This window comes from Dermochelys coriacea, chromosome 7 (genome assembly GCF_009764565.3).
Source record: "Dermochelys coriacea isolate rDerCor1 chromosome 7, rDerCor1.pri.v4, whole genome shotgun sequence".
Classification (NCBI taxonomy): domain Eukaryota; kingdom Metazoa; phylum Chordata; order Testudines; family Dermochelyidae; genus Dermochelys; species Dermochelys coriacea.
The window spans coordinates 82,500,558-82,561,505 of record NC_050074.1 but is presented as its reverse complement, the minus strand read 5'-3'; the positions used below and the strand labels follow the sequence as shown (position 1 = coordinate 82,561,505).

At 41.3% G+C, this 60,948-nt stretch overlaps 2 protein-coding genes across 3 annotated transcripts; both read right to left on the bottom strand.

Moving 5' to 3' along the window:
* Positions 1–911: 911 nt before the first annotated feature.
* VPS26A (VPS26, retromer complex component A) lies at positions 912–30,214 on the bottom strand. 2 transcript variants are annotated; one of them, XM_038410346.2, is made up of 9 exons: positions 29,948–30,214; positions 21,440–21,589; positions 13,823–13,898; positions 11,322–11,478; positions 8,590–8,754; positions 7,986–8,092; positions 6,414–6,482; positions 3,759–3,901; positions 912–2,771 (listed from the first exon to the last, which is right to left on the bottom strand). In XM_038410346.2, exons 1-9 carry the CDS (start codon positions 29,948–29,950, stop codon positions 2,658–2,660), a joined length of 984 nt encoding a protein of 327 aa, XP_038266274.1. In that variant the 5' UTR covers positions 29,951–30,214; the 3' UTR covers positions 912–2,657. The 2 variants fall into 2 exon arrangements, with proteins under 2 accessions (XP_038266274.1, XP_043375276.1); XM_043519341.1 differs by lacking the exons at positions 13,823–13,898; positions 29,948–30,214 and having other exon boundaries at positions 21,440–21,579.
* An 8,733-nt stretch (positions 30,215–38,947) lies between these two features.
* On the bottom strand, positions 38,948–45,131 carry SRGN (serglycin). The gene is made up of 3 exons (XM_038408113.2): positions 44,975–45,131; positions 42,596–42,743; positions 38,948–39,916 (listed from the first exon to the last, which is right to left on the bottom strand). The coding sequence occupies exons 1-3, from the start codon at positions 45,063–45,065 to the stop codon at positions 39,712–39,714; spliced, it is 444 nt and encodes a 147-aa protein (XP_038264041.1). The 5' UTR covers positions 45,066–45,131; the 3' UTR covers positions 38,948–39,711.
* Between the last annotated feature and the right edge of the window lie 15,817 nt (positions 45,132–60,948).

The window sequence follows — 60,948 nt, the reverse complement described above, 5'->3', positions numbered from 1 at the left end:
GCGATCATTAAAAGTAACTAAATGGTTCTGTTATGCTAGTTTATATAGCATTCATTTGTCAAATGCCATGCAAATCTAAAGACGGCCCTTGCACCAAAAACGTTTTATGATCCAAGACAAGACTTGGGATAGTAAACATTGGGAATATAGTCTGATAAAGCCCTGTGTTAGAATCAAAGCTAGAGGAACCCTGGAACATGAGATAACTTTATGCTTATAGACCAGTCATGAGCTAATTTAATAAACTAAGCCTTCTACTTTACATGTTTATCAATTTTCTTAATTTTTAAACTAGGTTTAAGGAATAAACAAAAGAGCTAAAAAACAAAATCAAGTTTGACATCTTCATTCAGCTATTTGACTTATGCATGCACAGAATTTCTGATTGTAATATATGGGAAGAGTATATTTCATATATGCTTAACTCAACAATGTAAACAATTGTTTGGATATTTAAAAAAAAACCCACAACCCTGAAAAACTGAAGTCTCAATAAAAATTGGAACCAGTACATCAGTTGTGTGAGCTTTCACATATTGCCCCCAAGTATGTCCAAAACCAGGCTGAGAAACTATTCTCACCCCAAAGAGACCAATCATGCAGACTGAACTGTCACAATCCTTGGCTTCTCTGATAAGACTGCCAAAAGTAAAAACACCATGAAATGAACTAAGCCTACTGGCTCATTTCAAAAGTGACACTGAATAAGTCTCAGGTAAGGGTGGATTTTCTCACGGACATGGGATGAATTGAAACTCGTAACTATAAATTATTTAAGATTCTATATACTATAGAAATTTCCTAAGCTATCTATTAACCCAGGTTTTCCATCCTCAAAATGCATTTATATCCATTGCAAATGGTATTTTCAGTACAATGTACAGTCCAATTAAAGACAATCCACGTTTTAATGAGAATACAGCTATTTTAATAACTCAAATAGAGGTTCAGTGTGTTCCTTGTTTATTATACATGGGTTGCACAATCTGAGGCTAGTTAAATACAATCGGTTTTCAAATGTCTCTTGGAATAGTTTCCAGATTACAACATGCAAGTGATCATGAAAATATTTGGCTTTTAAAAAAAAAAATTCTGAACAGGCACTTACATGAGGAAGTTAAATTTGCACTTAGATATCCACATTTAAGAGAAATCCCCCAGTATATAGTACACAGAATCTTGGTCTGCTTTATCAAAGTTCCATAGTAGTAAAATGTTTTTACAGAAGTGTAATTCAATTTTGCTTACTCAAAGTAAGGTAAACCAATGACACCTGCATTGAAGTTTAGAAAGAATGTCTTGTTTATAGTCCAAGTGAACTACAAGTGCAAGTAGCCTTCCACACAGCATGGTTCATTTTGTGTCCAATCCATATATATTATGTCTGATAACAGACTATGTGATTAATTGTGAATGGAGGCTAACTTGTTTAAGTAATATGTTCAAAAGACTTTAAACTCACACAAGAGATGAGTAAGACAAAAATATTCTGTTTTTCTAGATAAATTTCCTCAACACTTTTTGAACTCAACCAGTTTAAAAAAAAAAAAAAAAACACACATAACAAAAAGCCACCCAACAGTTTGTTTCCCACCCATTTATAGGCCTAGATGGACGAGAATAAGTACGTTATTCTGAGGGGCTGTCATTTTTCCTCCTCCCCCAGGATGGCAAGGGAACAAGCTGTAAAGAGGGGAGTATATTTGTGAATCCAACAGGAGATGAACAAATATTGTGCATGTAAAAAGTTGATTTCAAGAACGTAACACTAGGTCTCAGTTTAAATCATTAAGAGTCAGCTATGTTAAAACATTTCCATCCCCCCTTATCATCTCAGTTAACGTAAAACAGCAATGGGTGGGAGAAGTGAGAGTTCTACAGTTACTAGAAAACATTAGACTTGTCAGTAAATTGTTTCTGGAAGTTCTAAGTAAAAACAAATATGGTTAGAGTGAACTGTAAGAGCCACCACACATGTAAAAGGATCATCTTGAACAAATTTGTTTGTGAACGTTCTTGTGAAAGACACAAAAGATTCAAAGCCTCTGAGAACCACAGTATGGTCTTAGAAGACTCCAAACAGGTATACAGCAAGTTTGTGGTAAAGAGTTAAACTATGCTCACATGTCTATGAGACTTCTAAATATTCTTAAGACAAAAGATCCACCATAAACCCTGATTTTTAGTGTAATTTAGACAAGTATACTTATCTGTTGGTTTCAAAACCAGTTCAGATAAGCAGCATTGAAGGTATGCATGCGATAAATGACATGACAGGGGAGAAATGCTTTAATCTACATATTATAGGTGATTAGCAAAAAAAGAATAAATATACAAGCCTACATGCATGGAAATATATAACTAGATTTGTTTAAGTTTTATGCATATCAAGTGCATAACATTATCAAATAAAAGTAAAATGTGCAGTATAAAATAGTAGCTTAAGAAAGTTCCAGTGTTTGAGAAAGCACTTTATTTTAAATGTATATACACACTTGAATGTTTACTTGACGAATGTTTTAGTAATATGGTAAATGCAGCACTGTAAGACGAAGGAAGACCGGTGTAATGTGAGTTTTTGCCTTCTCTTCTCCTACAGGCTGCTGCCACCTTTAATCTGCTGAAGTGTCACAACAGTTTTTTCACCTCATACTAGTTCACATTTCAGGTTGCTCAGCAGATGCTTGTGGTTCTGGAGATTCAAACCGCTGGTGAAAATTTGTTCGTGGTTTCCTCAGTTTCTCAGGAGCTTTTCTCCAAAGAATTATTTCCTATATAGGGGAAGCAAATGCTCATTTAGTATAGCATTATGTCTCATCAAATATTAATCCCATAACCTCAAAATTAACAACAAGTTTCTACTTATGCAAGGTTTCCAAAATACTTTGGATCACTATTTCCATTCTGTAATAAGCTATATTTCTATAAATCAGGTACAGATTGATATGAGAACCAAGCAAGCAATTTGGTTTATAAATATTAAAATTGTATATCCATGTGTCCTGTGCTCTCTCCTTGTTAGTCACATCCTCTCTGGCTTCTCCAATGCTCACTTTGCTCCCCTTCTGTGCTATCAAAAGCAATTAAAGGTAAATATTTCTCACTCAAAATCTGAATCATGCTCCTCCCCTCTTCTAATCATTTTGGCTTCTTCTTACTTTCTGCATTAAATTCCAGCTTCTTATTCATATTTTAAAGGTCTTGTTTACCTGCTTTCAGTTTTGTTCCTATCCATATTTCTTCTCATGGTCACAAAGTATTCCCCCCCCCCGCCCTTTATATCCTTTTCACACCCTTACCTTTGTACTCTCTTATGCCAGGAACCAACCAAATTCCTTGCGTTTCTTCATCCAGCATTAACCCACTCAAGTAAGACAAAAAAATGTTGCACATCCAGTAATTTAAAAATAATGCTCCAAAATAATTTCCCTTTTAGACACACAGCAATTTCTATCAGTATTGTTTTGTCTGGCTATTTAGATTGTAAGTTCTGTGGGGCATTAATCACTCCTTTCATGCATTTTGTACCACACAAATACCTCATCTTTGCTAAAATAGTGTTCATCATCCCCTTCTTCCTCACTTGCAAATTAAGTTTTGTGCGCATGCTATTCAGTACAGCAAATGGGAGAAAAGTAATTCACATTTTTATTTGTAGCATACAGTTTACTTGTCCCGTTTCCAAATATGAAAAATTAAAAAAAAAAAAAACTTAAAAACCAGCCTGCCACAAGACTCCAGCCTGTACAACACTATACCTGTTGTTTGAAGTACCGTCTGTCTTCTTCATCCACAAGCACTAGATTCAAAAAGTATCTCACTGAAAATTTTTTGTTCACATCTCTCATTGTAGGCGTTGGATCATAGCCTGCTAAGAAAAGTCTTATAGGAATTGATTCACCTTGAAGAGGAAAGAAAAGTTAGAATTAGTTTCATCTGAAAGAACTATCATTAAAACACATTCCACAAAATGCATAAGACTGGGTGGAAAAGCACCCTTCAGATTCTAAGGGCACAGGCCCCCATCTGGGAAACCCAGCACAGGTCCTAAAGTTTACAAGAGCCTTTAAGTCAATGGTGTGCCAGAAGATGGTATAAGTGAGAGGTTATTTCACCTAACTGTGTTCCAGACCACTCAGGGCTTTAAAGGACCAAGACCTTGAAGACCAATCTACTATAATTAAATAAGAAGCCGTGTCAAATATTAACGGTCACCCAGCATTACCCTTTCTGGGACCTCTCATCACTAAATTACTAAAATAATTTAAGTCTTGTTGTCAGAGCTATGATGGAAAATGCCGATGCTAGCTCAAAGTCAATAAGAACACTATTTTCACTTAAAACCAGATCAGACAACTATCAATCAGTCAATGTTCTTCAGCCATGCCTGAATCAGACTGATTTGGATCTGCAGGATCCAAAACTCTAGTTGAAGTTTTTGCAACACAACCATCAGACAGCCCTGTCACCAGAAACGGTGATTTAATCTTGCTGTTCAGTCTTGTCTCAGGATCCTAAAGTAGTTGCTCAAGGACATTGTCACCATCAGCGATTGGCAACTTGCATACCTGTACCCCCTCCCCATCACATACCAGAACCCTCCCTGCCTACTTTCTTCCCTTTCTCCCACTGATTTTTCTTAAGGAGCTTTAAGCCTTGTGATCCTTCTTTTCCTCTACCTTTATTTACCACATCCCTCCCTAAACTCTTCTCTGGAAGCAAGCTTGAGAGTCATTAGCAGCCAGGCTCTTCCTTCAGGACTCCTAATTGTTCCAGAATCTGCCCCACTCCAAGACTTGGAGTGGGGCAGATATTGGCTGCAATAGCTCAGAGGGAAAAAAGGAAACTTTCTAGGGGCTTAACTACACAAGCAAACTTGCACCAGTTTAGTTAAATCCCTATGTGGACACTTATAACTAATTTTAAAAAACAGATATATCAGCATAGCTTGCCCATTGGGGCAATCAGTTTTAAACAGATAAGCATGTCCAAGTTTGTTTATCATGACTTATTTTAGTTTGCCCAACAAAGCTGCACCAACTTTTAAACTACACCACCACTACCTAAACTGGTGGAACTTCATGTTTAGACCAGGCCTAAGGAATAATATCGTTTCCACCCAGTGAGTTATTGTAATTTAGAGGCACCTAAATATTCATAGCTGTCCATGAGCCCTTAGAGCAGTGGTTCTCAACCTTTCCAGACTACTGTACGTCTGATTTGTCTTGCGTACCCCAAGTTTCACCTCAGCTAAAAGACTACTTACTTACAAAATCAGACATTAAAATACAAAAATTGTCACAGCACGCTATTACTGAAAAATTGCTTACTTTCTCATTTTTAACATATTATAAATAAATCAATGGGAATATAAACATAGTACTTACATTTGAGTGTATAGTATATAGAGCAGTATAAACAAGTCATTGTCTGTATGAAATTATTATATAGCCAGTTGTAAAACTAGGCAAATATCTAGGTGAGCTGATGTACCCAGTGATAAGCTGCCAAAAGCTGAAGAACTGGTTCCTTAGTCGCTCTGGGTCTTTGGCGGCACTTCAGCAGCAGGTCCTTCAGTCATTCCGGGTCTTCGGCAGCACTTTGGCAGCAGGTCCTTGAGTGCCGCCGAAGACCCGGAGCGAGTGAAGGACCTGCCGCCAAGACCTGAAGCGCTGCCAGGTGAGTAAAAATTTAAAAGGGATTCTCAGGCAGGCCGGACAGCCTGTGGGCGGGAGTTTGCCCACCCCTTTAGCAACCGGTTCTAAACCGGCTTCAAAATTTAACAACCAGTTCGCGCGAACCAGTGCGAACTGGCTCCAGCTCACCACTGGAAGACCTCTGTGTACCTCTGGTTGAGAACCACTGCCTTAGAGCAGCTGCATGTTCTGACATTAGGCACCAGGTGGCTTGTGCTCAGAGGCTTGCTGAAGAGTCTGCTTCCAAAGGGGCAAATAGGGTGGAGATCAGAGATGAAGTACTTAAAAATACTACTAAAGGAGGGGAGCACTTGGTGGCAAAATGAGAGAAAAGGACTGTCCTCCCTCTTTTTAGGAAGAATATTCTTCACTTCCTCCTATATAATGAGCTGTTAATGTAGTAGAGATGGGCTTGACCTGGAATCCCAAAATCAGATCACAGGTACTTGTGGGAGGGGAGGGGGAGTAGGAGTAGTAAAAAGGATTGAACTTCAAACAAATTTCATAATTAGAACCCCCCATCTCTAGGTTAAGTAATCACTATTGCCACTTGCAGCTTTGGGTGTTCTACCTTACTGTACCTCTTTTACAACCCAAAGAAAATTTAGTTTTTCCAACACAACCAATTCTTATCCATATAGAAGCAAACTCATTTTAAAAACCTGGTTATAATTTTTACACTAGAATGCTCTCCCAAGTTCAAGAGCAATTATTTACCTTTGACTGGCGCACCATCCATTATTTCATACTTAGCAATGGTTTCTGTCTCTGTTGTGGTACTGGGCCCTGGTTTAAGGGGGAAGAAAAAAAAAATAATGTGCAACGTGTTGATGAGTGACTTTTTGGAACATTTACTGGATATGCTTTTTCAATGAAACTACCGGACTTCCAACAGTAGTTGTATGGCAATTCCTGCCCAAAAACAGTGTTTTCACTTTAATTGACATAAACCCTTGGTTTCCCTTTGTATGTCTTTTAAGAATGATTGTGTGTATTAAGAAAAAGACTCGGCTTCCAATCGTGTTTATATTCATAAGTGACAAAATATTAGGTAGAGCTACAAATAATATGGGTAAATGCTTTGGAAGCTTTACCTGCAATCATCCACCTCCTCCCGCTTCAAACCTCCTTTGAGTTAAAACTTAAATTGTTTGCTGATTTTGTGAAACGGACATAGTACTATCGACAGTAATCTACTCGTTTATTTGAGGGATCGAGCAGCTCTGTAACAAGTTCATGAGTCATGAGGTGTTTAGCAAAAATGTGTCGCTTAAAGATGTAAAGATGGACTTGTAAAGGAAAAGAAATTATTTGCACCCTCTGATGTATTAAAGCAGCTTAAGTTTTATGGAAATACAAATCCATCTCGTTTACCCTGGAAAACTGTAAGATGACTGAGGAGCTTGTAAAATTCTGGCATCACAAAAACTGTTTTTAGTTTGCTTTTAATAACTAAACATCTATTTAATTCCAATGACTAATGGACACTCAAATATAGGATGTCTGTTAAAGATGCAGCATCACTACCTCTTCAGTTGAAGTATGAACATTCAGACATCCCAGACCTCCAAGTCATTGTTCAGCAAAAACAGCAAAGACCAAACCTAACACTGATATTTGTAAAGTTAGGTCTTTATATAAAAAGAAAACCTTCTAGTTATTTAAAAAAAAAAAAAAGACAATACTTTCCAGTTACATCTCCTTTAATAGGGGGAGGGGGGTTAAAAATGTAGATGAAGGGTATCATTTTCAAAAATGCCTAACTAATGTAGGCTTGTAAGTCCCATTTCAAGAGTTACTTATGAACCCTAATGAAAGTTAATGGGACTTGGAGTAAAGATTTCAGAAAAATGCCTGTCTTCACAATTATCTGCTGTTGAAAGGACATGACCGGCCTCATCAACTTTTTTTTTTTTTAAAAACACAAAGTCCACTAATTTCAGATATTAGACTGAAGTGAATAACCTAACAATTCATGCTCATGCATATTTTTAGTTTAAGTATCAAGAGTTCTGTAAGTAGCCTGTAAATTTAAGTGATCTAGGATGAGCTCTCCAACTCAAAAGCAAGCTTTGAATCCTAAAGTATGAAGTAGATGTCTACTACAAGATCTAGCTACTTTTATACTAGGTATCAAATTTGATTCTGAACCCCAGATGAACAGAAACCCCATTAAAATGTCTGATGAACCAAATATACATCTTTGACTAACTTATTAGGTTTGCATCAACTTTATGATTACCAATATGAGCTAGTAATTTGTATTTCTTCCTTTTTTGCTCATCTTACCAATTCCAGTGATCTCCTTTTTGATCAGCTGCAATTCCATGTGCTGAATTTTTATTCTTACTAAGAGGAAATAAATTTTTCCAACAATCACATCCTTTAAGTGATACCTTTAGGAGAATAAACATGGCTTTCAGTTAAAGGCTTACCTAATACACATGATTTTAGCTAGCATTTAAGAAAAAAAAAAAAAACCACAGGTACATCATTTTTATTGCTGAAACTGAAACGAACAGTGCCCTTCTGCTAAGGTGGGTTTCCCAACCACTCAAGTGAGGCTAGGACATCCTTACCATTACAGAGTCTAACTGAGAAGGCATACAGTCATCCAAATAGCATGATTTCAGGAGCTAAATCAAAGTCAGTAGCAAGTTTGCAAGAGACTGAATGTTAAGCACTGAAAATGGCACTTGGCAACTACTCTGAAAATCTAATCTTTGCCTTTATGATCAATCATTTTGTTTCCAAGCCTCCAGAATCTTTAAAAAAAAGTTCATACTGCAAGCATCATTACGATAAGTCATGGTTAAGTCATCTACATCAAAGGTTTCTCTCTTCTTGATCAATTTGAGTACTTCTATTTGTTTAGGTTTTGAGTCACACTTACTTTGACTTGTTATATTCAAATTCTATATGCAGGCAGTCTTCAATGCCTACTTCCATTTTAATAGAGTTGTTAACATCTGGGTATGTCGCAAGCTGGTGAACAATAAGATCATATTCTTTTACCAAGTCTGACAGTCGTCTTACTATTGTCACTTTAAGAAAATACCTATGAAGTAAACAGTAAAGTTACCAGAGACTCAGTTATGCAGATTATATTGTTTTTATGGATAAAGTTGCCACGGTGACACTCTAATGAAATAACTAAAAACCAAAATAAGACTACAAGAGGGTCATTTTATATTCAGTAACTAGACATTTCTTTTTAAGCCCAACATTCTACAGAATTTTATCCATTGTTTTACTTACTAGCTAATCAAGTCAAAGCCTTGGCAACACATGCCTCCAGCCTCATTTCCTTTAATCACGTTGATACTAGGGCTGTCAAGTGATTAAAAAAATTGATCGCGATTAATCGCGCTGTTAAGGATAGAATACCATTTATTTAAATATTTTTGGATGTTTTCCACATTTTCAAATATATTGATTTCAATTACAACACAGAATAAAGTGTACAGTGCTCACTTTATATTTATTACAAATATTTGCACTGTAAAAATAGTATATTTCAATTCACTTAAAGTATTGTAGCGCAATCTCTTTATCATGAACGTTGAACTTACAAATGTAGAATTATGTACAAGAAGATAACTGCATTCAAAAATAAAACAATGTAAAACTTTAGTGCCTACAAGTCCACTAGGTCCTACTTCAGCCAAATCACTCAGACAAACAAGTTTGGTTACATTTGCAGGAGACAATGCTGCCCGCTTCTTGTTTACAGTGTCACCTGAAAGTGAGAACAGGCGTTTGCATGGCACTGTTATAAATATCTTGCGATGCAAGTTACTTATGTGCCAGATGCACTAAAGATTCATATGTCCTTTCATGCTTCAACCACCATTCCAGAGGACTGCCTGATGACGGGTTCTGCTCGATAACAATCCTAAGCAGAGTGGACCGATGCATGTTCATTTTCATCATGATGAAAATGGTGGCATCTGACTGATGCCACCAGCAGAAGCTTGATTTTCTTTTTTTGGTGGTTCGGGTTCTGTAGTTTCCGCATCAAAATGTTGCTCTTAAGACTTCTGAAGTCATGCTCCACACCTCGTCCCTCTAAGACTCTGAAGTGCCTTCCAAAATCTGAAACCTTGGGTCGAGTGCCGTAGCTATTTTTAGAAATCTCACATTGGTACCTTCTTTGCATTTTGTCAAAATCTGCAGTGACAGTGTTCGTAAATCAATCGCCACGTGCTGGGTCATCATCCGAGACTGCTATAACATGAAATATATGGCAGAATGCGGGTAAAACAGAACAGGAGACATACAATTCTCCCACAAGGAATTTAGTCCAATTTAAATTAAACACTTTTTTTTTTTATTAAACGATCATCATCAGCATGTCCTCCGGAATGGTGGCTGAAGCATGAAGGGGCATACGAATGTTTAGCATATCTGGCACATAAATACCTTGCAATGATAGCTACCAAAGTGCCACGCGAACGCCTGTTCTCCCTTTCAGATGCTATTGTAAGTAAGAAGCAGGCAGCAGTATCTCCCGTAAATGTAAACAAATTTGTTTCTCTTAGTGATTGGCTGAACAAGTAGGAGGACTGAGTGGACTTGTAGGCGCTAAAGTTTTACATTGTTTTGTTTTTGAGTGCAGTTATGTAACTCAAAAACATTTTCAATTGGTAATCTATTGTTTAACAATGCGATTAAGCGCGATTAATTTTTTTTTTAATCGCAGTTAATTTTTTTGAGTTAATTGCATGAGCTAACTGCAATGAATTGACATCCCTAGTTGATACATATCAAGAATCAGAGTGCTATAAACAAAAATCCTCCTTATGTTCTCAAATACAAGATCTCTTCATGGACATCAAGTCTACTTTCTATCTTGGTGTTCTTCGAAGTAGTACGTCAAATGTTTTTTGTTTTTTCTTTTTAAACCTTATCCTCTTTGTTAAGAGAAAATAATCAAAACATTGTGCCTGACGGGGGAAAAAAAAAAATGTGTATTTTTTTCATAAGTTAACTTTCAATTTTAAAAAGGGGACATACAGCATTTTGACAACCCCTATACCAGAGAGCTGGGTTTATATGACAGAGCTGAAGATATTTTTGAATTCAGAAGAAAGCTTGCTATGAGAGATTTGGGAGACCAGCACGTCTTGAGTAGTCTGGTATAACCCTCCATATGATCCTGATGCTTCCAAAGAGATAAGAGCCAGCTACCAGAATTATCCCCTTAAGTCCTCTGAAAAAGCATGTCACTTCATGTGTTCTATTGGAATCAAAATCAACACTTGAGAAAGCGTCACCTTAAAGAAGGGCTGGACTTCATGAACAGGTGAAATGAATGAAATACCAACGCATTTTCTAGGTGGGAGTTTCACTGTCCATTTAGAAAAAAAAAAAAAAGTGCTATTGTGAGTGTGAGCACAGTAATATCCGTAAATTCCATGTACAGAATTTTGGAGAAAGATACAAATTTTAGTTCTGTAATACACAGCATTAATTTTATGTTTACAACTTAATGGGAAACAGACTTGACAGAATTACCATTTTGTTGAATGCACACTCAGCCTGTTTTACATACCACCTAACAGGATATCTGATTCTAGTATCAAATTTCATAGAATCTGCCTGCATAAATGCATATTTTCATACCTCAATCTGACATTGGCACCAATGTAGGATTCATATGGCTTCTCAACTTGCATAAACTCAAAGTCATAACTTCTGCTTTGTGTCAGTTCTCCTGGTAAGGCCAGTTCTTTCACTAGGTTTACAAATTCATGAGTGTTGCTCTTGTCATTGAAGAGTTCTGAAATTGAGAAGCAAGAAGTTAGAAAGAGTTTATTAATAAAAAACACAAAATGTTGAAGTGAACATCATTTGAAACCTCTTTTTATAGTTCTACTCTGACTGCTGGGAGTGAGGTGCGTTGGGGAGAAGAGACAGTCATTAAATTCACCTCCAGATCAGTGAAATTTAAAACACAACAGCAAAAAAGGTCAGCAATCTTCAGCATCAAATTAAAACAACTAGACCAGAAAGGTAAATAAGATAGAAAGAAGAAAAGGCCCTAATTATCGGAGATGGTTAAAAACAAGAATTGTGTGCGTTGAACCAGTAATGACCCAAACCATCCAAACCCTGTTTTTTAGCTAAATTGGCAACAGGCAATGACATCACTTGTTTGTTAAAGGGTTTAAAAAGACAAGCTATTAGATGGTTCATTCCCAATACCTACCTGAAGTTGGAGCCAACCAATATGGGTCTAAGCACTTCTGAATTTACCCTGTTTGTAAGTATTTTGATCAAATGTTTATAAATGTTTTGTTACTGTTTGGATGTAGTAGAATAATTATTTAGAGCAATTGTATAAAGACCATTAGGTCTCTGGATTAAATAAAGGAATTTCTGGTTAAATTAGTATCAGAGTAACAAATATAAATTTAAATTAATTCCAATGTTCTGTAATAAAGTCTCCATGTCCACTTAGTCTCTGGTAGCTATAGCAGAAAGGCTAAAAGGCGGCAATTAGCAACATTTGGAACAGGACTGTCATCACCAGTTAATCTAAAAAGTTACAAAAAACTGTTAGAAGGTATATCACCATTACTACCAACCCAAGTAAGTTCAAACCAGCCACTTAGGTCCAAGTTCTATCATGCTGTGAACAGGCACACACCGACTAATGGAGTTGCATGCATTTACACCAGGACTTCCTGTGACCCTTAGTGTTAAATCTTATTACTAAATCTTTGAGCCACCCAGTCTTCACATAATACATATTTTTAACTTTGCAAAACCTATCAGGAAAACCATTTCTACATATAAATTATTGTTTATGATTCAGAATTGTAAAGAAACATGGTCTGCTAGTAACTATCACGAGGAGTTAATTTGACAATTAATTCTCCCTAGCAGAGAATTAAAAATAAACTCATTACTCTAAGCAGGTTCACATTTAAATATACCACAACCCAAGTAATAATGCATCACAAAAGCAGCTCGTTAGAAATACAAAAAACACAGTATTTAAGTGACAAACACATTAGTTACCGTTTTTTGCATGTTACAAAACAAGTGATCGTAATTAAAAGAATGTTGCGAAGTGTATTTTGTTCACTGGACAACTGTTATAATTATAACTGTTTATAATTTTAAATTATACTACTTCATGATTTTCTAGTACATTTACTGTTGTATTTTCTGAGGCAAGAAGAATACTTTTTGTACAAGTCACAGAGGCTCTATTGTAAACAGAAGATATAGAATTTTATAATAAATCTAAGCTGTATAGAGAGGATATTTCAAGTGTTTTTGGGAGAAACTACTGATAGACCTTTGAACCTAACCAAATGATGCAGATTCTTCACAATTTTAGTTTCTAAATCTGAATGGGGGGGAGAAATGAACTTTAGTTCAATGCAATGGTATCAGGCAATTTTATAGGATCTCTGCACTTTGAGATATTTAAGACACCTTATTTTATGTTCAGTAAGAGTACACAACTACACACTTTAGAATACTGCAAGGGCCACAGACGTATTTCTAGAAAGAGGGAATTATAGACCATTACCACCCTTCTTTTTCCTATACCTCCTTTCCCCTCTAAATCAAGGATTAGAGACTAAAAAAATAATCCAGGCCTGCACAGCTGGCACATGCTTGGCATTTTAGTTTGATACACTAAAGAAGACATGAGAAATAAACGAGAGATGAATTTTTGGGTGTTATTTTTCATGTGATTGCCACTTGTGGTTTAAAAAAAAAGTCTAAATTTTCCTAGGTTTTCATTTTGAGTATGCAGATTAAGACTGAACACAGTTCTGCACTGATCACATGTAGCAATAAGTTGTGTAAGAGGCAACCACGCTCTCTGGTTGGCCATAAAAATGTTTCTCCAGGTTTCCCATCAATCAATCAACTCAGACTGGTGAAAGGGGAAAGAGGAAAACTGCTGCTTTTTCCAATTTCTGACCAGTACAAGTAGCACATTACTTCCCAGTTAAAATGACTAAGACATTGTCTTACTTCAGCACTTGTTAACCACTATCCTGATGTAGTCATGAGGACTGAGCCAGAGTGCTTACAGTTATGAATGTAAAAGTTCCATAAATCACATCTACCCTCACCCCATTAGCAGCTTCAAAACTCACCAATTTGTCCTACAAATTCAATTCTAATTCCTTGGTGCTCTAACCTCTTTCCAGGTTGTTTAAAGGCTATGTTCACCTGAAAAAAAAAAACACAAAAAAAAAAAACAATAGTAGTTGGAAGCTTTTATACTTTCCACTGTAGCACAGCAGGTGTTCAATTTCACTTCTGGACAAAGATCAGTTATTTGGGTGTACCCAGAAAACTCTCTCCTTCCCTCCCCTGTCTTTTTCCACTCCATGATTTCTAAGGGTTTAAGCTTATGTATTGCCTTTAAGGGTTATATGCAAGAGGATGCATTAAGGACAGATAAAGATTGTCCAAGGGAATGTAAAATTGCCATCAAATTAGCCATGTTCCACTACAGGATCAGAAATGTACTTTATTCCTGGCAGTTCAACTCTCCTATTTACAGTAGTCATCTAACTAAACAACTTTTCCTTCCTCCTTGTACAACATTCTTGAGGACTAAAACCTTTCCAGGAGAGAACAGCTGCAAGGAAAAGATCTTAACTGACTTACTTCTCAAAATGGAAAGCATTCATAGAAGCGTCTAAACTACTGAAATTTCATTGTTTTAGACAAAAGCTGTCAGCTCATCAAACCAGTACAATTTTACCCAGATTACTATAATGGTGTTTTCACACTTGATTAAATGTGAGCTATTCAACTGTATGGTTGGAGACGTGAGCGATGGAGGTTCTGCTTTCATATTGCCAAATACAGTTACATCATTCACTACCACCACCAGCTGGGGTCCTTCAGCTTGACATCCCGACACCCCTTCGGGGCTTAATGGGAGATAAAGGCAAGGCAATACGACTACTACAGATGAAAAAAGGTTCACTCAGTCTTGCAGTCAGTAATAGGTACGGTGCTAAAGTTTGCCAACCTACCCAGTATTAACATGAAAGACCAGCACCAATCTCCAACCCCCCATCCCATCCCACCCCAAATCCCAGTTGTTACCCTAACACAAAAGAGTTCAAGAGGAGCAGGAAGAGTATAAGCTACACCAGGGATCGGCAACCTTTGGCCTGCAGCCCACCAGGGAAAGCCCCCTAGTGGGCTGGGCCGGTTTGTTTTCCTGCCGCGTCTGCAGGTTCAGCCAATTGCAGCTCCCATGGGCTGCGGTTCACCGCTCTAGGCTAATGGAGGCTGCAGGAAGTGGCAGCCAGCACATCCCTCAGCCCATGCCACTTCCCACTGGCTGCGGTTCACTGCTCCAGGCCAATGGGGGCTTCGGGAAGTGGCATGGGCTGAGGGATGTGCTGGCTGCCACTTCCTGCAGCCCCCATTGGCCTGGAGCAGTGAACCGCAGCCAGTGGGAACCGCAAATCGACCAAACCTGTGGATGCAGCAGGTAAACAAACCGGCCCAGCTCACCAGGGGCTTACCCTGATGGGCCACAGGCCAAAAGGTTGCTGATCCCTGAGCTAGACTTATCAAGATACTGCTTGTCGGCCATGCTGGGGCTCCTTCTGAGCTCCCCATATTTAGTATTTGTCTTAAGTTCAGTTATCAGGGATCTATTTTAAGACTTGACTTCACCCTCCACAATCCTTTGCCCCTCCTCTCCCCCACGCACAAATATGCAATGAATTTGTTATACGCATCAACTGATCCAAGACAGTTGTGGGAACAATGCTTAACTCATGCTCCTCCTACTGGGCATTTAGCTACTCTGCTTTTTGGAGTGCAGTTGATAGAGCCAGACAAAAACATTTGGACTTTTTTGGGGGGTGAGGGGAAAGAGAGGTGGCATTCACAAAAATGCATATTTGGATAAACCAGAACATTTAGCAAGTTTGCGTTGAATTGTTTTGGTTAAAAAAATGAAAAAAATTGAAGTTATTTTATTTTGGACATTTTTATATTATACAACAGTGTTTTCTTTCAAAAATTTACTTCAATTTAATTGAGTCATAAATTAAATAAAATGGTTTCAAGTCCAAGATGCATCATATAACCCAAAAAGGGTTTTTCTGCCCTGCAAACGGGGGTGGGGGGAGAAGGGTGGAGGAGGAGAAATCAGTTGTGTGCACAGCTCTAACAATTGCTCTTCCCTCCTCCCTGATCCATACTTTTTGCCCAAATGCAGGGTGACTAAATTAGACCAGTGTTAGTCTACTTTTAAAATGCAGAGTTCTCAACAAGGAATGGTAGAGAACGTAACTCTTACAGTACCCATTTACTATCTGCAACTCTTTGGAGGTAAAGGAAGCATTTATGCCCAAAGACATTCACTAACCAATGGATCCAATGGCTTGGGATGAGCATCTCTGGCTCTCCTTTCCAAGAAGGGCTAAAGAAAGCTGGAGCATTTCATTTGATCACTGTTTCCCCAAAGTGTGGTGCATGGCCCCCGAGAGCACAGAGGATACAGCATGCTTCTCAGCTGTCCCCCACAGTCTCAGCTTTCATTTTAAAAAGAGCAAATCTCTAGCTGTTAGTGTGAAGAAAACTTCAAAATATAACCCCAGCGTAGCTGATGCAATGTCTGCCTGAGCTTTTAGAGAAGCTTATCCAATGGCTCAGGTGTGAACTACCTCAGTTGTCTCCAAGGGCACAAACTCAGATGCAATATGAGGACATTAAGTGTCAGCATGCAACTATTTCACTGCTCATTAAAGCATCTAAGAAAGGAAAGATACATCAAAGTGAGCAGTCACTCAAAGTAGGTGTCACAAGTAGATAGGCTTAGGAGATACCACTATTTATTCTCCGTTGTAATAACGGAACCCAAAAATTTACCTTAATTGTAAGCTCAAATGTAAAAAGTATCTGAAAGTTCATAAGATGTTTATAGGTTAATGTAACAATAAATGTTGATGGGGGAAAAAAGGTACAAAAAGGAGACAGACTGAATTAGTCCAAACAAAAAAGGCCTCCTGATATAATTCAAAGTATGTGTTGAAATCATGCTTGGTAAAAAGAAAAGATGCGGAACCAGAAATTAATGAACCAAAATTGATATGTCAGATATTAGGACTATAGTGGACAAAATAATGAGGGGGATGAACTATGCGACCAACTTCCCCTCTCCCACAACCTTTTTGAGGTTCTTAAAATGAGACTTTGAAAAGAACATCTCATCCCAATGCATCTTAGCTTCTCAGGTCTTGTCTCTTCCCAACTCATGGACTCATCCTCCCCGATCCCAGGAGAGAAGGCACTGACCAAAGGATTTTCTTCCTGAGAGGAAGGCCATCAGGCCTTGAAAATCATCATGACATCCAGTCCTCAGCCAATCAGCAAGGATACCTAATTGCCAACAGCACAGAGGCACACAAGAGCTTATCTCCCATTCCTGTTGTGTTACTTTCTGCCCCACTATTTCCTTCCTCCTATCATCTTTCTCTCTCTCAGTTTTTAATCAAATCCTGAAATCAACTGCAATGCGTTAGCACAGCAAGATGAATCAGCCACAACCCCGTTCTATCTATCTAAGGAAAAAAGGACCCAACCAGATGATGTCCCTTGATCAAAATGCAAACCACAGTTCATGCAACAAAGCCTACCTTGCCTACCAAAGCATCCATTCATAACTAGCCAGCCATCCAGTGTTCCAAAAATCAACAAAAGCAATATTTCCCCCACCTTTTCTAGCTTGTATCTCTTCCACCTTGTGCCTGTTAAAAACAGAATAACTTTCACACACCATAACTAATAAAATTACCTCCTTCCTTTTCATAAAAAAAGATTAACAAAATTGAGACTGATTTTTGCCTCCAAAAGGAGAGAGACTTCAACAGTTAAGGTTTTTGGTTTTTTGCATAATCACTCAATTTCAGTTTCAATATAAATGCTTTTTATTTCTTCTTCCTTACGTTTGATCAGTAAGCTTTGAACTCTAGAATGAATGCACAACCCTAAACTTTGCATCACTGTTTTAATGTTGTACAGTTAAAAAAAAAAAAAAAAGAATACTTTTAACTCTTTTGACCCTTGAGATTAATACCATCTCTCTTTCCCTGCTCCCTCACAATCAAAAAACCACCAAGCCCAAGAAACCTAGCAGGGCATCAAAACCCCACGGAGGGGAAGCCAAGCCTGAGGACCTCAGAACTCATGGGCAGAAATTCTTCTCTAGCAAACATGTTGCCAAAGATAAAAAAAAATTATATATTTTACAGTAAACTTTAATAAAAGTACTGTTCTAGTTCAGTGTTTAAATAATAAAATAACTTGTATTCAAAAAGTTAACAAACTTCTGTTAAGGAATAATGCAAGGGCAAGCTTATGAGTCGTTTCATTAAACCTCTAAAACATGACAACTCATGGTAGGATTAGAGTGGAGATGCATTTGATTTCATTTTCCTGGAGAGCACTCAGCATTAAAGAGTTTGGAAAACAAGTTGGTCCACCTGAGCGCTGAGCTCTACTCTTTCCTGATCCCCCTGCAGAGCCCAAGTCTGGCCTCCTGCTAGTCCAGATGCCTCACTACTGTCTCTAGAATAAAAAGAGAAGAAGAAACTAGAAAGTTTGAGCAGCCCCCAAATCTTCTCACCAGTTCTTCTCAATACAGGGGATTTAGGGCATAATGCCTTGAGCAGGGTTGCGGGAAGCATTAGAAGAAATGGTGAGAAGAAGAACTCTTTTGCTAACAAAAATTCATATTACACAGCTGCAATAGAATTTTGAACTGAAGGAAAAGCACATGTATTGATGGAAACAGATCAAAACAAAGTTAGATACGAGGTTCTCTTGTGCCCTAGGTAGCACTGCTCCAGCAGATTCAAGAAGAAAGCAAGACTAGACCAGCTAGCTGTGCTTGGTACCTAGATCTATACCTTTTGCTCATTTCTCTGGCTAAGGAAGAGATACACATCAAAACCCAAAGGGCAGTTAAAGACGGGAGCACGACACCATGATCTGTGGTACTACAGCTTGGCAGATTTGTTGGCCATATCCATCATGATTAAGATTTTAATGCTTGTTTTTTTTTTAAATGCACTTTAGAGACTCATGGCAGCCCTATATGCCTCCAAACAAATATCATTTGGTGCTTTAAAAGAAACAGATATGTTCTCCTGTTCACGAAAAGACTATCTTCCAAGTTCCCAACATGCATGACAGCTATTAAAGCTTGTCTAAATTAACATTTAGTTTGCAGCAAACTAGGGTGCAAGTCTAGCCCATGCTAGCATGTCTGTGTGAACACTACTGCTGCAAACTAGCAGCTCCCTAATATACTTTAATCTACTCCCGTTTTATTAAAGTACACTTAGGAACTGTTAATGTGCGGCAACAGGGTCCATATGGATCCTTAGTGTGGGCACATTAGCACAGGGTAGATTTGCACCCCAGCTTGCTGGGAACTAAAATGTTCATTAGACAAGCCCTTAGACCAGTGGTCCCCAAACTTTTGAGCATCATGCCCCCCATTCCTCCATCCGCACCACCCTGGAGCCAGGGGGAGCAGCAGGGCTGCAGCGATAGATAGGGCAAGGGGCCAGAGGCTGGGACCATAGCTGGGGGTGGGTCTGATGGTGGAGCCGCAGACAGGCCACGGTTGGGACCAGAAGCTAGGCCTCTGGCCAGGTGCAGAGCCACACCAAGGCTGGGGACGGGAGCAGGCGTGGGGCCGAAGCAGAGCTGGGTTCCCTTCCCACACCATCAGGGTTGGCCCAGCCCACTGCACCCCCCTGAACATTCCTCTGTGTCCTCCCCCACCAGGGGGCATGCCCCGCAGTTTGGGGACCTCTGCCTTAGACATAGATAAGGGTTTATCATGGCACTTGAAGTTAGCCAACTAGATGTCAGTGCCATAGCCAAAAGATAATTCCACACAATGATGGTCAAAATAAAGTATTACCAAGGGAGGTGGCAGAGATTCCTTTCTTTAAGTCATGTGGCACAGTCATTGAGATTTCCCCTTTAATGCTTAACTTTAAAAACATTCCACTCACAAGCCAGAGAAGCCTGGCTACTGCTTTAAGATGTGAATCCTGTTAGGTTAACTGTTTCCACACAACTGAATCTAGATGCATCTCCTGTGGATGTTAGCCCCTGAAGCACACTGTACCGAGAATTATTTTGTCCAAGTCTAGTAAACATAGGTCCCTCCTAGTGGGGAAAGGAGCTTGCAGTGCTGGATGACATTTAAGAGAATCCTGGACCCAAAAAAAACAAAAAACAAAACAAAAAAAACCAGAAAGCCCAATCTACTGTCAATTTTAAATTTATTTAAAGACACCTTATTGGTCTTAATGAGTAAAGAGTAAGCCATCTCATCTCCCTGGGGAGAGAAGATCCTCTCTATGGAAACACTGGAAATATGAAGTGCACAGTATTTCCTAACTCAGAGCTGTGAGCTCAAATTCCTGTACCCTGCAGTCCACTAGTGCAGTCCGTAAATCACTAGTGATCTTTAGTGTCTGGGGCAGAGGATGCAAGAAATTATGCAAGCAGTTATCTTGGGGTGGAAGAGGAAAAAAAAAGGGGGAAGCTGCCTGAGGAGCCAACAGTCTTCCGATCCAGTTGCAACTGCATTAGTCAAAGCTCCTCAGAGGCCTCCCAGACAGTCGTCCTTTTTTAAAAAGTATATGAAAATGGAGTATATGAAAGCTAGTAGCTTCCTCTTTTTAAACAAACATGCTAACTCTTGAGTTTTAAACATCTCATGAGAAAGTTTCAGTCCCCTAGAAAGGCATTCCAGGGATTCATGCTCTATTTCTGAGGAGTCCACAGACTCTGTGTGTGTGTGTGTGTGTGTGTGTGTGTGTGTGTGTGTGTGTGTGTGTGTGTGTGTGTGGTGGTGGGGGGGGGGGGGGGAAGAGGAAGGAGCGAGATCTAGCTCAATTTCTTTGAGGGAAGAAACAGATTTGGGCTTCCTAATCCTTTCCCAATTTGTTGTCAAAACACTCTCCCCTAATGAACTGGTGGCCAGCTGAGCTGAAGATCCTCTGATGTACCACCAGAAGCCACTTCAAGGCATGGGGCATAACTTCAGGATGTACAGAACAAGCAGGTAATTGATGTCCAAAGACTACTGCTATAAATGGTGCCTTCTTGGCCTTCCCCTCTCTCAGGTTCCAAAGATTACTGCTTCCAACAAGAAAAATTATTCCAAAGTGACAGGGATGCCTTTGGCTACACTGGCTTCTTCAGAGATAGGAAGAAAACGAGAGATGAAAGGAAGCAGCAATAGGCTAATGAACATATAAAACAGAGGTTCCCATTAATTGCCACAGTAACTAATATGAACATAAGAATGGCCTTACTAGGTCAGACCAAAGGTCCATCTAGCTCAGTATCCGGTCTTCCAACAGTGGCCATTGCCATGTGCCCCAGAGGACATGAACAGAACAGGTAATCATCAAGTGATCCAACCCCTATCGCTCATTCCCAGCTTCTGGCAAACAGAGGCTAGGGACACCATTCCTGCCCATCCTGGCTAATAACCATTTGAAGAACAAAAGTTTACATTAGTCACAAGTAGGTATAGAACAGATAATTTTCTGACCTTTAAGAACAAAGGCAGACCAGAGAATTAAGCTGGTGTTCAAACCAGTTCACCTAACCAAGAAAAACCTATATCTCATGTTCGATATCTAGTTTGCATTTATGTGCTGCAAAAAGTAAAAAGAATTATTAGAAACACACGCAAGTCTTACCTTTCCTGAAACAGATTCACCATCATAAAAGAGGAAGTGTTTTTCTATTTTGCCATCTTCAGTTTTAATTTCTGCTGTTTTTCGTGATTCTGCATCATTAAGAATAATGTCAATCTCACAAATCGGACCAAAAAAGCCTCCAAGAAAACTCTGAAATAAAAAACAATTTTTCAGATTATCACAGGGATAAAGATAACTATCTTGTTTGTGGCAGTGATACTAATTAAAGCCTGGGGGATGAAAGTATGTTCCCAATTACACAAATTCCCTGGTGTTCTGAAGGACAGACCTCAGTTTGCAGATGTAAAAGCTCAAATTTTTAGAATATGCAAATCATTTCATCGGGATGTTTAAAAAGTTACACACAAGTAGTTTCATAATAACCACATGGGACAGTACTCAGCAAATAATTAAAAGATAAGATCAGTAGCAAGCTGAAGAATGAGCAGTGCAAGCAAAATTGACTATTCACAACAGGAATAAGTAGATAGTTCTAGTACCCAATTATGGTCACAAAAAAATTTCAGCCCCTAATTATTAGTACTGCAACTTTCCACTGAAATTTGATAGTTTTAAACCATACTTGAGAAACCCAGATTCCTAATTGTAAGGAATCCAAAAGTTTGTTTTTGAAACTGGGACACACTATGTATGACATTGTAAAAAACTATTTATTGGAGTAAGAGGAAATAGGCCACAAATTGAAAGACCAGGGAGAGGATCTACAGGAAACACTGGAAGCAGAACTGGAAAAAAAGATGTTTTTTGGTCCAAGACCACGCACCAAACTCTGGTTTGCGGAAGGAAGGAAAGGCGGTGCCTTCCAACCCTGATATTCTATGATTCTATGGGCTAGAACCCACTTCATCAGATGCATGGAGTGGAAAATACAGGAGCAGATATAAATACATTAAAAGATGTGAATTGCCTTACCAAGCGTGAGGTTAGTCTAACGAGACAATTCAATTGACAGCAGGATACCAAGGGAGAAAAAATAACTTTTCAAGTGATGAGAGTGGACATTTCAAATTATCTGTGACTGCTCCTGGATCATTACAAAATGTAAACCTAATTTCCCCAATACTAGTTTCCCCCTACTGTTACTCACACTTCTTAACTGTCTGAAATAGGCCACTCATTACCACTTCAAAAGTTATTTTTCCTCCCTTGGTATCCTGCTGTCAATTGATTTGTCTCGTTAGACTAACCTCACACTTGGTAAGGCAACTCCCATCCTTTCATGTATTTATACCTGCTCCTGTATTTTCCACTCCATGCATCTGATGAAGTGGGTTCTAGCCCACGAAAGCTTATACCCAAATACATTTGTTAGTCTAAGGTGCCACAAGGACTCCTCGTTGTTTTTGACCCTGAACAGAACGTTCTGGATGCAAATCACACACACAAAACTAGATGTGGTCCCTCACTGTCTTCTACTGGGTACATTTGGTATTCTTTAAATACACGTTCTCATTCTATGTAGGATCTTTAATTGTAGTCTGGTGAGACAAAATTTGAAGAGTTTGGACAAAGTCAAAAGAAGAGGAGAGGTATTTAGCTAAAATCTTAAATGACGCGTAGAACTAATGATGCAAGAAAGCTGTTCCAAAACAACAGGCACTGCTGAGAAGAAAACTCTCATATCAACAAGAGAGACACTGTTTGGAAAAACAGAGAAGACACAGGACTGCAAGATGGGATGAAGAAAGGACATAAAAAAGCAATTTTTATCTTATGATAGGTTAAGATACACAAGGCTAAATAAAAGAAGTCCCTGTACTTTGTTTCTACTTAGAGCTTGTTACTCTGGCAAACTGCCCCAAAACTCTTCAAAGAGTTGTGCACAATTCTGTAAAAGAAAGCTAAATTAGCTATAGCTAGCCAGTACTGAGTGGAAGTCTTAGGCTATGTACACACTATAGCTTACATCGGTACAAGTTGTGTCGCTCAGGGGTGTGAATAAGCCACCTCCCTGGACTAAAAAGTTACACAGACCTAAACGCCAGTGTGGACGGTGCAATGTCAGTGGGAGAGCTTCTCCCATCAACATAATTACCCCGGCCTCAGTGAGTGGCGGTAGGTAAGTTGATGGGAGACCCCTCCACCCCATTGGCTTAGAACGTCTGTAAGCTCTGTAGCCTAGACCCCTAGAGCTCAAAAAGCAGCCTAAAGAGGGGCTCACATCTAACAGGGAAGTCTTCCAAGTCTCTGCTGACTAGAGATTTACATTCACAGGTGGAACATCAAAGAAGCTTGTTTTGTGACTACATCCGTTTTCTGATATTCAATTTCCAGTTAAAATTAGTTACTTAGGAAGAATTCCCAAGTCATTAGTATACAAGAAATATGTTTAAGTTATAACACTTTATTGCCCTTTCCAGGAACATGCTCACATTAATCCTGAAACATGCACTACTACTTTCAAAGTGTAGTCAGCAATTACATGTATCAAATTGAAAGAGTGCCTATTGAATTTTATGCACATTTATCTCCAAACCAAAAACAGATTACATTCACAGCACATATCTAAAAGGATCCCATAGTACATGGGTTCTCAAACTTCATTGCACCGTGACCCCCTTCTAGCAATAAAAAGTTACTATACGACCCTAGGAGGAGGAACCGAAGCCCAAGCCCATCCGATCCCTGCCACCCCGGGGGTGTAAAGCCCAAGGGTTTAAGCCCCAGGCAGGGGATCTGTAATCTCAGCTCCACTGCCCAAAACCGAAGCCCTCAGGCATTGGCTTCGGCCCCAGGAAGTCTAAGCCAGCCCTGGCGATCCCACTTGGGGTCCCGACCCACAGTTTGAGAACTGCTGGGGTACAGCATTTCACAAATTATAGACAGACACACTAAAATGCAGTCACAATAGAAATAAAAGTTGACAGCAGAGTACTCATAAGATACTGCACATCAATACTTACTTTAAGATGTTCCCATATGGACTAGCTTATGCTTCAATTTGAAGGAGAATAAAACCTTTAAATAAAAGCACCATCACCTCCCTCAATTTGTGTCAAAATAGTTTATATGCAACCATATCAACAAATGGACCGCTCTATCTTGAATATGAAGTTAAGACCGCTGATCTTACAAATACTGCAAGACAGTTGGAAGACTCACAAGTTACTTCTGAATTAGCCACTCATCTAGCATGGATAAACAAAACAAATTTGGAGTTTCAAGACCAAACCATTTTTTAAAAAAACAAGCCATTCCGAAAAACAGTTTTTCCAAAAATGAAAATCTTCATTTTTCAAACTGTAATCTCCTAGTTATGTTGTCCAACTGACCTCTAGCTTTCCCCAAAAAAGAAATTCCCTCCTAAGGCAGTAGACTACTTTTAAAAAAAAAAAAAAAAAAAAAAAAAAAAGTGTGTCTGGTGCACTGGTTTCTTCATATCTAATCTCCTTGCTAAATACCTTGTAAGGGAAAGACTGTCACAATGTTAACTGTCTTAGTGTGGGCATACCCTTACAATATGAAATGGTCCTAAACCTTTCTGTACTATTGCTGTGCACTTTCAACTACAGAGGCAAGTGTATTTCAGTAACCCCTATATAGAATTTGTAAGGCATTTTGGGAGGATGCCATATAAATATGCAGCATAAGTGTACTTGGCAAATACATAAGTAATCTTAAACCAAAAAGTTCACACTTTCAGGATGATATAGTCTTCCGGATGACACAACATGTACTTAGCATACGATATGTGTCAGAACTGTTTATAGCCTGCACTGAAATAGTCTAAACTCCTCAAGTAAGGACCAAGTTGTCAAGTTTTGATAGGCAAGAACACTGGCAGGACTCAAATACAGTAGGAATAATAAAAAATATTGTTAAAAAATATTGGAGAACAACAGGTATTATTAAGGGCACAAGAGCAAACTACCCCAATGAGTAGGAAAGAGATAGAAAATTTGGCAAGAGAAACCCTGGCTTACGCAGATCTTCAATGATTTGAAGCCTCGAAGAGTCCTACAAAAAGTAGAAACTAGGTCAAATTACAAAGGATGAACATAATACAGGTATGGAACACAAAATTAGAAAGGCCAAGTCACAAACAAGAGATTCAACTAGCTACAGATAAAGAGTAACAAGAAAACATTCTTCAAATACATTAGAAACAAAGAAAAACCAAGGACAGGGTAGGTAGGCGCTTTGAGGGAAGGGAAACAGTAACAGAAGATGTGGAGATGGCAGAAGTGCTAAATGACTTTTCTTTGTTTTAATGAAAACTGAAAAGTTTAATAGCGATTGGACAGCTAACATTGTGAATGCCAGTGAAAAATGAGGTAGGATCAGAGGCTAAAATAGAGAAAGAACAAGTTAAAAATTACTTAAGACAAGTTAGATGTCTTAAAGTTACCACGGCCTGATGAAATGCATCCTGGAATACTCAAGGAGCTGACTGAGGAGATATCTGAGCCATTAACGATCATCTTTGAAAAGTCATAAAAAGTGAGAGATTCCAGATGACTGGAAAAGGGCAAATATAGTGCCAATCTATTAAAAAAAGGAAATAAGGACAACCCAAGGAATTACAGACATCTTAATTTCACTATCCAGAAAGATAATAGAGCAAAAAATTGAACAATAAGGCGATAAGTAATAGTCAGCACTGATTTGTCAAGAACAAATTGTGTCAAACCAACCTAACATCTTTCTTTGACAGGGTAACAAGTCTTGTGTATAAGGGGAAGTGGTAGACGAGATATATGTTGACTTTAATAAGGCTTTTGATACTGTCTCACATGACCTTCTGATAAACAAACTAAGGAAATACAACCATGATGGAGCAACTACAAGGCGAGTCTATAACTGTTTGGAAAACCCATTCCCAGAGAGCAATCATCAGTGGTTCATGGCTGAGCTGAAAGGGTGCATCAAGCAGGATCCCACAAGGATCAGTTCTGTTCAGTATCTTCATCAAGGATTTAGATAATCACAGAGAGAGAACACTTAAAGTTTGTGGATGTTACCAAGCTGGGAGGGGTTGCAAGTGCATTAGAGGATAGGATTAAAATTCAAAATGATCCGGACAAACTGGAGAAATGGTCTGAAATAAATAGAATGACATTCAATACGGACAAATGCAAAAGTATTTCATTTAGGAAGGAACAAACCAGTTACACACATACAAAATGGGAAATAACTGCCTACGAAGGAGTACTGTAGAAAGGAATCTGGGGGTCAAAGTGGACCACAAGCTAAATATGAGTTAGCAGTGTAACACTGTTGCAAAAAAAAAAAAAAAGGAGCAAGCATCATTCTGGGATGTATTAACAGGAGTGTTGTAAGCAAGACATGAGAAGTAATTCTGCTCTACTTTGCACTGCTTAGGCCTCAACTGGAGTAGCCGTCTAGTTCTGGGCACCATATTTCAGGAAAGATGTGGACAAATTGGAGAAAGTCCAGAGAAGAGCAACAAATACAGTTAAAGGTCTAGAAAACATGACCTATGAGGGAAGATGGAAAAAAAAAAAAAAATGGGCTTGGTCTGGAGATGAGACGACTGGGGGGGGGGGAGGGGGGGCAGAACAGTTTTAAAATACATAAGAGGTTGTTACAAGGTCTGTCAAGCAATTAAAAAATTGAATCGCTATAACTTTAACAGTGCAATTAATCAAATACCATTTGTTTAAATATCTGTGGATGTTTTCAAATATACTGATTTCAATTACAAAGTATATAGTGCTCACTTCATATTTATTTTTGATTACAAGTATTTGCACTGAAAAAAAAGAAATAGTATTTTTCAATTCACCTAACATGAGTACTGTAGTACAATCTCTTTATCACGAAAGTTGAACTTACAAATGTAGAATTATGTACAAAAAAAACTTGCATTCAAAAATAAAAATGTAAAATTTTAGAGCCTGCAAGTCCACTCACAGTCCTATTTCTTGTTCAGCCAATGGCTCAAACAAACAAGTGTTTAAACATTTACAGGAGATAATGCTGCCCGCTTCTTGTTTATAATGTCACCTGAAAGCAAGAACAGGTGTTCTCATGGCACTGTTGGAGCCAGCGTCGCAAGATATTTACGTGCCAGATGTGCTAAAGATTCACATGCTTCAACCACCATTCCAGAAGACATGCGTCCATGCTGATGACGGATTCCGCTTGATAACAATCCAAAGCAGTGCACATTGACACGTTTATTTTCATTTTCAGATGCCACCAGAAGGTTGATTTTCTTTTTTGGTGGTTTGGGTTCTCTAGTTCCTCATTGGAGTGTTGCTCTTTTAAGACTTCTGAAAGCAAGCTCCACACCTCATCCCGCTCAGATTTTGGAAGGCACTTCAGATGCTTAAACCTTGGGTCAAGTGCTGTAGCTATCTTTAGAAATCTCACAGTGGTACCTTCTTTGCCTTTTGTGAAATCTGCAGTGAAAGCATTCTCTGAAATGAACGCGTGCTGGGTCATCAGCAGAGACTTCTATAACAGGAAATATGGGACAGAACGCAGGTAAAACAGAACAGGAGACATACAATTCTCCCCCAAGGTGTTCAAACACTTATTTCTTTTAAATGAGCATCATCAGCATGGAAGCATGTCCTCTGCAATGGTGGCCGAAGCATGAAAGGGCATACGAATGTTTAGCATATCTGGCACAAATACCTTGTAATGATGGCTACAAAAGTGCCATATAAATGCCTGTTCTCACTTTCTGGTGACATTGTAAATAAGAAGAGGGCAGCATTATTTCCCATAAATGTAAACAAACTTGCTTCTCTTAGTGACTGGCTGAACAAGGAGGAGGACTGAGTGGACTTGTAGGCTCTAAAGTTTTACTCTTTATTATTATTATTATTATTATTATTATTAAACAAGAATATCTACGTTTGTAAGTTGCACTTTCAGGACAAAGATGAACTGAAAAATACGATTTCTTTTGTTAATCATTTTTACAGTGCAAATATTTGTAAGCAAAAATAATATACACTTTGATTTAAATTAAAGCACAGAATATATATGAAAATGTAGAAAAATATCCAAAATATTTAATACATTTCCATTGGTATTCTCTTATTTAAGAGTGCAATTAATGGCAATTAATGTTTTTAATCACAATTAATTTTTGAGTTAATCACATGAGTTAACTGCAATTAATCGACAGCCCTAGTTGTTACAAAAAATTGTTCTCCTTGACCTCTGAAGATAGGACAAAAAGCAATGGGCTTAAATTGCAACAAGGATAGGTTAGGTTGGACATTAAAAAAAAGTTCATAATTGTCGGAGAGTGTTTAAGCACTCAAATAAATTGCCTAGAGAGATTGTGGAATCATCATCCTTGGAGAATTTTAAGAACAGGTTAGACAAACACCTGTCAGGGATGGTCTAGATAAGCAGTTCCCAAATCGAGTGGGGACCACAAAGTGGGTCACAACCCCATTTTAATGGGGTTGCCAGGGCTGGCTCAGACTTGTTGGGGCTGAAGCCAAAGCCTGAGCCCACTGTCTGGGGCTGAAGCTTGAGGGCTTCAGCCTTGGGCAGTGGGGCTGAGATTACAGGGGGCTGAAGCCCTTGGGCTTTAGCTTCCCCTCCCCCCAGAAATAGCAGGTATGGGGCACGCTCAGGCTTCGGTCCACCCACCTGGGGTCATATAGTAATTTTTGTTGTCAGAAAAGGATTGTGGTGCGATGAAGTTTGACAACCCCTGACCTAGATCATACTTAGTTCTGCCATGAGTGCCAGAGAACTGGAACAGATGACCTCTTGAGGTCCCTTCCAGTCCTATGATGCGTTTACTCTGAGAAATGACCCCACCCACGTGGCATTGGATCCAGTTTTTGGTTGCTCCATTTCCAAATCAAACATGCCCAGGGTGTAAGCAAAGAGACCGCCCCAGGCTCGGATAGTCGAGCTGTTTTCCCCAGCCTGCCTACCCACACCAGACACAGGCTCTGCAGCCCCAGCTATGCCGCTCTCCGGACCCGCCCGACAGCCCCGCCGCCGACAGTGACTTGGCACGAGGTGTGGGGGGGAGGGGTTATCGGCCCCGCGGGGCAGCCGCGCAGAGGTGCTCCAGCCCGGCCCCCGCCAGCTCTGCGAGGCCCACCGGGGCGAGGAGCGACCGTAACGTGCCGCAGGCCGAACGCCACGAGCCAACGCAGCGCCTGGGCGCGGGCCGGCCGGGAGGAGAGGCCGGTGCAGTCACTCGCAGAATCAGAGGGTGAATGTCACCGAGTGAGGGGAGCCGGGCGGGCAGCCGCCCCACGGCTGAGCGCGCAGGGCCCAGCATCCTGTGGAGCAACCGAGGGCGGGCCCTCTCAGCAACACGCGGGCAAGGGAGGGCGCCCGCGAGCCAGCCCCCGCCGGCGGGAATCCGCGTCCCCGACGGGAGCGAGCTGCCGCCACGGGCCCTACTCGCCCCTCACCGCACCGCACCAAAACCCTTCCGCAGGCCGGGGAACGGAACAGGCCGCGCCGACGGCTCAGAACGGGAGAGGCGCCACACGCTCGCCCCAGGGACCCCCGAGGCGCCAGCTCGCGCGCACTCACCATGGTCCCTTCGCCTCCAGCCGACCCCGACCCGCAACAGCTCCGGCCCGCGCCCCTATCATGTGACCCTTCAGGCGGTCACGCCCCGCCTCTCCGCCACGTGACCGCCCCTCCCTAGTCCCTACGGAGAAGGGAAAGGAGAGGAGGTGGGGGCGGAGCGCGCGCTGTCTGCAGGGAGCCCCTCAGGGGCGGTAGAGGGCGCAGTTCCCTAGCAATCAGGGGGATCTGCGAGGCAGGGGTTGCCGGCGTAGGCCATCTTCCTAGCTCCCAGTGCCCCGTCATGCAGGCCCAGGCCTGGTGCCAGCCCCCACCCTCTCTCCTCTTGCTGCCCCAAGCACCTAGGCCCAATCATCTACTGCTTGTGTCGCCCTAGGGCCTGTGGCCGCCAGTCGCTTCTCCATCTGCTGCATCACCTCATGGGCTTCGGAGTAGCAGCCGTGTTAGTCTGTATTCGCAAAAAGAAAAGGAGGACTTGTGGCACCTTAGAGACTAACATTTATTTGAGCATAAGCTTTCGTGACGTCAGCTGTAGCTCGCGAAAGCTTATGCTCAAATAAATTTTTGGTCTCTTAAGGTGCCACAAGTCCTCCTTTTCTTCTCATGGGCTTGAGTCCCTAGAACTGTTGCCTACTTGCAACAAAACTGGCAGCCTGGGGACCCCACAGTCATACCCACAGCCCCCACCCAGCCCTTGGCCCCCACCCAGCCCTGCTCACTCATTTCCCTGTCTCTATTAATAGCAACTTTGGGTTTGGTCCAGGATCTTCTTGAAGGAAAGCCCTTTGGTTTTGGTTTTTACTTTGATTAACATTTCCCAGGAATGTATTGGTATTTATTATAAAAATTGAAAGAAGGGTGAAAATTGGTGCAAAAATCAGCTTCACAGTTTTCTGGGTTAATATTGAGGGATGGGAGGACAGGGAAAAAAGCAATACAGAGAAAAGTAAGAGTATTGAAAGTAAAAGCAGCTTAATGCTGTGGTTTAGTTCATTAACTGTATATTGACAGTATGTACACATATGCATGCTTTCTGTGTTCCACTACATTGCCTTATTTTAACAGACAGCCTCACATTTATCCTAATTTATTATTAACACATCTATCTAATGTAATGGATTGGATTTTCTTAGCATAATCAGTATTTTCGTGTACCTGAGTGGTCTAGAATTCAGGTGAAAATAAATAAAAAACTAATAATAGCTTTTGTAAAACCTGGGGAAATTTGGGTAAAAATCAATAAAAACTGAAAATGAAAGGACTTACACTTAAATCACCATAATTTGAAGGGGAGAGGGGTGTCCAGACTGTACACTGTAGTGGGCACTCCCAAACTTTCTAATTGTACGGATCATGTCTGAATACAGAGATTGACCTCTAGAAATTTCCTTGCCCATTCATGGTTGTCCCTCTGGCAACTATAGCAGTTGATTACATAGGAAATTAATGATAGGAAAGTTTTCAATTTATTCATAAATTGTCTTTTAATGTGATTTAACAAGTGAACATGAGGCGGAGCCAGCACCATGTGACCAGCCAGCTCTTCACAGACCACAGTTTGAGAACCTCTATTATAATAATTTACATTTTTGTGACTGAAGGTTCTATTCCATATGAGGTTAAATCATTAACTTCCTATGGCTTCTCCCTGCTGGAGAAATTTGCTGTGTGTGTCAGTGCTGCAATAAAATTGGTATGATATAATTCTAGTATCACTGTGTTGTCCGGCTGGATTCAAGCAACACAAAAAAATACAACAGGTATGTATAGTGCCTTTCATCATTAAGGAGCCTCAAACCACTACACAAAGATTACACAGAGATTGCTTCCTCCACCACTGAAATAGAACACTTCTAAGGTAAAATATGGTAGTTGTTTGAAAGGGCACAGCAACAATACACAACAGTTGAGGGTAGAGATATTTTAGGTAAATAAAATGGAATTACCCAGATTGGAATTTTCCTGGGACATGGGTTAACACTTTTTGTAGAATTGAGATGATATGCTAGATAAAAGCTTAACCCCTTTTAGTGCCACAGTATACCTCCTCAAAAGCCACACTTTTTCACATGGTATCTGTTACACCACATTATATTTTCAAAAAGAAAAGGAGTACTTGTGGCACCTTAGAGACTAACAAATTTATTTGAGCATAAGCTTTCATGAGCTACAGCGATCAAGTGAGCTGTAGTTCACGAAAGCTTATGCTCAAATAAATTTGTTAGTTTCTAAGGTGCCAAAAGTATTCCTTTTCTTTTTTCATAAGTATAGTGGACATTCTGTGTCTTTGCAGGGGGGTACCATTTTTCAGTACAGGCAGAACAGACTTGCTATGAGGATGTGAAAAGTTATGTTAATGTATAAGGGACAACTGCAATAGCAAGGACTCTGGTAAAAAGGCTAGGCCTTACCTTGCTTAACCAAGCATGGCTTAAAATTCAGGTAGAATGACATGAGATCAAGTCATTGATTGAAATTACATTAAACACTAGCGCAGGACTAGATGCTGTTATTTTAGTGTTAGTTAGTTTAAATAGAGATTGTGAAAAATATTAATGTAAGATTGACCACTGAGAATTGCTGTCAGCCTAAATGATGAAAGCTACAGCCTCTTCCACATGCAATGCATCAGAACAGATGCTAAACTAGAAAACGTGGTAGAGGAATCACTAGGTACACCAGTTGTGCCCATTGTTTTAAATTGTTGGACAAGTAAAAATCTGTGGAGATTTTAAAGTAACTATAAATCCTTCTCTGCATATCAACCTTTTACCTTGGGTTAAGGACTTTCTTGCAACTGGCAGAAAGCATTTTAGTAAAATATACATTTGCACATTTATATTTGAAGATCCTTATGCAAAATGAATAAAAACAATTTATTCAAAGGGGCTCTTCAGTTGTAATTGTTTATCTTTTGGCGTTGCATCTCCTTCTGCTATGTATCTGTGCAATGGAACAAATTCTTCAACATCTGTCAGGAAGGAAAAGAGTGCTATCTGGATGAATTCCTGGTCATTGAACATATGGCCCACAACATTTAAGGAAATTGGATGAGCTTCTTTAGCAACTGGAAGACTAAGATCTCCACATGCAGAAAAATAAATGTGAATTCTTCCAGCTCTTTATAATTTATGTCATTGGATTTAGCCAATTGTGCTATAGTCTGATGCAAAGGTAGATAATGTTGTTAAAGCACCAAATCCCACAAAAATGTGGTTCAGCTGCGTTAATTTATTTGACAACTGAAGTGCTATGGATGGTTTTTTCCTAGCCTAGTGACTATAGTCTGTCTTTTAAAATCATTGGCCACATGCCAAATGAAGGAAGTTTGGAAAGCAAAGTATGATCATGTTTCTTAGCAAGTGCTATTGCAATACAAATAAAAAATAAACCCTCCAATATTGTCTTCAGCAACATTTTTTATGCAAATGTGTGTGTATACGGTACAGGGGCAGTGAGCTCCAATGTGTTACCCTCTGGGGATGAAAGACCCATTGTGTTTGCTTAGGAAGCATCTAAAATATGTGAACAGGATTATGTTAAGATTGATCAAGAACTAATCTGAGAGTTTCTCTGTGCAAAGAAATGTCATCACACCATTACTGTTTATACTGAAGTAGTGTCTAGAGATCCCTGTAAGGATCAGGGACGATTTGTACACATATATAATAAAAAGAGCATAACATCTAAGTCAAGTTCCTTATTTTCTCATTCCTTATTTTCAAGGTGCTCAATGGCCTGGGCCCAGGATATCTAAAAGACCAGATAGCTTTTTGGGATGAGGACTGTGATCAACAAATCCGATCCTCAGGCACAATGGAAGTTTCTACCACAAGGGTAAGGCTTTTGTGTGTAGGAGACAGCGCTTTCTCCGGGGTCAATCCTACTTTGTGGAATGAGCTTCCACAGGAACAAAGGACCATCACAAACCTCATTCCTCTCATCCAAGTGCTAGGCATATTTCTATGTTCTTCCCTTCAAATGTAAACACAGAGCAGCAAATACTTAAACATATATATTAAACAACAAATCCCTATCAGAACAATATACTGCACATGCAATTCTTCCCCTGGGAAGAGGATGAGAGAAAGAATGAACTATACATGACATAGCGCTTAATGTGCTACAGAAAGATGTTCAGATACCATGGTGATGAGGGTGGTATAAGAACCTATATAGAATAGCACTATGAGACTAGAGACAACAGGTGGATACAACAGAAAGGGGGAGCACCAGTATTAGTGAAATGACATAAGACCTGAAGGTTATAAATTTAACATAAATTATAAACCTCTCACCATGCTCCTAGGACTTAAAGAAGGCATTCAGTTTACAGAAACAACCAGTTTGCATCAGTGGGCATTGTTCTGTGTATATCTATTGATTCTCAAAATTAAGCAAAAAACAATGCTGATATTTTTTCTTGACTGCCATTTCAACTTCAAATCACTAAAATGTATTTGATGTGTTTCACTAGTTATAAATGAAAGTTTACTATAGCTTACAAATGAAATCCTACACTATTCATACTGGAATGAGAAAGTAAGCTTCCTTGTCCCAAGTATTGGAGTTGTAAACAATACACACACACACGTATGGGTGCCAATGAATGGGGTATTTAGGGTGTGTTCAGACAGACACAGGGACCCAGATAACTTCATGACCACTAGCTAAAAGCAATGAAATGAAATTATTGACCTGCAGCTATGTTTGGTGTGCAAAAACTGATTGCTGGAAAGGATCAACTGCAAAATATCCAGCAATTGTCTAGAATGCTTCAAGTGATTATCTATAGATTGTGATGAATCATTTTTAAATCAGAGATTTTCTCTTGAAATGGAAATAGCTTCAACTGACCAACAAAGATCATTTTGAAATCTACACCTTCTGCCTAATGATTGAAAATACGTATTTGTTGGATATGAAATTCTAAAAAAGCTAGTGTGTAATAATCAGAATTAATTGTGGCCAAATTTTATCAGCTCAGTTGAGGTGAAGTTCATGTGCACTGCCCCATATCATCCAGTCATTCATGACCTTGTTAAAAATTGTATATGGACTTCTAAGCAAGTACTTCTTCAGGATTTAAAACAGGAATGTTACATGCAGCAACACCCTTTGCTAAGGTTTGGGGGGCGGAGGGAGGTGATAATTGTTTTGCTCCAACAGTGTACAGGTAAAGAAAGCTGCCACTGCATTACTGATCAGTCAAAAGTTTACACTCACATCTGGACCTCATAAAACCAGGGATGGGTCAACAGATCTGGAACAAACAAGCAGTTTTTGTGAGAACCCATCAGAAAACAGCTGTCAAAAAACATTTTTAAACAGCAATTTTGTACATCAGCGATGAGTTGAACCTCAAGAAGAGAAGTGATTACCAGATAAAGCATCAAAAGCAGATCCACAGTCCTATATTGCTTAATTTAAACCAGGGACAATGGCACCAACTTGAGAGTCAGTTTGATTGGGAAGAGCTAGCAAGTCCTAAGTCCTAATAAAATGCTTTGCTTGCAGTCAATCTATCACTAGATAGTCTCAGGACATTCAGATCTCAGTCAGTGCTTCCATCAAAAGCCGATAGAAAAATTATAGAGATTACAACAACAGCACCAGAGAGAAATCTAACAGTACTACTGAAACTTCAAAAGCATATGGAGAAACCTAACGTATGCTACTAACTGCAAAGGTCATCTTTAATGGTTGAGAATCATTAAAATTATATAAAAAGTACACCTGGAATTATGAACACTTTGTTATACAAAGAAGTTAATGTGCCATTTATTTAGATATAGTACTCATCTATTTTCTATTCCATGTTTTGGAACAACTACTTTAGATGAGGAATATGTTGGGTATTTCAAAGTTTAGCTTGTTAAAATGTAGGCTTGTCGTTTCAGCACTACATGGCAATGTTACTTGGTATACACCAAAAGGAGTACTTCTGGCACCTTAGAGACTAACAAATTTATTTGAGCATAAGCTTTCATGAGCTACCGCTCACTTCATCGGATGCATGTAGTGGAAAATACAGTGGGGAGATTTTATATACACAGAGAACATGAAACAATGGGTGTTACCATACACACTGTAACAAGAGTTTCAGAGTAGCAGCCATGTTAGTCTGTATCCACAAAAAGAAAAGGAGTACTTGTGGCACCTTAGAGACTAACAAATTTATTTGAGCATAAGCTTTCATGAACTACAGCTCACTTCATCGGATGCATGCATGTAATGAGAATGATCAGGTAAGGTGAGCTATTACCAGCAGGAGAGAAAAAAAAAACAAAAAACCTTTTGTAGTGATAATCAAGGTGGGCCATTTCCAGCAGTTGACAAGAATGTGTGAGGAACAGTGGTGGGGGGTGGGAATAAACATGGGGAAATAGTTTTACTTTGTGTAATGACACATCCACTCCCAGTCTTTATTCAAGCCTAAGTTAATTGTATCCAGTTTGCAAACTAATTCCAATTCAGCAGTCTCTCCTTGGAGTCTGTTTTTGAAGTTTTTTTGTTGAAGAATTGCAGCTTTTAGGTCTGTAATCGAGTGACCAGAGAGATTGAAGTGTTCTCCAACTGAATGTTTTGAATGTTATAATTCTTGACGTCTGATTTGTGTTCACTTACTCTTTTATGTAGAGACTGTCTGGTTTGGCCACTGTACATGGCAGAGGGGCATTGCTGGCACATGATGGCACATATCACATTGGTAGATGTGCAGGTGAATGAGCCTCTGATAGTGTGACTGATGTGATTAGGCCCTATGATGGTGTCCCCTGAATAGGTATGTGGACACAGTTGGCAATGGGCTTTGTTACAAGGATAGGTTCTTGGGTTAGTGTTTTTGTTGTGTGGTGTGTGGTTGCTTGTGAGTATTTGCTTCAGGTTGGGGGGCTGTCTGTAAGCAAGGACTGGCCTGTCTCCCAAGATCTGTGAAAGTGATGGGTAGTCCTTCAGGATAGGTTGTAGATCCTTGATGATGCGCTGGAGAGGTTTTAGTTGGGGGCTGAAGGTGACGGCTAGTGGGGTTCTGTTATTTTCTTTGTTGGGCCTGTCCTGTAGTAGATGACTTCTGGGTACTCTTCTGGCTCTGTCAGTCTGTTTCTTCATTTCAGCAGGTGGGTATTGTAGTTGTAAGAATGCTTGATAGAGATCCTGTAGGTGTTTGTCTCTGTCTGAGGGGTTGGAGCAAATGAGGTTGTATCGTAGAGCTTGGCTATAGACAATGAATCGTGCGGTGTGGTCTGGATGAAAGCTGGAGGCATGTAGGTAAGGATAGTGGTCAGTAGGTTTCCGGTATAGGGTGGTGTTTATGTGACCATCGCTTATTAGCACCATAGTGTCCAGGAAGTGGATCTCTTGTGTGGACTGGTCCAGGCTGAGGTTGATGGTGGGATGGAAATTGTTGAAATCATGGTGAAATTCCTCAAGGGCTTCTTTTCCATGGGTCCAGATGATGAAGATGTCATGAATGTAGCTCAAGTAGAGTAGGGGCATTAGGAGACAAGAGCTGAGGAAGTGTTGTTCTAAGTCAGCCATAAAAATGCTGGCATACTGTGGGGCCATGCAGGTACTCATAGCAGTGCCGCTGATTTGAAGGTATACATTGTCCCCAAATGTGAAATAGTCATGGGTGAGGACAAAGTCACAAAGTTCCACTGCATGCATCCCATGAAGTGAGCTGTAAGCTCACAAAAGCTTATGCTCAAATACATTTGTTAGTCTCTAAGGTGCCACAAGTTCTCCTTTTCTTTTTGCAGATACAGACTAACACGGCTGCTACTCTGAAATTTGGTATACACCGTTATCTTCTGCATGTTTTGCTGTCATTGGGCTCAATCCTGCAAGGTGCTGAGCACTCAGGCCACAATCCAACAAAGCACTTAAACACATCCTGACTTCCAAGCATATGAGTAGTTCTACTGACTTGGGCTCGTCACCCAGTTAAGTGGTTTGCTGGATTGGGTCCTTTGAATGAAGCAGTTACCCCAGTAAACACAGCAGATATTACCTTTATATTACTGCCTATAGAACTATACTGGTTTTGTATTTAAAAACGGAATATCATGTACCTCTAATGTTATTTCTGGGGTAGAGAGGTTGTTTTAGTTTTTTACATTTTATTTAAAAGGCAGGTGTCGTCATGGGAGACGCCTAAAAAGACTGGTAACACTTGTTCTATAAACCTTCATCCAACCTGTTAAAATTGTATTAATAATTTAAACAGTTGTCAGTGCTACCATGTATGTTGTCCTTCCTTGTAGACTACAAGATTTTATCTCCTTCTTCTGGATAACTTTAGGACTATACTGATTTTTCTGAGGATGGGCTGAAAACTTAGCTTGTGAAAGGGGTGGGGAAAGTGAGTGTGATGGGGAGGAGGGTTATTTCATATGAAATACAAAAAAAGATTCTCTTTCTATCAGAGTAGCAAAATCAAACATAAAAGCATTGGCCTGGCTTCAGGGCAAACAGTTCCAGGTCTTTCTGGTCAGCAGAGAGAATGTCTCCAGCACTTTCTAAAACTAATACTGCTCCCTGTGAAGTCAGTGGCAAAATTCACACTGACTTCATTCAGGTTTCAGAGTAACAGCCGTGTTAGTCTGTATTCGCAAAAAGAAAAGGAGTACTTGTGGCACCTTAGAGACTAACAAATTTATTAGAGCATAAGCTTTCGTGAACTACAGCTCACTTCATCGGATGCATTTTATTTTGACTTCATTGTGAGTTGTGGGTAATCAGCAACTGGAGGAGCTAGAAATTATTATATTTTCAAAGATAACTTAAAATATGGTAAAATCTGTGGAAAGATCTTAAATCCTCAAAATTGGTGTATTTTCTGCAGCAATGGTTTTATTGTGCCTCAGATTATAACCTTTTCACAGATAGTGTATTTTAGATACTTTTTTAATGAAGGCTACTAGCATACAAAATTGTTTATTGTTCATTTCCACCCATATTTTTGAGCACTCACTCCAGCATTTAAGAAAAAAAAAATTGGTATTTGGTTACATTAAAATTTTAATAGTATTACAACTGAGTAGATGCAAATATAAGGAAAAATATTCAGCCAGAAATTTAAAATATAACAAGTGCAGTTGTTCTTTAACCACTTTTAACAATAGTCACACAGAAGGAATGTAGAAGGGGCCATGATTCTTGGACCTACATGACCGTCATTTATACTAACAGATACAGCCAAAATTATATTATATATTGTATTGAGGCCCACTGGGTGTTATAAAAAGTCCAATTATTAAAGTAACATTGTATTAGTTATTGTGTAATATGGAATACATTTTATAATAGCAAACAATTGATTTCACAAATAAGCTTATTGGTACTTTATACAGAAAGTTATCTAGGGGGAACAAAGAAAAAGTTTGGGGACTTTTACTTTTAGTTACATTACTTTGTATGTCTGTGACTCCTGGATTGCTGTTTGAATACACATACCTAATATTTTCCAGTCATTTTCTTCTCTATACTAATATTTGTCTTCAGCAAGACTATCATGGATCTTTTAGATTCCATCTTCCCATGATTTCAGAAATATCCCAAGCTTAGATATAAAATACACATATAAATTTAGATAAGGTCACATTTAACAAAGATTTTTTTAGCAAAGAAAAGTAATAAAGATTATAAGGCACTTTTGTTGGATTATAATTTTTATAGAACTGTTTGTCCTATGACTAATCACTTAGTTATACAACATAGAAGAAGTGCTGTAAATAATCATCATGAATGAGATAAAGTCTTCTTTCTTACAGCATTAAATCTTCATTTGTTAATTCCTGCTTCAACTCCTCTTTTTGCACCAAGCCAGAAGATGACAAGTTAGGATACTCAACATTGTAATCAATTCCTGACCCAGATTCTGATTCTGTTTCAGGTATGTCGTCAGCCCCAGATCCAGATTCCTCACCATAAAGTGAGAAAATACCAGGTTGCTCCTGAAATTTCTTCATCCTGAAATATTCGAGAAAAATCACAATTCACAAATACAATTTACTCATAAGGACAAACATGATTGTCCCATTCTGCTTAACACCCATCAGCTGATACTGAACTACGCCTTTTCTCAATGAGAGACCAGATGTGTGAAGTAATATCTTTATTGGACCGACTTCTGTTGGTGAGAGAGACAAGCTTTTGAGCTACAGAGTGGTCTTCTTCAGGTCTCGGAAATGTACTCAGAGTGTCACAGCTACATACAAGGTCAAACAGATAGAATATGTGCGAACTATGTATGCTAAACTAAGGGCTTGGCTACACTTGCAGATGTAGAGCGCCGGGAGTTAAACCAGCCTTCAGGAAAACGCTGCCGTGTGTTTACACTGTCAGCTGCAAGCGCACTGGCATGGCCATATTAGCAGCTCTTGCAACGCCCCAAAGAGCAGTGCATTGTGGTAGCTATCCCAGTGTGCAAGTGGCTGCAACATGCTTTTCAAATGGGGGGATGGAGTGTGACAGAGAGTGTGTTGTGCATATGTGGGGGGAGAGACAGTGTGTTTTGGGGGGCTGAGAGTGTGTCAGCATGCTGTCTTGTAAGTTCACACCCCACCACATACACACACAACAGCAGCATTCCACACTAATGATTTGCTTTGTCTTGGAGCAGATAAGCATGCCAGCTGTCAGAAACGGAGCTTTGAAAGGGGATATCCACATGCCTGCAGCCGATTTCAAAACAATGAGAAGAGTGGCCATTTGACTTCAGGGGATTATGGGACGTTTCCGGAAGCCAATCACAACGCAGTAATGCAATACCTCGTCCACACTGACGCCCAGGCGTTTCAGCCGGGGCGCAGAAAGCTTTATGCTTCTTGTGGAGGTGGATTACCAGGAACACTCCAGCTGCAGAGTCCAGGCGCTCTACGTGCCTTGCCATTGTGGACATCTCAGGAGTTAGGGTGCCCGGGGCTGCTTTAATGCACTCTAACTTGCAAGTGTAGCCAAGCCCTAAGAGACCATTCAAGGTGAAGTGGCCCCTTAAAATCGCTAGTCATAGGACAAAAAGAGGGGTTAGTGGGTAACAGATTGTTGTAATAAGCCATGAATCCAGTGTCTTTATTAAGATCATGATTTTTAATATCTAGCAAAGTTATGATTTTAAGTTCCAAAGCTTGTCTTTTGAAAGTGTTATGCAAGTTTTTTCAATATGAGGCAGTAGTAGGATCAGCAGCACCCAAGAGGGGTAGCGAGGCTTAAAAGCAGCCCTGGAGAAAAAAGGAGTGGCTCCCAGCTGGGAATAGGCAGAAGAAGCTTTGACCATGTCTACACTTACCGGAGATTGATGCAGCGGGGTCGATTTAGTGGGTCTAGTGCAAAATCGACCTCAGAGCATTCTCCGGTTGACTCAGGTACTCCATCGGAACAAGAGGAGTAAAGTAAGTCGACGGGAGAGCATCTCCCATCGACACAGCATGATGTAAACACCGCAGCAAGTTGACCAAAGCTACGTCAACTCCAGCTACATTATTCACGTAGCTGGAGTAGTGTAACTTAGGTCGATTTACCTGGTAGTGTAGACAAGACCTTTGTCTCAGAAGGCCAATACAGCCACTCCTCCCTGGGATCACAGACCTTTCTTTCCTGGTAAAGTGCCCTTTTGGGCCAAAAATCCTTATATCCATTGCTTAAAGAGTTTACATTCCTCAGGATTAGCCAGAGTCCTAACCCTTAATGGCAGGTGAATTTAGATCAATAGAAGGAAATACTTTACACAGCATGCAGTCAAATTGAGAACTGACTGCTAAGGAGGTCAAATACCATCAATGGATTTTTTTAAAGGGAAATTTTATGACCAACAATATTTATAATGGCATTCAAGCCTCAGGTTTAAGAACATATGCTGATCATCAAAGACATCAGGAAACAGTATTTCCATTCTGGATCGCCATATATAATATTGCACAAGTGGCTAGGTGTACTGAAAACGGGGGCTGGATTGTACCCTCATTAGAAATACCAGGATTTGTCACTGCATGAGATGGGATACCAAATTTAGTGGGCATTGATCTGACTGGCTATGACAAATCCTACACAATATACCAGTTTGTCTCCTTAGACTTCAGTGAAATATGATCGTCATCCACACCAGCATACTGTAAATGTCAAAATCTTAGCCATGTTTGTACTATCACTTTTAAAAATTAATACTCTTTCAACATGCAAAGGAAAATCAAATGCATAACAGTCTAAAGGTAGATAGATAGATAGATAGATAGATAGATAGATAGATAGATAGATAGATAGATAGATAGATAGATAGCCAAAATTATAAACAGGGTTCAAAAAAGAATTAGATAAATTCATGAAGGATAGGTCCATCAATGGCTATTAGCCAGGATGGTAAGAGATGAAACCCCATGTTCTGAGAGTCCCTAGGCTCTGTTTGCCAGAAGCTGGAAATGGATGAGACAGGAGATGGATCACTCAATGGTTCCCTGTTCTGTTCATTCCCTCTGACGCACCTGGCATTGGCCACTGTTGGAAGACATACACTGGGCTAGATGGACCATGGGTCTGAGCAGTATGATGGTTCTTATGTACATTAAAAGTCAAAGATGTAAGCACCTTAGCTAAGAATACTGAAAGCTTATTGATGCCAACCATAAATACTGAAGGGACAATTCATTTACTTACAGAAATGGATCAGCCTTGGGAGGGAGGATTCTGTTAGCTCCACTTTCAGAAATTTCAAACAACGGTTCTTTTTCTTCAATGCAGTTAACAGACAAGATGTCAGGTCTGCATCTTACTCTCTGGAATCTTGCTTTCTGCACTGGAACACCTGATCAAATTATTCATACATTATTAGTATGAATTACTGTAGTCAATATTATGGACTATTTTACCTTATGAACTCCTGATCAGGAAACTGGTAGTTATAATTATATGTATATATTTAGTGATTACCCAACCATAAACAATTCTGACAAGACATTTTTAAATTAATCAGTACTATCCTAAGTAATATTCCTGTATTCCATACTATATCCATATGGGCACATCTTCCAAACACTGAAGAAATTCCATATGAAACAGCTAGATGAACTTCCATGTCTCTTATGACAACACAAAGGAGTAGATTTCAGAATTAAATGGACATGTATGAAAAGGACACATTCAGCCTGGAAAGGCACATAACAATGTGAAAAGCATGGGTCCCGTCTTGTGAGGTGCCGAGCACACTCTGGCTGCCAGGTGCCAGAGGTGGTGTGAAGGCACAGAGCCTTCCTGTGGATTGTCCTAGCCTCCAGCAGATCCCACAGAATCTGCCAAAGGTAACCTACCTCCCCAACAGAACAATACTGAGGAAATCTTTATTAAAGAATCCTCACAGAGATTTCCTCCCCAACCCTCCCTGTGGGATCTGCCCATTAATAATAAGCCCCTGTAGCATAGACTGCAGTGCATATTTACTGACTTCTTGGAAAGTAGCTGCTGCAGATGTTCACTAAACACTTTTCAGATGCTCTTTCACTTCCTCTCCTCCCACAATGTCTAAGCTACATTCACATCTAAGGCTCGGCTGCAAAAGCTTTCTTAAAAACATTTCAGAGGAGCAAAACAAAACAAATAAAACACTTGAAACCATCAAAAATACATTTAGGATTAAACTTTTCATCCTTCTTTTGGTATCATTAACTAATTGCATCTTAAACCTCATGTTATATTCTCCTTCTTTTGGTATTTTAGTCTAATTTCATTTTGTTCTTTGGGAATGTCTCTTCTCCATAATTACAGCTCTTTTTAACGTTGTCTGTTACCATACTGTACTGAGTCACTCTTCCAATCTTCTGATGCACACATTTCGTCTACAGGAGAAAGAATGTGTTTGGAGAGATACGTATAGCCATTATTCCACATCTCTCTCATAGTACCTTTTCCTTTTCATCGTTATTTCTTCTGTTTGTATATTATTAGTAAAGTATTATTGTATATTAAAAGTAAAGTCTGTTTTTAATAAATATAAAAAGTAATCTGTACCACACCCTGAGTAATTTGTGTGCAAAAAATTCAGGTAATAGTCATCCAAAGAAAACAATATTTAGGATGGAAACACCAGTAGATATCTAATTAATGCATATCGCTGTGATAATATCTCTACAGGAAATATACATATGTGGCTTGAAAACTAGATGTCTCTTGTAAGAAATACATCCAGAATGTCCGTGTCATTGTGAAGCAATAATTTCCTTTTAGCTGTTATAGTGCACGATGTTGTAATTTTTGCTGTATTGAATCAAACCCTTAACTTCCCCATACTTACACATATTTCCTATTTCCCCATGAAACAAGTGAAGCTATAATATCAGAAATATGCATCTTCTCAAATATTTGCTTACCTGTTAAGACCTTATATTCAACAATCAGATAGAAGTCCAAACAAACCCACTAAAGTCAATGGATTGCCAGGGTATAAATGAGGGCAAAATTAGGCACCATACTTGCTTTTACAAAGTAAAATCTGTAATTTTACATATTAGCTGCAGGTGATTTATTAGCCTCACTGTTGATTGAAACAACTCCAATAAAGGTCTGCTTGAAGTCCTTACTTCCTGAAATTTAGATTCATTTTAGATTGCTGTATTTCAGACTCAGTTGGCTGAAAAATCTGGATATTACTGTGATCATAGCATGATGTAGATATATTCCAGCCACTACAAAAACAATTGGCTAAGACATTTATATAGAACTTCTGTAACTTGCCATGTCCATCATTTAAATAATGTTTTTTATCAAATAAATACTAATACTAACTACACATATCATCTATATAAGGAGGACAGAAAAGATCCACTTGCCAAAAACAATGTTATCATCATTGGCATTATACAAAAACTAATCTTGATGGAAAGTTTAACAAAAAAAAGATTTAATTTTATAAAAAGTAGGTTTTATTATTCCTACTTCAAAGTCAATTACAAGTATTCTTTAAAATCAATAGTATACTTACTTGGCCTATGCTACACAGTTTAGAAAGAGGATTATAGAAATAACAACCATTCACAATTTTACCTTTTGCCGTGTATCCCATAAAGAGGATTATACAAACAGCCAGGAAAATCCTCCCATTACTTCTGACACGAGTCTGCATTTTGGCTTGCATTCCTCCACACTCCACCACTCTTCACCACAGCTTCACACTTAGGAAATAAAATGAGGCAATGAGATCGACTTTTAGAAAAGGATTCCAAAACCTCAAACCCAACCCATAACCTGCGTCACAACTTCCTGACTGAATTAAGTGAGACATCTACAATAAAAGCCGAGTCTAATTACATGGTTCTTACTCAGACAAAAATCACCACTGACTTCAAGAGAAGTTTTGCCACAGCAAAGACAGTGGGATTGGGTTCCCAGTAAGCACCATAATAAAAGTATTATTTCAGCTATTAGAAATGAGGGTCCAGAAGTATGTGACAAAATTCTGCCTACTCACATGCTTTCCCCTAAACATACAGTACCTGCAGATATGTCAGCTGTCAGAGGTCAAGTGTACATTTGCCACTCCTAGTAAAAAAAAAAAAAGTAGCAGTTTGTTGATATCCCAAACTTTCAGGCAACTGTAGTGTTGCATTGGCAACACAAGTATATTTCCCCTTTCTAAAGCAAACTTTGATAAGCTTATTGTTTGTAGCAGGATCAGTGTGAAATGTGAAGCTTACACGGTCTGCAAAACTCTCACTTTGGAAAAACTCTTAAATTCAGGATCTGTATTCCAACAGCTTTTTTATTTCTTGGAAGGTGGAAGCCTGGACCTACATAATAACAGTGAGGAGAATTTTTTCAGTATATTTATAAAGTAAATCTTAGTAGAAATTCCCCTTGAAAATTTCCAGCTGGTTCCCCAGATGCCAGCTAGGTTTTAGAACAACATGTCACAATTCCCAAAGTAACTGCACCTCTGACCCTCTTTGATGGCACCCTGTTTAGGTCTCAGGCCTCTTGCTATAACCTTTCAGGGACAAGATCCCAGAATGCACTTTCTCCAAACTGGGGAATTGGGCTGCAGATTCCTGAAATTCACTGTGTTTCTCTTAGCCTGTCTCACTGTAGTTAAACATCTGCAGTCCTGTTCTCTCAATAGCAATAACAAAGTTAACCAGTGACCATCCAGCTCTCATAAATCAAAGTACTATTTATTCAGAACAAAAGCATTACAGAGAAAACATATAATAAAAACAAAAACAGTTTCTCTGCAGATCTAATTTACCAGGCAGTCAGCGATCTTCCACATGGGGACGCTGATAAAATTAAAGTACTTCAGGCACTTCTCACATGGCCTGCCACTATTGATCACAGTTTCATGTCAGTTCCCAGATCAGGACAGTCTCCTTATATAGTTTACAGTTCTTTGTTTGCATGCCTTTTGAACCAGGACAAATTGGTATATGTGCTGTCTCCCCTAGGTATGAAACTTCCACAGACTTGTTACTTGTACTAAAAATTTGCATTAATTACCCCACAGTGATCTGAGTTGGTGAATTTAGTTTAGAACCATTTAGTTCACCTATTGACCCAGAAATATAATCACTAGCCCATAAAGATACATATAACATATAAAGGAGATGCAATAGTCTTTGAATATTCCATGTGTCAATAGCACCTGTCACATCTCAATATAATAATCTTTGAATAATCTGTGTTTCCAGTGTATTGCATCTGTCACACAGAATTTGGTCTAGTAGTTCCTGCCTGCTGATCTCCCAGCAGACTACAAAACCAACTGAGACCATGTAAAGGATTCTAACTACTAGAATTTCTATTAGGAAGCCCCACTTGAACTCTGTAAGTTAAAGAAAAAGAATTTCTTTTGTGGCATTAGCACTCCAACAGGTGAATAAGAAATGTGTGTGTTGATCAAACCTGGCCAAGATATGCACTGATTGCACCCATAAAGGAAAAGCAGTTAGGGAGAAAGAAAACAAATGGAAGTGGGACTTGAAATGGGGAGAGAGAGAGAGAGAGAGAGAGAGGATAGTATAGGATAGGATAGGATAGGATAGGGCCCAGCCCTGGAAGTACTCATAGCAGGTGAGGTCTTTGATCAAACAGCATTATAAGGGCGTCCTGTCTACTCAAGCAACTGAGCTGTTTCTGACATCCGGATTTAAACACGGCTCTTCCTGAGGCCTCTCCTCCCTGAACTAGGGTGAGGACTGGTGTGGACAGGGCCAAATAGGGTGACCAGATAGCAAGTGTGAAACATTAGGACAGGAGGTGGGGAGTAATAGGTGCCTATATAAGAAAAAGCCCCCAAAATCAGGACTGTCCCTATAAAATTGGGAAATCTGGTCACCAAGGGCCAAACAGTGTTTAACTCTGGATTCAGACAGCATGATATTAGAATTAGGTGTTGATCAGGCTCTCTGTACCCGGTGTTGAATACATTTTGGTCCTGTTCACATCACCACCCCAGCAGTGTTCCACAACGGTTGTGGGGATCTGAGGGGTACTGGAAAGGGATAGAATTCAAGGGAAGTAGCTTTAACTGGCATAAACAGAGAAGTGCTGGACACATTATTTCATCACAGTTATACCAATATACAGGGGCATGCACAAGGGGAGGCAAACAGGGGTCTGGGCCGCTGCAATAATTGGCGGGAGCAGAGAACTCCTCTGGCCCCAGTGCCATGGCTTGGAAAGCAAGCTCCTCCATCCTAGGGGCAGCGACAGCGAGCTCATGTGGCCCTAGGGCCCCTGCAAGGAGAGGGAGCACCTCCAGCCCCGGGGCCAGGGCAGAAGCTGACAGCTCCTCCGGCCCTGGAGCCACGGTGGGGGCACAGAACATGTCCCTCCAAAAAGAGTGATATTTAAATTCCTGTGCATGCTCCTGCCAGTATAGGTTTCAGAGTAGCAGCTCTGTTAATCTGTATTCACAAAAAGAAAAGGAGAACTTGTGGCACCTTAGAGACTAACCAATTTATTTGAGCATAAGCTTTCGTGAGCTACAGCTCACTTCATCGGATGCATTCCGGAAAATCTATACTGAAAAGTCTTCCCATGTGGATAAGGCCTTAGTGCTTTCCAAGGGAGGAGTCTCTTTCCCTTATGTGAATGAGATTTAGGGCATGGCTACACTGCAGAGTTTACAGTGGCACAGCAGCACCAATGCAACTGCACAGCTATAAGCTCTCTAATGCAGCCGCTCTAAGCCAACGGATGAGAACTCTCCCGTCTGCTTAACTACTCCATCCCCCGTGAGCGCCGGCGCTTATGTTGGTGTAACTTATGTCGTTCATGGGGGTGATTTATTCAAGTTATACCAACATAGTGTAGTGTAGTGTAGTGTAGACATAGCCTTAGTCTTCCTATGGTATTTCCTGCTGAAGACATGCCTCAGAATCCTGCTACAAGGACAATTCATTGGAGCTAGATACTTGACAGTATCTTTTCAAAAAGAGGGCAAACCTTGAAAGGGTTTCAGTATAGTTTAGCTCTCAGCCTATTATACTACAGCAATACCATAGATGCTGTTGAAGAATTCAGAACCTGGGTGAATCTCAGGGTGTCAGATATGTTCATTTATGCACACAAAACTGACTGCCCCAGTGTCAGTCCTTATTTTATCAATTGCTTTAGACTTTTTAGGATTAAAGTTATATTCCCAAAGATCTTTCAGACCATAGTGTTTATTTGGACAGATTGCTGCTTTCAAAAGGGAACAGCCATGAAAGCACAAGAGAATTCTATGGGAGAGAAGGGCAGAAGTCCTATTAATAATCACAATTTCATTTCTTGTATGAAGTTCAATGTGATCTTCATCTGAATGCCACAAGCCTATTTCTTAAGTCCTACAGTAACAATAAACAATCTGCATGCCCTTGCATTTCCTGGAAGACAACAGATTTTAGGTAGCCCCTTACTCTTTGGAGATTTTGAATAAAGTTCAGAAGTCACAAGCCATACAAGATGGTAGTTACCTAAAAAGAGAAAAGCAATGAGTAAGAGAAGATGCCTCAGTGATGATTAAAAACAAACAACTTAGAAGGAAAAACTTGAAGAACTCTGATTCAGCATGAAGAGTCATCAACAACAACAACAACATGGAAAGAACTGTAAAGAAAAACTCACAACTATAACAGTGCATGTTTGCAGGAGTGGAAGCTATATTCACAAGTTGAGGAGCCTTGCTAGAGTTCTGTTGCAATTCTCCCGGTCCATACTCTCTAAATATCAACTAAGTGGTTTGTCTGGATAAATACAGGCTGTACCCTCTTAGACTTGATCCCTGATAATAGATGCTAAAAGAGTTCATTGTACTTGAAAAAATATATTATTAATTCACTACATAAATAAATTATAGTTTTCCTAGAACATGGGAATCACTAAAAGGTGCTGATCAGCACATTACTGACTATGAAAGCAATGATTAGGACAGAAACACTAAAATGCTTAAGCACTTATATACAGTACCCACTTCCATTTTCACAGCACTAAAACCACCATAACATTAGTAGCTTCTGATGAAGACAGAGTTGTTTCTCGCTATGAACCTATGTAACTCATTCTGGCATAACATATTTTGACCTAGTATTATTTCCTGAAATTGAATTACTTGATGAACTTTCTAATGAGTTAGTAAATTTAGGACACAATTCCACATTGTTAAAGCTTGTCTACACATGAAGTTGCACTAGTTTAATTAAACTGCTGAAACCCCTTGTTTGGATATACTTACAGAAGTTTAAAACTGGTTTATCCATTTAGCTTGTCCTGTACAGAAAAACAGACAAACATTTAAAATATTTTAAATCTATTTATGAGCATCCACACATGAAGTTGCACCACTTTAGCTACCATGCTGAAGAATCAAGCCCAAGCTTTCTGTTCCTTTTAATTGCACCAGTTTCAATTATTTGCAAAGATATTTGTCAGTTGCCACATTATTTTAATGACTCCATGAGTAAAAGAGAGCTTAAGTAACTTACTCTCCCTCCCCACCCCCACTCCAGTAAGCCTCTGCAAATAGGCAAAAATTTTGTGTGCATCAGGTTTATTTATTCATTTATTCTCAGCGTTAAACTCATTTTATTTATTTCTTACTCCAAATTCTTTCCTATATATCATACAAAGATGTCAACCACAAATGCCTAGGGAAATAGTGTCACTACAGTTCCATTTGTTTTAGTTTGCATCCTACTCCTCTGTCAGTGAAACCTCTGAAAATGTATAAAGGCTGTTGATATGAATCACACCTCAAGAAGCTGACCACATTTGGCCGTTATTCTTACTACCGTATGTGCTACTTCCTATTTTTAGCATGAACTTTTTTTTTTTAAGTTGTGATCATCATCAGTAGGAAACAAAGAAAATATACACTGAAATTTTATCAGCTTTAACCTCTTTTAGGTCATAGAAATTGTTCCTACAATAACATCAACTTTCCACTGATCATGGGCAAATATTGTAGGATGTGAAGCTCTAAAGGAACTTGCACATTGTTATGTACTGTATCTCACACTAGCTCAGTACCTTTTCCACTTTTGTGCTGAAAACTCCAAGCACCACCAAGGTTCAGGGGAGTTGTTGTCTGAAACCACACCATCACCCTTAAAATGAATTCACCGCTCATCCTCCTCTCATTCTCTTTAGATTTGTTTTAGTTTTCTGAGTAAGCCATGGGGAGAAGGGAATACAAACTAAATCGTTTAGCGGTGGGTGGAACACATGAAAAAATAATTCTAGAGAGGGATCAGCTAGGTGGAGATTAATAAGGATCCAGTCACCCGTTCATTCCAGCAGCACAAAGTAGCTGTAAAGCTGGCAGTTCTGGCCACTTGGGAACATTTGAATGTTTTGCTTTTTCCCCCCCTATGTCAGCTGAGAAACAGAGGAACTGAGCGTATGTGTTTAACAATTACTAATATAAAAGGGAATCACTTGTATTACATTTCACACACCGTGGGCCAATTCTCCACTGTCTTGCACCTCCTGTAGTAATTTATACTTGCATAAAGTAGGCCAGACTCTCTGGTGAGGTGTGGCATTCCTGCAATCTACAACTGTGTTTTCTGTCCTTTGTAGCTAGAGTTCCCCTCACCTAGCTCTAACTCAGCACATGAGGAGTGGCCTTCCATAGAGCTGCAGCGCAATATGGGGGCTGAAAAGCTGAGTTTTAAGCCACCCTTGCACCATCCTTCTCCAACTTTTGCTCTGTGGAGTTGCACTGCACCCCAGGATCTAGCCTAGTCAATGCCAAGAGTGTAAAAAACTACCGTTCTGATATGATGGCAATTTACATTCACTTTGCCCAGGTGTAAATGGTGAAATAAGGTATAAGGCAAATGCCCAGTGATAGCATAATAGCCCCTAACAGCCTTGTCTATACTAGAGAAATGTGGCTTTCTAGTACACCATGTGGTCCCCTTAACATAGCTGTAACACACTTCACATCCATACACAAAATGCTCCCAACAGGCACAATAATCACTATTTGGATTAGACCCCCTTTGAGCACGGCTCACCACTATGATCTCCTCCACCTACCCCCGTGGTGGCAGAGATTGCTGGCACAATAGCTCATGGTACAAATAGACCTCCAGGACCATCCCACCTGCACCAATCATTTCTTCTTGGGTCACCTGTCCAGTCTACTTTCTGCACTCCACACATGGGTCAAGTTGGCTGGAAGATGGATTCCTGTGCAAACAGTGCTTATTACATACAGTGAAGCTGAGTTTCACACTATTTTCACTAAAAAGAAAAGGAGTACTTGTGGCACCTTAGAGACTAATAAATTTATTAGAGCATAAGCTTTCGTGAGCTACAGTTCACTTCATCGGATGCACTCTGTCACTGGCTTGTCTCAGAGGAGATTTTCATATGAAAGTGTTGCCAACTGGCCTGAAGCCAACGTTCAAGTGCTGGTAGCCATTAGGGGAGAAGAGGGGATCTAGGGCCAAATGAACTCATGACAGATATTCTATGACCAGGTGGCTGACTGACTGGTCAAGATGGGGTGTAACTCAAAGCAGACACAGTGCCCTGAAAAGATCATGGGAATGAGGGTCCTATATAATAAGACAAGAGACATTAATAGTAGATCTAGGTCTTGGTAAAAAATATGCCCCTCTTACAATGAGCTGGACTGAATGCTTGTGACTCTTACTTCCATGCAGGGATACTTCTGAACAGCACCACAGGACTGTGCAGTGTAGTGGTTAGGGCCAACTCTGTGAACCATGCAGACCAGCAGAATCAGGAAGTTGACCAGGAATTGCTGGAGATATTGCCAGGATTTCAGGATCTATTTAGAGAGACCAAAAATCCAGGGATGAGAGCAAAGATGGTTGAGGAGAAGGAAGCATCAGTTGACAAGGGGTGGAGTACAGCAGGTATGCAGGTTTTTATTGTCAAATGTACCAAAAAGGCCGGATTTTGCAAGCAAAGGGCTGTGCAGTTTTTGAGGTTCCTACAAATGCTAACATTTAAAAGTTTTTTGTTAAATGAAATGATATAAGATACCAATGACAGAGTTCTCACTAACCTTGCAATCTCTCTCATTTCAAACTTTCAGATAAAAAAAGTCTTAGGTCAGATAAGAAAAAACAAAAACCCATGTGATTAAAATATTAAAACTGCTAATCAGCAAAAAGAAAGACTGTTTCCTGTTTATGATATGAGCCATCACACAAAAAGACAGTTACCTTTTCCATAACTGGTGTTCTTTGAGATGTGTTGCTTATGTCTACTTCACAGTAGGTGTGTGTGCTCGCCACGTGCACTGGTGCCGGAAGTTTTTCCCCGAGCAGTACTCATAGGGGAGCACCCCAGCAACCCCTGGAGTGGTGCCTCCATGGCGCAGTATAAGGGGAGCTGTGCTCTCCCCCACCCTCAGGTCCTTCTTGCCAGACAACTCCGACAGAGGGGAAGGAGGGCAGGATGTGGAATAGACATGAGCAACACATCTCGAACAACACCAGTTACAGAAAAGGTAACTTTCTTTTCTTCTTCAAGTGATTGCTCATGTGAATTCCACAATAGGTGATTCCAAGCTATATCTGTTGGAGGTGGGTAGGAGTTCACAAATTCTCGGGACGGAGTACCACCCTGCCAAACCCAGCGTCGTCCCTGGTTGGGGAGACGATCACATAATGCGAGGTGAACGTGTGAACCAAAGACCATGTGGCAGCCTTACAAATGTCCTGGATGGGGACGTGGGCCAAGAAGGCAGCAGACAAGGCTTGTGCTCGAGTCGAGTGCACTTTCACAATCGGTGGCGGAGGGATACCTGCCAGATCATAACAGGTATGGATGCATGAAGTGACCCAGTTGGAGAGCCGCTGAGTAGAGATCAACCGACCTCTCATGGTGCTCAGCCGAGGCGATGAACAGTTGCGAGGACTTTTTGAACGGCTTGGTCCACTCGAGGTAGAAAGCCAGAGCCCGTCACACACCGAGCATGTGGAGACAGCGCTCCCCACTGGATACGTGAGTCTTGGGGCAGAGGACCAGTAGAAAAAAGTCCTGACCTATGTGATAGGCGGAGACCACCTTTGTGAAGAATGTAGGGTGTGGAAGGAGCTGGACCTTGTCCTTATGAAAAATCGTGTATGGAGACTCGAAGGTCAGGGCCCTGAGCTCTGAGACCCACCTGGCCGACCTGATCGCGACCAGCAGGGCCACCTTCCACAAGAGGTGGGACCAGGAGCACGTGGCTAGTGGCTCAAACGGGGGCCCCATGAGACGGGCCAACACCAGGTTCAGGTCCCACTGCGGGACCGGGGGCCTAGCGTACAGAAAAAGACAGTCCAACCCCTTGAGGAACTGGCCAGTCATAGCATGGGAGAATACCGTGTGACCCTGCACCAGCGGATGGAAGACCGATATGGCCTCCAGATGCACCTTGACTGACAAGGGCACCAGGCCCTGGGCTCTAAGGTGGAAAAGGTAGTCCAGAATAAGATGGATCGGGGCGGCCACCAGGGAAACACTCCACGCATCTGCCCATCTGGAGAACCGGGACCACTTTGCCAAATAGGTGCAGCACGTGGAGGGCCACCTGCTTTCTGGAAGGACGCACTGAACCCCTTCTGAGCACATCCTTTCCTCCCTACCTTACCATTGAGCAGCCATGCTGTGAGGTGGAGAGCCACTAGGTTGGGGTGGAGGAGGCGGCCCGGATCCTGGGAGAGCAGGTCCGGGTGGAACGGCAACAGCCACGGCGGAGCAACCGCCAGGTCCATGAGGGTCCCATACCAATGTTGCCTGACCCATGCCGGGGCAATCAGGAGGACCCAGGCCTTGTCCGTCTTCATTTTGCAGGACCTTGCTGATCAGTGGGAACAGGGGGAAGGCATACAGAAACTGGCCCAAAGAGGACAGGAGAAAGGCATTGGAGATAGCACCCCGTCCCAGTCCCCCCTTGGAATAGAACTGGGGACAGCGCTGGTTCTGCTGAGTTGTGAACAGGTCCACCTGGGGAGTCTCCCACACTCGGAAAAGCCTGTGAGCCACTTCCGGGTGGAGAGACCACTCATGCTGAAAGGAGAAGTCCCTGCTCAAGTGACCCACCCACATGTTCCAGGCACCCGGTAGATGGAAGGCCTTTAGGCAGATGTCGTGGGCTATACAGAAATCCCACAGCCTGAGGGCTTCATGGCGGAGAATCAGGCCTCGCCTTGCCTGTTGATATAGAACATAGAGGACATGTTGTCCGTGAGGACCCTGACCACCCTGCCCTCCAGGTGCGAGCGGAAGGCCACGCACACCAGCCATACTGCCCTGAATTCCTTGACGTTTATGTGTAGGGTCAGATCCTGAACCGACCACAGACCTTGGGTCTGAACATTCCCCACATGGTCCCCCCAACCCAGGTCTGACACATCGGACACCAGTTCCAGCGATGGGGCCCTGTCCCTGAATGGGATCCCTTGGAGCATGTTGCTTGGGGCGGACCACCACCGTAGGGAGGCAATCACCGAGTCGGGTATGGTGAGGACTTTGTGCATCCTGTACCTAGCCTGGGAGAACTCCGAGGCCAACCAGAGCTGGAGGGGCTTCATCCTGAGTCTGGCACAATGGACCATGTACGTGCACACCGACATGTGACCCAAAAGCTGAGGCACGCTCTGGCTGTTGTCACCGGGAACCTTGTGACTGTGTCGATGAGCCCCTTCAGGGTCTCGAACCTCAAACCTTGCTCTGGTGGGAGGGAGACTCGGGCCGACAAGGCATCCAGGAGCACCCTGATAAACTCTATGCGTTGAACCGGGATGAACGTGGACTTGGTGTTGTTTACCAACAGGCCCAAAGCAGTGCACGTGAACAGGAGGAGCATCACGTGATCCCTCACCTGCAACCAGGAGCTGCTCTTGACCAGCCAATCATCCAAATAGGGAAAGATCTGGACCCCCTGGTGCCTGAGGTAGGCCGCTACCACTGACATACATTTTGTAAATACCCTGGGGGCAGTGGACAGGCCAAACGGGAGGACCGTAAATTGGTAGTGATTCTGCCCCACCACAAAATGGAGGAAGCGTCTGTACCCCTCGAATAAATGAATGTGGAAGTACATGTCCTGCAGATCGAGGGCAGTGTACCGGTCCCCAGGATCCAGGGAGGGGATGACGGAGGCCAGGGAAACCATGCAAAACTTGAGCTTCACCATGTACTGGTTCAGACCTCGCAGATACGGGATGGGCCTGAGTCCCCCTTGGGCCTTCAGGATAAGGAAATAGCAGGAGTAGTACCCCTTGCCTTTGAACTCCCTGGGCACCACTTCCACTGCTTCTAGGCCCAGGAGTCGCCACACCACCTGCTCGAGCAGAGCTTTGTGCGAGGGGTCCCCCAGGAGGGACGGGAGCGGGGGATGGTTGGGCAGTGAGGAAGTAAACTGGAGGGTGTAGCCCCAGGAGATGGTGTTGAGGACCCATTGGTCCGAAGTCAGCTGCAACTGCTCCGGGAGGAAAGCACACAACAAATTGGAGAAGGGAAGCTTTATTGAGGGTGGATCCCTGATGAGAACTGGCAGGGCGCCCCGAGCGTCCCGTCAAAACTGCCTTTTCCCCACCTGCTTGCCCTTGGAGGACCCAGGTTGGGAGGCAGGCCGAGACTGCCTCTGAGGGCGCCTCTTATAGTCCTGCGACTTCTTATAGGCGGCCTCGTATTTCAGGTAGGTGGCCTGAGCGGGAGCCTGCTGCTGCTTGAACTTAGATTTAACTGGAGATGGAACATAGAGACCCCGAGTCTGGAGGGTCGTGCAGGAGTCTTTCATGCCAGGCAGCTTTGTATGCGTTTGTTCAACAAACAGCTTTGCAGTCAAATGGGAGATCCTGCATGGAGGTCCGTGCCTTGCTGGACAGCCCAGAGAGCAGGAGCCACAACGCCCTTTTCATGGACACCGCGGAGGCCATGGACCGCGCGGCCATGTCTGCCGCATCTGAAGCTGCCTGCAGGGTTGCCCTGGCAGCCACTGTATCCTCCTCCACTAGCACTTTGAACTCCTTCCTATCACACTCCTGGAGGGAATCCACGAACTTGGGCAAGGAGCACCACAGATTGAATTCATACCAGTCCAGGAGAGCCTGATGGTTTGCCACTCATAACTGAAAGCTCGAGGATGAATAAATTTTTCTTTCAAAAGAGTCCAGCTTCTGTGGGCCTTCATTTTTCGGGGTAGGAGTTGGCTGGCCCTGCCATTCCCTCTGGTTAATCAACTCAACCACAAGGGAGTTGGGTGCCGAGTGGGTGTATAAGTACTCGTGTCCCTTGGCGGGTACAAAGTACTTGCGTTCCGCCCTCTTAGAGATGGGGGCCAATGAGGCCGGTGTTTGCCACAGGGCATTTGAAATTTTTGCCACCCCTTCATGGAGAGACAAGACCACCCTGCCCGGTGCCGAAGAGGACAGCACATTAAACAGGGGGTTCAAGGGCTTCTCCATTTCTTTTGCCTGGAGGTGGAGGCTTGATGCCACCCCTTTTAAGAGTTCTTGGTGGGCTCTAAAGTCTTCCTGCGGGATGGAGGGGGGCAGGGCCATAATACCTCATCCGGGGAATCGAGGGGGCCGGTGCAGTGCTCCGGGTGTCCGCCGGCACCGGAGGGTCCACCACCTGGTCAGTCTCTGGGCATGGTGCTGAGGATATATGTCCCACTGACTCCTTCCTCATAGGTCTGGAGAGGGAGGCAAATGGTCCTTCTGAGGCGCCGGCCACTGAGCGAGCTCCCACCGGGGGCTGCGTCAGGGGCCACGGTGCCCACTGGTACCATTGGGCCAGCCATGGGGCTTGGTGCCACTGCACCTGCTGCAGCACTGGTGAAGCCGGTTGTTCGGCCTGGCCGGGCCCATTGATGGACAACTATGAATGGAGGCCGGGCTGACGTACAACCTGCCATTGTCCCCGGACCGGGATGAGAGGTGGTGCCGGGAACAACACAGACCACAGAACTGCGATCCAGACGTGGAGGACTGGTACCATCGGTAACAGCTGCTCTGCGATCAGCTCCGACGCGCAGACCCGCGACGGCGAGATGATGGTGACTGATGCCTGGGGCTGAGGAGGCAATGGCTTGGCGGGATCTTGGAACTGGATTCCAAACGGGAACAGCGTCAACATCCGTGCCATGACTGACTGCAATAACCCCTCCAAGGCAAGGACCTTTGGCAATGTCTACCTCAGTCCCCTCGGTTGCCAAGAGTCTCGGTCGGATGAAACCCAACCAGACAGTCTGGTGGGAGTTGAGGGCTATCCACGTGCACTTTACCCTGAACGGTCGCTGGGTGGCGAACGGCATCGGGAATGTTCCCTGGATCAAGACCGGTACTGAGCTGGGGGTGACAGTGGAGACCCCAGCGGCGGCTTGCCCCTGGACCGTGGGGCCAACATCGGTGGTACTCCTCCTGGTACCGGCATGGACATAACGTCCCAGGCTGCCTGCAGGGCCTCCGGCGTGGATGGCATCCGGACATCCAGGGAGGTCTGCTCCGAAAGGGCTGGGCTACTCCGCTCTACGTGAGTCGGAGGCCTAGAGGCGGGGGGGGATCGAAGATTGCCCGACACGGGTTTAGCCTCTGTCCTGGGTTTCCTTTGGTGCCGCTGTGAAGAAGGCATCTTTCTGCCTTCTTAGCATGCCCCGTGGACGGGGAGTGGTGCCGACTGGTCGACGGCACCGGAAGGTCACCGCACACCGACACCGCGGTGCCCGGTGCCGGCTCAGAGCAGTGCGCCAGAGTCGGGGTCAGCGCCGACTCCATGAGAATGGCCCGGAGCCTAATGTCCCTCTCTCTCTTGGTCCGAGGCTTAAACGACTTGCAAATTTTGCAACAATTGCTGATATGGGTTTCTTCCAAACAGCTCAGACAGTCTGCATGCAGGTCACTCCTTGGCATAGATAGCCTAAAAATGCTGCATGACTTAAAACCCGGGGCACAAGGCATGCCCTGGCCTGGGTTCTCTGACTAACTGAACTAACTAAACAGCTAATTAACTACAGGTAACAACACTGAATGAACAAACAGTTCTGGGGACTAGCTACAGCAAAGCTGGAGCAGAGTAGTTCGGACGCACCTTCACTGGCAGCAAGAAGGAACTGAGGGTGGGGGGAGCACGCAGCTCCCATTATACCATGCCAGGGAGGCGCCACTCCAGGGGTCGCTGGGGCGCTCCCCGCTATGGGTACTGCTAGGGGGAAAACTTCTGGCACCGGTGCACGTGGCGAGCACCCACACCTATTGTGGAATACACATGAGCAATCACTCAAAGAAGAAACATACATGTAGCATATTCCAAACTCAACACTATCTGATGAGGAAAGGCCCATATGCTACTGTGGGGCCATTTATTTCATTCTCTAAGCAAGGCATGGAAGCCCCATTGTTTCCAATTTTTAAAATTACAGTGGCCAAAATATTGGAAAATGTGTTGTAGGAAACAAAATGTGTCGTAGGAAACACACTTGCATTTCCAGGGAGATAGAAACTGGGAGATGTAAAAGACCTATTAGAATGGATGGTCTTGGTCCATGTTATAATAATGACATGAGGCCAGATACAGGAGTTGTACAACAGGTGGAAACCACTACTTAAAAGAAACTAAAGGATTTTATTATAATAAAATATCATTGCTTACTTAGAGCAAAGACTTACAGCAGACTTCAGATTCACCAGTGACATCAGCAATGCATGACACAAGGGTTTGCCAACTCTGTGATTGTCCTGATATCATTTGTCAGAGAAAAATACTTGGGGGGGGGAGAGGGAGGAGAAGGGAGTCTTTTCTAATTAGTAATCAATAAAAATCATTATCCACAAAATAAAAGGTCTCAAAATCACTGAAGAAAATTAAAGAAGCACAGCTAGTTTTGAAAACACACAGAGGACCTTGCTGTGGGTTGTTAGGTTATACATGATAGTCATTTATTTAAGTTCTCTTAAGAACAGAGAGTGGAATTTATAAAATGCTCTGCATTGGTCTAACTATCCCCATTGAACTCAGTGGCAAAATTCCCACTGACTTCAATGACCAGAGTTAAGATAAAAATGAGTGTTTTGAAAGTCCCACTCAAAGTGTTTACTAATTATTATAGTTCTGATATTACCCTTGGAACAGAAATAACATTTTCAGTCTTTGTTATTTAACACATTATCTAAGCACAGGGACAGAAGGAATCTTAAAAGCTGAATGGAGTGTTGTTGCCATGTTGCTCCCAGGATATTAGAGAGACAAGATGGGTGAAGTAATATCATTTATTGGACCAACTTCTGCTAGTGAGAGGGACAAGTATTCGAGCTACACAGAGCTCTTCCTCGTGTCCTGGGACTAATTTGGCTAGAACAACGCTGCATACTGCTATTTCAGATGTGCTTTTCATATGTGGCTTTTTATATTAGAAACATCAAATCCTGCAACCTAAAAGATCTGAGGGAGGAAAAAAGGTGGATCAGGAGTCGGTTATTTGAGAATACAACCCTTACCAGGCACTTTTAATGAGATAAACTTCAGAGAAGGCATTTCAAATCTTTTATCAAAGCTTTTAAAAAATCACCCTTTATTAATGTGTTGGATATTCTTTTGCAAAAATATGTTTTTCCCACTAATTCATCATACTTCTCCATTACTACTTCTTACCACTGCTGGACCCAAGAACTGACATTTTCAAATCACATGTAAAGCAGATTAAGAGCTTTGCATTTTTCTGTGGCATTAGTTTTGATGGGAGGGGGGTTGCTTTTCTTGAATATTTCTATCCCTTCAACCAGACACATGAGGCTCATTGTTGCATGTCGGGGGTTATTACTGAAAATCCAGAAATAACTATTAAGTAGTGAATAAACATTTTGAGTACTAAAATGATTAACTATGAAACACCTCCCTGGTCCTAATTCTCGGGTCTATTTATCTCCCAATTCATTATGAGACCATATAAATAATTTAGTATTATTCATGTGGATCAGATTGCAAAAGTGCCTCATATAAATCTAGAGAGACAAGGTGGGTGAGGTAATATAGTTTATTGGACCAACTTCTGTTGGTGAGAGAGACAAGCTTTCAAGCTTGCACAGATCTGGGAAACATACTCTACACTACAAACCAGGTCACTTACTGCAATTGCAAAGGACCAACTGCTATCACTTCATGAAAGGGAAATACTGACTTCTGATAACAGATCTGTACTGAAGTAATAGTTAGTGTTTATCTTATTTCTTAACGGTTACTAATGAGAAGATTCTCTTTTATCATAAACTTCTAGAGCTCCTGGGTCTATTGATAAAGGCTACTTTCTCTATATATCTGATCATGTACATTTATTAGGGTTGCTAAATCTCATGTATCATGTGTGGCACTCAAACGTATCTGCTATCTATTCCTGCTCATGGTCGAAGTGAGGGCTATTGTGACACCTGGCTTCAGTTGCCTCTGACTACTCTTGTCTTTGTTCCTCCTGTTAATGCCAAACCAGCATGAACTCTGCAGGGAAGAGGTTACTGTTGGTAGGGAGGTGTAGGGAGCAAAGGGTGGGGGCAAAGAGAATTTAATAGGTGGTGGGT

What these genes read in the sequence shown, in the direction of transcription:
- VPS26A (XM_038410346.2), bottom strand. An exon ending in GGTGCCAATGTCAGATTGAG is followed by an intron (nt 8,755 to 11,321) that starts GTATGAAAATAT and finishes TTTACTTCATAG; the next exon opens with GTATTTTCTTAAAGTGACAA. An exon ending in AAAGGAGATCACTGGAATTG is followed by an intron (nt 6,483 to 7,985) that starts GTAAGATGAGCA and finishes CCCTTAAACCAG; the next exon opens with GGCCCAGTACCACAACAGAG.
- SRGN (XM_038408113.2), bottom strand. Translation starts at nt 45,065, where the DNA reads ATGCAAGCCAAAATGCAGACTCGTGTCAGAAGTAATGGGAGGATTTTC. An exon ending in TATGGGATACACGGCAAAAG is followed by an intron (nt 42,744 to 44,974) that starts GTAAAATTGTGA and finishes TAATTTGATCAG; the next exon opens with GTGTTCCAGTGCAGAAAGCA. An exon ending in CCCAAGGCTGATCCATTTCT is followed by an intron (nt 39,917 to 42,595) that starts GTAAGTAAATGA and finishes CGAATATTTCAG; the next exon opens with GATGAAGAAATTTCAGGAGC.